General features: G+C 33.7%; 9 protein-coding genes and 4 pseudogenes across 12 annotated transcripts; 6 read left to right on the top strand and 7 right to left on the bottom strand.

Moving 5' to 3' along the window:
* Nucleotides 1-1,349: 1,349 nt before the first annotated feature.
* LOC147918796 (uncharacterized) lies at nucleotides 1,350-3,979 on the bottom strand (annotated as a pseudogene).
* A 9,325-nt stretch (nucleotides 3,980-13,304) lies between these two features.
* On the top strand, nucleotides 13,305-15,352 carry LOC147918797 (uncharacterized). The gene is made up of 3 exons (XM_087503710.1): nucleotides 13,305-14,123; nucleotides 14,226-14,664; nucleotides 14,829-15,352. The coding sequence occupies exons 1-3, from the start codon at nucleotides 13,305-13,307 to the stop codon at nucleotides 15,350-15,352; spliced, it is 1,782 nt and encodes a 593-aa protein (XP_087359836.1).
* A 3,772-nt stretch (nucleotides 15,353-19,124) lies between these two features.
* LOC147918798 (small ribosomal subunit protein uS17x) lies at nucleotides 19,125-20,488 on the bottom strand. Its single transcript, XM_087504543.1, has 6 exons — nucleotides 20,334-20,488; nucleotides 20,203-20,243; nucleotides 20,009-20,109; nucleotides 19,612-19,756; nucleotides 19,436-19,525; nucleotides 19,125-19,344 (listed from the first exon to the last, which is right to left on the bottom strand). Exons 1-6 carry the CDS (start codon nucleotides 20,343-20,345, stop codon nucleotides 19,254-19,256), a joined length of 480 nt encoding a protein of 159 aa, XP_087360669.1. The 5' UTR covers nucleotides 20,346-20,488; the 3' UTR covers nucleotides 19,125-19,253.
* An 860-nt stretch (nucleotides 20,489-21,348) lies between these two features.
* On the bottom strand, nucleotides 21,349-23,278 carry LOC147918799 (remorin 1.4-like). The gene is made up of 5 exons (XM_087505229.1): nucleotides 22,824-23,278; nucleotides 22,451-22,483; nucleotides 22,067-22,154; nucleotides 21,863-21,944; nucleotides 21,349-21,745 (listed from the first exon to the last, which is right to left on the bottom strand). Exons 1-5 carry the CDS (start codon nucleotides 23,044-23,046, stop codon nucleotides 21,551-21,553), a joined length of 621 nt encoding a protein of 206 aa, XP_087361355.1. The 5' UTR covers nucleotides 23,047-23,278; the 3' UTR covers nucleotides 21,349-21,550.
* Nucleotides 23,279-32,984: 9,706 nt separating this feature from the next.
* On the bottom strand, nucleotides 32,985-34,915 carry LOC147918800 (uncharacterized; annotated as a pseudogene).
* A 1,189-nt stretch (nucleotides 34,916-36,104) lies between these two features.
* Nucleotides 36,105-40,533, top strand: LOC147918801 (uncharacterized). Its single transcript, XM_087504937.1, has 2 exons — nucleotides 36,105-36,427; nucleotides 39,997-40,533. Exons 1-2 carry the CDS (start codon nucleotides 36,182-36,184, stop codon nucleotides 40,177-40,179), a joined length of 429 nt encoding a protein of 142 aa, XP_087361063.1. The 5' UTR covers nucleotides 36,105-36,181; the 3' UTR covers nucleotides 40,180-40,533.
* Nucleotides 40,534-42,287: 1,754 nt separating this feature from the next.
* On the top strand, nucleotides 42,288-42,827 carry LOC147918802 (uncharacterized). Its single transcript, XM_087503711.1, has one exon. It carries the CDS (start codon nucleotides 42,288-42,290, stop codon nucleotides 42,825-42,827), a length of 540 nt encoding a protein of 179 aa, XP_087359837.1.
* A 2,252-nt stretch (nucleotides 42,828-45,079) lies between these two features.
* On the top strand, nucleotides 45,080-45,418 carry LOC147918803 (uncharacterized). Its single transcript, XM_087503712.1, has one exon. It carries the CDS (start codon nucleotides 45,080-45,082, stop codon nucleotides 45,416-45,418), a length of 339 nt encoding a protein of 112 aa, XP_087359838.1.
* Nucleotides 45,419-45,906: 488 nt separating this feature from the next.
* On the bottom strand, nucleotides 45,907-47,293 carry LOC104770736 (heavy metal-associated isoprenylated plant protein 39). The gene is made up of 3 exons (XM_010495197.3): nucleotides 47,007-47,293; nucleotides 46,832-46,910; nucleotides 45,907-46,297 (listed from the first exon to the last, which is right to left on the bottom strand). Exons 1-3 carry the CDS (start codon nucleotides 47,013-47,015, stop codon nucleotides 46,074-46,076), a joined length of 312 nt encoding a protein of 103 aa, XP_010493499.1. The 5' UTR covers nucleotides 47,016-47,293; the 3' UTR covers nucleotides 45,907-46,073.
* A 3,677-nt stretch (nucleotides 47,294-50,970) lies between these two features.
* Nucleotides 50,971-54,066, bottom strand: LOC104770737 (DUF724 domain-containing protein 8-like). Its single transcript, XM_087504938.1, has 7 exons — nucleotides 53,791-54,066; nucleotides 53,365-53,702; nucleotides 52,760-53,236; nucleotides 52,475-52,541; nucleotides 52,230-52,381; nucleotides 51,989-52,087; nucleotides 50,971-51,844 (listed from the first exon to the last, which is right to left on the bottom strand). Exons 3-7 carry the CDS (start codon nucleotides 53,207-53,209, stop codon nucleotides 51,221-51,223), a joined length of 1,392 nt encoding a protein of 463 aa, XP_087361064.1. The 5' UTR covers nucleotides 53,210-53,236; nucleotides 53,365-53,702; nucleotides 53,791-54,066; the 3' UTR covers nucleotides 50,971-51,220.
* A 3,706-nt stretch (nucleotides 54,067-57,772) lies between these two features.
* On the bottom strand, nucleotides 57,773-60,234 carry LOC104770738 (DUF724 domain-containing protein 10-like; annotated as a pseudogene). Its single transcript, XR_015592341.1, has 5 exons — nucleotides 59,694-60,234; nucleotides 59,130-59,579; nucleotides 58,848-58,908; nucleotides 58,651-58,745; nucleotides 57,773-58,547 (listed from the first exon to the last, which is right to left on the bottom strand). The product of XR_015592341.1 is annotated as a DUF724 domain-containing protein 10-like (transcript).
* Nucleotides 60,235-61,837: 1,603 nt separating this feature from the next.
* On the top strand, nucleotides 61,838-64,626 carry LOC147918804 (putative amino acid permease 7). Of its 2 annotated transcripts, none has more exons than XM_019242461.2 (7): nucleotides 61,838-62,120; nucleotides 62,247-62,483; nucleotides 62,745-62,838; nucleotides 62,966-63,186; nucleotides 63,363-63,496; nucleotides 63,631-63,858; nucleotides 64,088-64,626. In XM_019242461.2, exons 1-7 carry the CDS (start codon nucleotides 62,039-62,041, stop codon nucleotides 64,493-64,495), a joined length of 1,404 nt encoding a protein of 467 aa, XP_019098006.2. In that variant the 5' UTR covers nucleotides 61,838-62,038; the 3' UTR covers nucleotides 64,496-64,626. The 2 variants fall into 2 exon arrangements, with proteins under 2 accessions (XP_019098006.2, XP_019098008.2); XM_019242463.2 differs by having other exon boundaries at nucleotides 61,868-62,120; nucleotides 64,075-64,626.
* A 216-nt stretch (nucleotides 64,627-64,842) lies between these two features.
* Nucleotides 64,843-67,486, top strand: LOC104770739 (putative amino acid permease 7; annotated as a pseudogene). The gene is made up of 7 exons (XR_015593465.1): nucleotides 64,843-65,154; nucleotides 65,256-65,492; nucleotides 65,725-65,818; nucleotides 65,913-66,133; nucleotides 66,280-66,413; nucleotides 66,491-66,718; nucleotides 66,932-67,486. The product of XR_015593465.1 is annotated as a putative amino acid permease 7 (transcript).
* Nucleotides 67,487-69,629: the final 2,143 nt, after the last annotated feature.

Below are 69,629 nucleotides of genomic sequence, written 5' to 3' on the forward strand. Positions count from 1 at the left end.
TTGCTTGGGTTGCTTTGTTTTGATATTTGAAATTTGAAATTATGATCAGTTTAATAGAAATCTTTAACTATATTATCACCACTAATGAAAAATTATAGTATTGTTTTCTTATTTTAACATTTAATTCTTTTTACATAATTATTTTTTATTTAAACTTTCGATTAATTATAATTAACAAAAAATATGCACTAAATGAATATTTTAAATTTATTTTAAAATAAAAAATTGAATTCATAGGATTTAAAAATAGTGATGGGTCTAGAGAATTTGAATGAAATAGTGTTGGGCCTACAGATTTTAAATAAAATTTAGTTGATCAGTTTGTCATTTGTATGATTGTTTAAAGGGCTTATTAAAATCTGTAAGGCCCATAAAATTAAAGAAGATGTGGCTAACGTGGCAGCTGAGGTGGCTGCACCAGAAGTGAGAAAAGCTAACTTTATATATATAGATTCACCGCAACAATATCCATACCAGCATTTTTTTCTTCCTGATTGATACCAAGCAAGCCGAGGATATTGAGAACAACTGAAGATATCGCCGCATATATCACTACCTGACATGCTGTTATAATTTTCCTCCAGTGCTCACTAGAAAAAAAAGATCACAAACTTTTAAAAGTTTGGGTTGCCGCATTATTTACCCTTGTACTAACTTCATTCTTAATTTTCCTACACAAACTTTTCAGGTCTGAATATAACTACCTGAACTTATAGTTTTATCCTTATTCATACACCTCTAATCGATTTTGATAATCATATCTCCTAAACCCGATTTAACCACAAATCTGCGTTTTGCCCAATCACGATTAGTTTTACCCATTAAACACCATGACCCGACAAGGTAACGACGTCGTTCTTATCGTCTTCTCTTCCTTATACAAAAATTGAAATCGATTAAATTGGGGATTAGGGCTCTTGATTCAAAATTGGGGATTTGGAGATTTCTGGGGTTTTTTTGTTTTTTGGGGCAAACTGTCTTCGATTTGCAACATTTGAAATCATGAACTACTCATCTGCTTCAAGTTCGGCTCATCAAGCTTCTTCTATTCGTGTTCCACCCAGATGATGGTGTGGAGAGGATATCATCACGTTGTTTTCTATTTTGCAATGGGGTGTGTAATGACAAATCAGTTATTATCTATGTTCATCTCTGTTTTGTAGTGTGTAACAAGAATGTTGTCTAAACATAAATCGATTAGCTGTCTTAACATCCAATATGATAAAACAGTGGGTTCTAGACATCCAAAAACGATCCAAATAACATCCTAAGCAAACAACATCCAAAATATACATCCAAAGGAAACAATAACAATGTCATACAAAAGCTAAAAGAGCTGCAACTACAAACTAATCCCAATGCTCCCATTGACTGCTTTGTTGTGTAAGTGTGACTATTTCGGGTCCTTGTGATGGTGCTTGAGAGGTAGATCCACCATGACTCTTCTTACTCTTCTTAGTCCTTCTCTCAGAAGTAGATCCATCAGCCTATACACGAACATCAAAACATTCTTACATCATAAACGATCTCAGCCAACACTTACAAAAATAATTGAAAACAAAGATACCTCATCAAGACATAGTAGTTGATTCTTCTTCTTCTTACTCTTACTCTTATTCTTCTTCTCCTTTGGGAATGTCTTGCATCCAGCTGCATTATGACCTGCTTGACCACATGATTTGCAATGCATTACTCTTCCTTGCCTTCCTAGTTTGAGTATCTTTGGTCCCGCTTTTCCCTTCTTTTTCTTTGGTGATTCGAGTGGACTCTTGATGCGATTGAATTTCTTCTTCTGCCCTTTCTTTCTCCCAGGTAAAACTGGTTCTGGAGGTGCAGTGATTAAGACATAATCATTGGTCATCCAGTAATTTTGCCCTCTAACTGGGTTAGGCCCTGTTTCATACTGTTCTTTCCATGTTTCAGTTCCAAACATTGGAACTACAAAATCTTCAACATTCTTATCGATGTCCATGACTGCTGCATAGGCATGTTCACATGGAATCCCTGTGACCTGCCACTTGCAGCATGAGCAATCCCACATTTCAGTAGTTAAATTAACAGAGTTAGAATTTCCATCTACCCAAACCTCAAACCGGCCATGCGTTCCTTTCGTAACTTCACATCTCTCTGCATCTTCTTCCTCCTTTGCCAAAATCTCTGAAACATACTTAGAGATGTTTTTTTCCCATCGGCCAATCTTTTTCTTTCTCTTACTTATCCGTGCCATCGCTTGTCTTCTTATTGTTTCCAACATAGGAACCAATGATTTTGCTCTAGCTTTGATAACTGTTGCGTTAAATGACTCAGTGGCATTGTTGTCCACATCCTCACAATAACTGCCCAGCCTAAAAAATGTTCTACACCAAGTCTTTGGTTCCTCCTTCTTGACATCTTCATACAAAGACATACTATAAGCTCTCATTTTGGCAAGATTAGTTTCATATTCTGCAAAGCTGTAACTCCAAGCTAATTTCCATACCATCTTCTTCAATAAGTCTTTATTTTCATGTTTCCCTTTTAAGTTTTCAACTATATGCTTTACACAAGGTCTGTGTTCAGCATTTGGCAACACACTTTTAACTGCACTCATCAGTCCCTACAAAAAAAATATTTATTCTAAGTTATAAACCAATCCGATTAAAAATAACTCTCACCATAAACCGAAAAAAAAAAATACCTTGCATCGATCTGATATAACAACATATTCACTGCCATCTTTTAGATTCAAGTCAACCTTTAGCAGATTCAGAAACCATTTCCAATTGTCTGCATTTTCTGATTGAACTGTTGCCCAAGCTATTGGATAAATCTGGTTGTTTGAATCATGAGCAATGGCCGTGAAAAGGCATCCTTTAACCGCATGCTTCAAAAATGTTCCATCTATCCCTATGATTGGCCTACAAAAGTAAAATGCATTCTTCATTGCTCCCATACACACATAAATCCGGTTGAACACGTGATTTCCACTTCCATCAGTAATGGTGTCAACAATGGCAGTTGAACCCGGATTTGATCTTATAATTTCAGCAACATATCCTCGGAGGTGAGCAAATTGCTGTGCATATTCATCTTTCAACCACTTGAGCGCTTGAAGTCTTCCGGTCTGACATTGTCCAATAGTACTAGATATTTTCCATTGCTCCTTGATATGCCTTTGGATGTCAAGAGGCATATAATTAGGATTCATCCTCAATTTGTCCATAAACAACCTTGCGATCACTGGCTTTTTAAGCAACTTGCATTTTCCATTAGGAGTACATGTATGATCTATACATTTAGTCTTCACAACCCACAGTTGCTTACAACTATCGTATGAGCAGTAGAGTTTCCAGCAACACTTCCCATTCTTCTTCTTTCCAGCACACCTAAACTCAATTTTATCCTTCTCTCACCTACTTTGTCTAAGATTTGCTCTATTCTTCAATGCATAATGTAATACTGCCTCTTTGAACTCAAAACTGCTAAAGAATGTTCTTCCAATATCAAACCTATCATATGTTCCCAATCTAATTTTCCTATCTCTAGTAATCACAGGATCCTCATCCTCATCAGAAGTATCTGGGACTGAATCGCGACGAATCATATCCTCATCAAACCAATTTGCTACAGCTTCTTCTACCTCTAAGGCATACCTTTCATCTCTGTCTTCTTCAGGTTCATCTTCATATTCATTACCGTTGGCAAAGTCGTGTCTATCTTCATCTCCTTCATTATCTAGTTCGTCGTCTCCCTCATTCGCACTCTCATTATCGTCGTCTCCCTCATTCGCACTCTCATTGTCGTCGTCTCCCTCATTCGCACCATTGTCGTTGTCTCCCTCATTCGCACTCTCATTGTCACTATCGTCACCACCTTCACTATCCCCATCACCTTCACCATCCCCATCACCTTCACCATCGACATTACTCTCTGGAACTTCGAAATCGGGATCATCATTATCACTCTGATAACAAACAAGCGCAAGCTCTGAGATTGGCATTGAAATGGGGATTGATTCTATGAATTTAGATCTCCAAAACCGAAAAAACCCAGAAATCTCCAAATCCCCAATTTTTAATCAAGAGCCCTAAACCTAAAATATGAGTCGATTTGAGTTTTGTCTAAGGAAGAAGAAGATGAGAAGAACGACTTCGTTTAGTTGTCGGGTCATGGTGTTTAACGGGTTAAACTAATCGTGATTGGGCAAAACTCGGATTTGTGGTTAAATCAGGTTTACAAGACGTGATTATCGAAATCAATTAGAGGTGTGTGAATTAGGATAAAACCGTGACTTTATGTAGTTTTATTCAGACCAAAAAGTTTGTGAATTAAAAGTGAGAATGAATTTAGTACAGGGGTAAATAATGCGGCAACCCTAAAAGTTTTAAAATATCAACTTTGCAAAAAGAACTAAATATTCTAAAAGCTTACACTGTGGGCGGAGAAGATCGGCCCATTATTGGGTTGTAACAGAAAAGTACGATTATGTAACATAAATATAAATTAGTTTTTTATAAATGACTTTTTATCAGTATTTTAAAATTTTCGTAATTTTTTCTTATGTTTCGCTTAAGTTTTGCTCATAACTTTTATTTTTTATTTTTTACAATATATTTTCTTTCAAATTAGAAAATCATATCATAATCTTCATAGTATACCATAGCACACTTAGCAAAACATCATATGGTCCTACATAAACAACCCACCACAAAATTATATTTTAATACTATGTTTAACATTTCCTTTTGGAAACGAAGTCCTATTTCTCTCTTAAAACTATCATATCATACCATATCCACACTAAACTTTGACCTTGTTCTATATCTCCCACAAACTTAAGTTCTCCACCTATTTCTCCCCGAATCGATAGTTCAGTTGTTATTTTTTCCGCGGATTAAAAAATCTCATCTAATTCTGTAACATCCGTGAACCGGATTATGCGGTCTTGGTAGGAGTGTCGATCGACACCCTTGTGGCATCGATCGACACCACTATTTCTGGGTTCGATGAGTTTATTTTAATTCGCGATTTTGGTTTGGTTGGTTTGGTTTAGTTAACCAAAACGAGTATATAAGTGGAGAAGCGAAAAATTAAGGGTTTTAGGGTGTCTGGTCGCCGTTTGCAGAGATAGAGAGAGAAGAGAGAGCCTATTGTGGTGTGAAGGAGATTAAAGGAGAAAGAGCAGAATCATTAGGGTTTGGGAGGAAATAGTTTTGGCGTATCAAATCGTTCTCAAAGGTAATGAAATTTGGTAGGTTTATTCCCAAGTATTTCATCGTTATTCTCCTTTTTAAAGAAGTAGTTTTGGATTTAAACTCGATGAGTTATTGGCAGTTTCGTGAGTCACGTTTTCTCAGACGCGAGTTGGAACCATCGGGGATTGTAATTAAGATCGTGGTCTCGTCTGGTTCCTGATCGTGCTGAAATTTTGTGGAAAGATTCGTGATGTCTAGGGATAGCTTTTCACCGGAGCGATTTGGTAGTTAACGGTTGGTTTTCATTTTAGGGTTTCGTCTTTGAGACTGTTCTTTTCTGATGTTTCTGTCCAGTTTTGCTATAAGTCGTTTTTGGTTGTGTGGCTTGTTGTAGGGCGTTTCTGGGCTGTTTCAGACGTTAGGAGGGTCTCAACTGGTTGTATTGGTTGTTATAATCATTTGATAAGGTGAGTGCATGACCATGGCTTATCTAAGCCTGAGAATCCTTTGTTTGCTTGATTTGTTGTGTTTTGTGGTGTTGTTCTTGCTTGTGGTGGTTGTGTTATGGTTATTATAAGTTCCTGAGGCTTTTGGGAGAGTTTGGGACAGATTGTAGGCGGATTGAAATGGAGGTTCGTCGTTCGGATTCGTGCAGTTTGCGTCTGCGAAGGAAGTGTCGATCGACACCAGTTAGGCGTCGGTCGACACCATGTTTGGCCAGTGTCGATCGACACCTCTCTGGTGTCGGTCGACACCAAGTTGCTTGTTTCGTGATTTTTTTTCCTGGTTTGTTTGTGTTTGGTTGTCATTTGTTAAGCATTGGTTTCTCAGTTGCTTGTGTGTATAGCCCAGTAGATGGGATGATTGCCTCACTAAATATTTGTGACAATACTTACGCATCTCAATTGTTGTTTGTGGTGTGCAGGTTTGTGTTGTGGAATCATGGCGATGAGGAGGAGGATGATCTAGGGTCTCGTTTGTGTGTTATTGGATTGTTGGATATGTTGTTAGAACCTTGGATAGAGATATGCTAGGTTGATGGATAGAATGCTTAGGATTGTTATTGTATTGATGTTGTAATGGTTTGTATGGTTGGTATGTTTCCGCTGTGTATACTGGTTGCTATTGGTTTAATGAGGAATTGTGGTTTGGGTTGGTTTAATTTAGTAGTATAGGCTGCATAATTGTTTACATTGTATTTAATTGTTAAAAAAAAAAAGGTCGGGTTGTTTCAAATTCTCCATAAATATGGTTTATACGGTTTACCGTTGGTTTAATAGTAAATTAATTATCTGACGAGTTGGTAGACTCTTTATGATAGGACATTAGTAGATCCAGTCTTCCACGTTTGCGTGATTATGCAGAAGCAACCTTTTTATTTTATTTTTTGCTCTGTATTAATTTTTGCTTCACACAAAAATAAACACATTCTATTTGATAACTTAGCTTGAAAGTATCTAATTTTACTTGCAACTACAAATTCAAAGTCTTCTGTAGCTTCCACGGCCTCGACGTCCGTAAAATATTTCTCAGTCACTTGCGCAAACTGAACATGAGTAAAATGAATAGAGAAATACCATATATTATTATACAGAAAATACACATAAAATACTATCTATACTATTAAAAGGGAAGCATTATTTACAAGGCAAAATGAAACTTGAGAATATATGTAACATCCGCGAACCAATTTTTGTAATTTTGGTGTGGGTGTCGGTCGACACCCTTGGGGGCATCGATCAACACCATGTGTTTCCGGTTTGGTCGGGTTCGTTTTAATTGCTGGTTAGTTCGGTTTGGTTCAATTAAATCCCTAAATCGTGTTATAAGTGTCTAAGGACGAATTAAGGGTTTCAGAGTCTCATTTTGGTCGCCGTTGAGTGAAAAGAAAGAGAGAAAAGAGAGAAAAACGTTTCTGAGATTTCTAGGCTTGTCCTTGGAGATTTTGGAGAGATCTGAGGCTGTAGAAGTGATAGCTGTTGCTGGGAACGAAGGAGAATCTCCTGGAGGTGTTATTCCATCGTTTTCTCAACCCCAATCTCCTGTTCTTGAGGTGAGTGCTTGACCATGGTTGATCTAAGCATGAGATCTCTCTTGTTTGGGTGTTTTCTTTGCTGTTTGTGTTGTTTTGTTGTTTGGGTTCATTGCTTTTGTGATTCCTAGTGATTTCCGAGGTAATTGGGTGAGTTTGAGATGGATTCGAGACGATTTGGAAGGAGAGTTCGATGTTCGGATTCACGCAGATCGTGTCTGCAGAAGAGGCATCGATCGACACTAGGAAGCATCGGTCGACACCATTTTGAGGGGCATCGGTCGACACTGTTTAGCATCGGTCGACACCATTGTTTGTAGCATCGATCGACACCGTGAGGCATCGGTCGACACTGGTCTCAGCCGAGACTTGTTCTTCTGGTTTGATGTATTGTTGTGTGTTGTTTGTTTTGCTTAAACATGAGGGTCTCATATGCTTGTGTGTATAACCTAGTAGATGGGAGGACGGCCTCACTAAGTATTTATGATAATACTTACGCATCTCAATTGTTGTTTGTGGTGTGCAGGTAAAGGAAAAGTGTGATCGTGGAATCAAAGGCAATGAGGAGGAGGATGTTCTAGAGGCTTGATTGATTGTGGTCTACCTATTGTTAGGTTGCTAGTATTGAGTTGATAGAGCATTGTAGGATGTTGGAACTTTGCTATTTCGTTATTGGTTATTGGATTATTGCTGTTGGTATTCTTATTGGATTAATGGAAACTGTTTTATTTGGTTATCCGCGGTTATTGATTGTTGTTAGGATGTTAGTGGGTATGGGACCACTAGTAAATTAAGGTATTAAAAAAAAAAAAAAACGGGAAGGGTTGTTTCATTTTGGTATCAGAGCCCTTACGGTTCTAGGTCTAGGGTTCATTGTGTTTTTGCTGTTGATGTTTAGGATTCCATGCTATGATTGATTGTGTGAGTCGGTCAATTGTGTGTGGCATGAAGTCCTAGAACATCCTCTTCGAGCCTGTTTTGTGATTCCAAGGTAAGTTGTGTTTTTGTGTATTAGAATTATTGTTTGCTTAGCCTTCTGTTCTTGGATGATACAGATGGTTAGAGGTGAGATGCTGTTGGTCGCGGTCGTGGTCGTGGTCGTGGTCGTGGTCGGGGACGAGGTCAGGTTCCTGAGGCCAGTGTGAGTGTGACCCAGAGCATGGCCAGTGAGGAGGTGGCGGAGTCACAGGTTCATCCTAGTGTGTCTGGAGACCAGGCTGGTTTGGGTGACGGCAGGGCGGATGGGCCCGGTGTCGGTCACGGTGTTGCCCCGGGTGTGGGGGTTGCAGCTGAGGGTGCTCCGGGCAGGGAGGATGTCTTGATGGACTTGCTAGCTCAGGTTTTGCAGCGACTTCCAGCAGTTGTGCCGCCAGTGGTTGGTGGGCAGGATCCAGTAGTGCCGCCAGTGGTTGGGGAAGTGAAAACAAATCAGTATCGGTGATAATTAGTAACTTCCATAACTAATATTATGGAACATTAATCACACAGTTTAAATAACATATAATTCAATATAGAAAACTATCCATATTTAAATTCTAATTAAAAATGAATCATTAAGTTGAAATCTCGAATATTACCTTAAATAATGATATCAAATCAAATATCTAATTAACCTCAAATGGTTGTTAATTAGAAAGTTAAATACGACCATATATAATTTCAGTAATTTAGGAAAATTGTTTTTATTTAGGAAATTAATGTGATACAAAAGTCTACACATTTCATATCTTTTCTTGATTTAGTTTGAAAAATTTAGATTATCATATATACGAAATTTAAGCTACTTACCAATTTCTGTAGTTATCTTAGCTAATTATAAAAACGGGTATAAAATTATAAATTCAAAATTTTATATATGTAAACATATTTCATTTGGTTATTTATTTTGAGATATTTCCGGAATCATTGATTATCGATTTTATGTTACAAAATTGAACAGTTTAAAATTGATTTTACATTATGATTTTCCTTTTTATTAGTATATTAAAATAGATTGTATTGAGCTAATCTAATCTCTATATAAGACATATCGAAATATTTTGTTTCAATCATTCACAAAAAAAAAATTTGAGCATCAATATTTTGAATTTTGAGTTTCTTAACTTTTATATTTCAATATCTTTTAGTCTTTCATATTTGAAACTCTTCAAGAACATGTGAAATATAAAAGTCAAGACTATAAAACTTCTAAAATATGGGTGCTGTGAAACAATCAAGTTCTTATAATCTATTTTATCTTATGATTTTTTTTGTATAATTACCATTTTTAATGTTAGTACATATATACATTAGTTATAATAGTATAGTTTTACTTCATGATTATATTGTTACAAAATCGAATAGTTTAAAATGGATTTTACATTATGATTTTCCTTTTTGTTAGTATATTAAAATAGATTGTATTGAGCTAATCTAATCTCTATATAAGACACATCGAAGTATTTTGTTTCATTCATTCACAAATAAAATTTTGAGCATCAATATTTTGAGATTTGAGTTTCTTAACTTTTATATTTCAATATCTTTTAGTCTTTCAGTTTGAAATTCTTCAAGAACATATGAAATATAAAAGTCAAGGCTGTAAAACTGTTAAAATACGGGTGATGTGAAACAATAAGGTTTTTATAATCGATTTTATCTTATGATTTTTTTTTGTATAATTACCGTTTTTAATGTTAGTACATATATACATTAGTTATAACAGTATAGTTTTACTTCATGATTATATTGTTACACGTCGCCTATTGATAATAATCATATTAGTGTCAGTGATTTCTTCGATCTATTTCCAAATCATAATAATTTTTGCAGTGTTATAAGGTTCTGAAATGGCTAGCTTAACCATCTGATGAAGGTTTAAAACTAAAATATAAATAATGCAATGGTTCCTTCTCTTAGGTTTAACATCTCAAGACTAGAGTAACTTTGAAAAATTGTAATGAAAAATTTGTAACATATTTCATTTAAGATCTAATATTTTAAATTGATATTTTTCATTTTAAAATAATTTTAATTGTTTTTAGCCATACATGATTTAATAATATTTATATGTATTTATATGTTTGGAGGCGGTAAAAATAACAAATGTTGTTACTACATATGGTGTGAAAGAGAAAATATGAAAGAGTAATTGTTAAGGGACTTTAATCATGAATAATATGTAATTATATATCAAATTTGTTTATCCATCCACACATATAACGTAGGTATATATGTGTATATATATATGTTTGGTATAAAAAATCAAAATGTTATTAATATATTTTAAAAAATCGAATTTTAAATTCACATTTTTGTTTTTTTTTATTCAATTTGGGTGCTATTTAAATTGAGGTTATCAAACAAAACAAAACATATGGCTACAATTTTCTATCCAAACTGATAGGAATCAATATAATCTTCAATAAAATTTTGGAAAGATAATTATAAATTTAAGTAATATAAGTAATTCATATTTAATTCTACCGTATATATAGAAATTATCATACCAACTAAAAATAAAGAATCCCCCTAATCTTCGCCTTCATGAACCATATAATGCGATTTCAAAAAAATATGTTTGGGTTTCAATTTGAATCATTACGTTAATATCATAAGTCTTTAAATAAAAATATATCAAAATGATAAAATTTTGATTCACACGAATATTCTTAATTTTCCTTATAATTCGAATATATTTTTTTGAAGCAAACATTAATTAGATTAAAAACCATAATTACTGTAACAGTGATAATGCATAAGGATAAATTTCATGAATAAAAATACCAATGAATAAAGGATATCATATATTCATATGATATATAAATATACTATGAAATATGATATTTTCAATAAGAATAAAAAGTCAATAAATTTTGTACTCTTTTGCAAATGATTAATTTTGGGACAGGTAAAGTTCTACTTGGAGACAAAATTTACAGGAAATTCAAGTATTTTTAAAAACATAATAGATAAATTTTGAAAAACACAAAGAAAATTTGGATAATTTTCATTAATTTTGTAAAACTTAAATACCTAAAAAAAGGTACATAAAATACGGGTATATATTCCATATGAACCTCTTACCTATTTTTTTATATGTTGGACTAAAAAATACAATCTCAAATTTATAAAAACCATAATTATGAGATAGAAAAAAACATGACATATATGAGACGGGACGAGTTTTTTTTTTCTAGAAATAAACATACTATTTTTATCTTATATTTTTATTGTAGTTATTTCTACTAATAACAAAACAGATCTAATCCTTCTTTTTAACTAAAACACATAAAATATTGTACTGATATGAGTTTAGATTATAAATATTAATAATGTTCGTTAAAAATATGTTTACAAACATAAATCCACACATACGTAATATATTGTAAACCTAATAAATCACCTTAGTTTTTGAAATCAATCCTGCACGTATGTGTGGGTCCAAATCTAGTGATATCATTAACTTTCATACACCCAACTAAACAAACGCAACAAAAGCTTTTCTATAACTGTCCAGTTCAAATTAAATGACTTTCATTTCATTTCAGATGACTCTAATTTCAAACTCTTTTGTATATTGTGAAGATGAGGACATGATTAAGTTCAAGTTGGGTATTTGCAAGCGTCATGCTTCAACCTGAGGGAGGGTATTACAGATTCACCTCTGCAACTTGTGCAACAAGTTAAGGAAGATCTGGTTAAGGTTAATTGATACGATTGTGATTGAGATACTATTATGAATTTGTGATCGTATATTATATTAATTGTAATTAGATATTATAAGATCCCATTATATTCTATAAAAGCCATGTAAAATACCATTGAATGGTATACAAAAATATTCTTTCCATTGTCTACGATTCAATATATATAGTAACGAGATAAGGTTAGTTACCCTTCTATCGCAACACCCACTAGACTTAAATTGTTGAGTAGTGATTTACGTGGATCTGTACATTGAAATTTGAAACCATGTTGTTTTGCCACGGAAGTGTCCTAAACATTGATTTTTAGGACAATTTTTTAAATATTATTGGTTAATACGGCCCACCAAATCAAAAAGTATAAATACAAAAATAATAGCAGCTCAAAACTCTTTATTGATAATAAATGACATTTAGTGTGCTTTACATACCACTCTCGTTCACACTCACATCATATATGGAAAGTTGTTTACTGATAAAATTCAAAATTTACTATAAAAGAGACCTTTTTGAATAGTGGTTGTTTGATTGTTTTAAACTATTTTTTACCTACAGTTATATTAACAGAATTTTACATATCATATCACAATCACTTCCAAAACAAATACTATTAGAGCACCTAACTAATCTTTTTATTTTAAGCTTTTCATACATATTAAATTTGATTATAAATTTATAATTGCATATTTTTTGTGATTTACAATTTTTAACAACTCTAAACCAATGATGATAAATTATTTGTCTTCAAGTTTACAATTCATCAATAATACTAATAAATATTGCATAATAACAATAATTTGTCTCTCGCTTGGGAATCAAACTAATTGATATAAATTATTTATTCAAGAACTATCATAATGAGAAATCAATAATTTTCTCTCAAGCGCAAAAACTAGCTTTCTTTTTTTGAGAATAATCACAATAGACTAAAAAAATAAAATCAAGCACAAAAATCAGCTTGGGAATCATATAATTTTTTTTTTGTTGAGAATTATCACAATAATTATCTTTCAACTGCAAAAAATAGTTTTATTTTTTTGAGAATAATCACAGTAGAGTAAAAAAAATAATATCAATTCAGAATAATTTGTTGTGATTATTCTCGAAAAATAATTTTTGTCAGATAATTTTGACACTTCAGTGTTATATTTTTCATAAAATGTTTTTTTTTTTTGTTTTGAAAATGTGTGTTTGGTGGTGACTCACTAACACAATGCAACACATGACATTGCATCGATCACACAAATTTTGTAAAACAAAACAAATAAATAATGGTTATATACTTATTTTGATGGTAGATGGTTACGAAAATAAGCTACTTATTAGAGATTGGCTTTTTCGTTCTCCTGACGTAGCAAGGGTGAAAAAAAAGGCGACTAGGGTTTCTAGGGTTTCTTTGCTTTTTCGTCACGGATGGTGCCGTCAGAGGCTCCTCCTGGCCTTCCTTCGACATCTCCGGTGAAGGTGAGAGATCCGGTGGATGGAGAGAAGGGAGGTGGTGGTAGCGCAGATGTTTCGGAGGAGTTCGGTGAGAGTTTATTGGAGGGGGTTCAGGGTCAGAATGGTTCGAAAGAAGGTCCTTCGTTGGCTCAGCCTGCGGCGGGGACTCAGCGTGGAAAACACTCCTTTCTACAGGTTACTCAAAAAAGTGTTCTAGCTAAGCAAAAGTTTGAAGTGTCCACGGTTGATGGTAAGGAAAAGGTGGTTGTTCCACAGGAGGTGTTTGAGGATTTATGGGAGGATTTTGTTGTTGGGAAATTTCTTAACTCGAAGGCTCCTCATGTCGGTAAGATTCACATGATTGTGAATAAGATTTGGAGGCTGAGTGATCGGACATCGCTGATTGATGTCTTTGCTGTCAATGAGTCGACAGTAAAGTTTCGTATTCGGAGTGAGGGACAGAGGTACAGGGTGTTGAATCGAAGTTTGTGGAATATTGCGGATTTGTCTATGATTGTTTTAAAGTGGAGTCCTTTCGCTGAGGAATCTCAACCGGCCATGAAGTCGATCCCACTATGGATTACTCTAAAGAATGTGCCGCCAACACTGTTTTCGGAGAAAGGATTGGAGTTTTTAGCTAGTGCAGTGGGTGTGCCAGTTAGATTACATCCTAAGACAGAGGCGTGCATCAGTTTTGATGAAGCTCAAGTATTGGTTGAGGCTGATTTAACGAAAGAGTTGCCCATGGAATATGCTCTCGCAGAAGAGGCGGAGGGAGAGTTAGAATATGTGGTCCACTATAGTTATCCTTGGTTACCTCCTCGATGTACTTGCTGTCACAAGTGGGGTCATCTCAGAGCTACCTGCTTATCCCCTGAAGCGTTGGTGGTTTAGGATAAGCAGGCTCTACCTCACTCTTCCCCTCTGGCTACGAGTGAGACTATACTCTCTGCCCCGTCTTTGGAGAATGGCTCTGCTTCGGCTTTAGCTGTGATTCAGAGTGATCAGTCAAATGATACCGCTTTACCAAGTTCAGTGGGGGAGAAGGAGGCTGAAGTTTGGATCACTCTTAAACCAGGTCGTACTAGTCCATGTAAAGTACATGATAAGCAGGTATCGAGGGAGGTTTCGCTGTTGAAAAATTCCTATGGGGTTTTGGGGACGAAGGAAGCTCTTGGTGAGGATTTGGAGGAGTCTCAAGAGGAAGGTTCAAACTTGGTTGCAGAGGAAGGGCGTCAACCTCCTTTGGAGGATCCAACTACTCTTCAAACAGGGACTGCTATTAAGCGAGGCTCTCAGATGGAAGTCTCTGTGCGGACATATTTGCTTTGGGGTAATTAAACAAAAAAGAAGGATCGTTCAAACCTTCCTACTCAGTCTGCTAGGGATCTCCCTAGGGATCAGAGTAAGAAGCCTCCCTTAAAACATTAAATGTCTGGTTTTTGCTGGAATGTCCGGGCTCTAAATAAATTTTCTAAGCATTCCGTCATAAAACAGTGGGTGGAGGGGAATCAGTTTCAGTTGGTTGTTTGCTTGAGACCAGGGTTAGGGAGAGAAAGGCTCATCGGTTGGGGAGTCTCTTATTTCCTGGTTGGTCTGTTTTAACAAATTATGAACATAATCGTCGGGGACTTATTTGGGTTGTCTGGAAGGATGATGTGCGGGTGGATCCTTTCTTTAAGAGTGAGCAGTTAATTACACTCTCGGTGAAGCTTGGAGCTCAGGACGAGGAGTTTTTCTGCTCTTTTGTTTATGCATTAAATATTATAGAGGCTCGAAAAGCATTATGGCAGGAGATTCATGATCACCATGATTCCCCTCTCTTTCGTAACAAACCGTGGATCTTATGTGGGGACTTCAACGAGACTTTGGATATGGCGGAGCATTCATGGGTTGATGTTAACCCGATCATCTCTGGGGGTATGCGAGATTTTCAAACTGTGGTGAACTATTGTTCTCTCTCTGATTTAGCGTACATGGTCCTCTTTTTACGTGGTGCAATAAGAGAGATGGTGATCTGATCCTTAAAAAGCTGGATCGTGTTTTGGTCAATGATGCTTGGACACGGCTGAACCCGCAAGCGTATAGTGTTTTTGCGAGTGGAGGAGTGTCTGATCATTTGAATTGTCGGATAATGGTCAAGGGTGGAAGTGTTAATGCTGATCGCAGGCGTAAGCCATTTAAGTTTGTTAACTTAATGACAAGTATGGAGGAATTCCTACCACTGGTCAATACCTATTGGCAGGACATACAACCGTTATTTCTGTCAACCTCTTCTCTGTTTTGATTCTCTAAGAAGCTTAAAGGCTTAAAGCCAAGGCACTGGAGCTTGGCAAAACGTCATCTTGGGGATTTGATTATAAAAACAAAAAGCGGCTTATGAGACTATGTGTCAAAAACAGCAGGCAAATTTGGTTGATCCTTCACCGTTGGCAATGGAGGAGGAGAATGCCGCATATAAGCTATGGGATTTCTTAGCTGGTTTAGAAGATAAATATCTTAAACAGAAGTCTAAGTTACACTGGCTGCGAGTTGGGGATAGGAACAATAAAGTGTTTCATAAAGCTGTTACAGCAAGAGCAGCTTTGAATTCTATTAAAGAGATACATTGTCCAGATGGTCGAGTAGTTGACACGGAGGGGGATATCAAAGTTGAGGCTGAACGGCATTTTTGCGAGTTTCTGCAGACCATTCCTATTGATTTTGAGGGGACTTCGGTTGCAGAGATGGAACTCTTGCTGTCTTATCGATGTTCTGCGGTTGAGCAACAGGCTTTGGTACAACCTATTTCGGGAGAAGAGATCAAGAATGTGCTTTTTTCCATGCCAAACGACAAGTCTCCAGGTCCTGATGGGTTTACTTCTGAGTTTTATAAGGAAACTTGGCCGGTTCTTGGTCCGGAGTTTGTGTTAGCAGAGCAATCTTTTTTTGCTAAAGGATTTTTGCCTAAAGGTATTAATTCTACGATACTTGCATTAATTCCCAAAAAGGTGGCTGCACAGGAGATGAAAGATTATAGACCTATTTCATGTTACAATGTGCTTTATAAAGTTATATCCAAGATTATTGCAAACAGATTGAAACGGGTGTTGCCAAAGTTCGTGTCTAGTAATCAGTCTGCCTTTGTACAAGATCAGTTGTTAATAGAAAATGTTCTGTTGGCCACGAAAATTGTCAAGGATTTCCTGTCTGGACGTTGTGCTATCAAGATAGATATTTCCAAGGCCTTCGACTCGATTCAATGGTCTTTCCTCTCTAAAGTGCTCTCTGCAATGAATTTTCCTCCTATGTTCGTTCATTGGATCATGTTATGCGTTACCACTGCCTCGTTCTCTGTACAAGTTAATGGGGAGCTCGCAGGCTTCTTTAGGAGCTTTAGGGGTCTTCGCTAAGGTTGTTCTTTGTCCCCCTATTTGTTTGTGGTATGCATGGATGTTCTTTCAAAACTGCTTGACAAGGCAGTGGGGGAGAGGTTATTTGGGTATCACCCAAAGTGTCGGAACTTAGGTCTTACCCATTTAAGTTTTGCGGATGATTTGATGGTTCTTTCTTATGGTCAGGCGCGTTCCATTGATTATATTATTGCTGTTTTTACTCAGTTTGCGAAGATCTCAGGTCTTACCATTAGCATGGAGAAATCAACATTGTACTTAGCGGGTGATGTTGCTCATGGTCCTCCGACTTATCCATTTACGCTTGGTTCTCTCCCTGTGCGATACTTGGGGCTTCCTTTGGTTACCAAATGTCTTAGTCTTGGAGATTGTTCGCCACTACTGGAGCAAATAAAAAAGAGAATTAGCTCTTGGTCGGTATGTTCCCTCTCTTTTGCGGGTAGATTTGATTTGATCTCCTCTGTTCTGTGGAGTGTTTGCAACTTCTGGATGGCTGCTTATAGGTTGCCAAGTGCATGTCTTAAAGCTATTAACTCCCTTTGTTCTGCTTTCCTCTGGTCTGGGACGGAGTTGAGTAGTCGTAAAGCCAAGGTTGCCTGGGAAGATGTGTGTAAACCAAAAACTGAGGGAGGTCTTGGTTTGTGGTCTCTGCAGGAGGCAAATAAGGTGTGTTGCATGAAGTTGATCTGGCGGATAGTCTCTCATGGGAATTCCCTATGGGTGAGATGGGTACATGCCAACCTATTAAGACAGGCCTCTTTTTGGTCGGTGAAAACTTCAACAACTGTTGTTTCGTGGATCGGGACTAAGCTCCTCAAGTATCGTGCGGTGGTCCAAACTTTTTGTAAGGTTGAAGTTGGAAATGGTGAACTTACCTCTTTTTGGTTTGATCGCTGGTTGAGCATGGGTACGCTGTCGGAAGTAGTGGGTGATCGAGGGGTTCTGGATATGGGGATCAGTTATAGCAGCTCTGTTGCCGAGGCGTGGGCACGATGTCGCAGACGTCACAGGGCAGATCACTTAAATGCTATTGAGAATGCTTTGGTTTTGTAGTGGCAACAGCAACAACAGTGTGAGGATCGAGTTCTATGGAGAGGAAAAAATGATGTGTACCGGCCAAAGTTCTCCACTCGAGATACTTGGAATCATATACGTGTTACGGCTTCCACGGTGGCATGGCATAGGGGAATCTGGTTTCGCCATGCCACACCAAAGTTCTCTTTCTGCGTGTGGTTGGCTGCTCTGGATAGACTTTCGACTAGTGCTCGCATGGTTGCATGGAACGGGAATGCGGCAGGGACATGTGTGCTATGTCAACTCGCTCTAGAGACCCGGGACCATCTCTTCTTTGCTTGTGATTTTGTCTATACTGTGTGGGAAACTCTTGCCAAAGGGTTGTTGCAAGCAAGCTACTCAACTGATTGGTCTACTATCCTGAACCACTTATCAAACTCTCACCTCCCTCTGGTGATCGGTTTTCTCAGCAGGTACGTTTTCCAGGCTGTGATTTACACAATATGGAGGGAACGTAATGGTCGGCGTCATGGAGACAAACCAAACACTACTGCACGCGTCATTGAGTGGATAGATCGCCAAGTTAAGGATCAGATCCTTGCTGTTGGTCTGTTGGGGGATCGGTGTTATGATAAAGCATTTCAAATATGGTTACAGGCTAGACTATAGTTGTAGGAGTGGTTGACTAAGTGTATGGTCTTCAGCTTAGTTAATTTTTCAAAAAATGTTGCACAAGTTGTGAAACAGTATATTTTTTCTTTGAATATAATTTAACATTAGATTCAAAAAAAAAAAAAATCAAAACACAGGTGGTTAGGAAGACAGTTTTCCGAAGACTGATCAAAATCACTCTTTCATAACTCAACGATCGCGGAGTTCAGTCTTTCTTCGTCTTCCCCTGAATTTCTTCTCGGTATCCTGAAAGTTGGTGGGGTTTGACATTACAAGATTGAATATGCAATCGAGAGTCCAACCGATTGTTTCAAATAACACCATTTTGTTGTATGTTCCCGCCGAACTGAAGTAAACTTTGTTCTGTCGCTTGCCAGGCCAGCCTAGACATGGAGACTAAACCTCTACATTTCTATATTAAGGTCTTCGAATGCATTGTATTCTTAATGGTGAAATAGTTTTCCAACGAGAATAATGACTTCAGACTCTATTTTATAGTAGGCTACAAATGAATACTACTAACATGTATTCTTCTTATACACAATTGAAGAAGTTCACATCTATTTCTCCCTTTATCATGAAACTTCTGTATAAGAGTAAGTATATATGAACCATACTTACTCTCTTATGATAAGAGTCTTATCCAAGATAGTTAAACAATTAAGTCGATTTGGAGAGTTAACAACTTTTTAAGAGTTGAATGTAGAAGATTTAGTTGGATGAAAGTGCGTAGACTTGCATTCTCGTCTGTGATAATCAAAGTCTCCAACAAAAAAGGTGATCATCAAACAAAACATTAAAACATTCCAAAATCAAAGTCAAATCTCCAGACTTGCAAAATCTCTTAGACTCCAGTGAATGCCTTCTTTCCAAAGGCAGATGCACCCGCTGGGATCACCTTCAGCACATTGAACCTGACAGTCTTGGACAACGGCCTGCAAATAAATCACAAACAATCAGATATAGTTTCCCCAGCATTGGCCTATATCTTTGAAAAGCATATAAGACAAAACCCAATATTCATACCTGCATTGGCCAATGATGACATGATCGCCTTCCTTGACACGGAAGCACGGTGAGACATGAGCAGGGATATTGGAGTGTCTCTTCTCATATCTGATGAAGGAGACAATGCACGTTAAAACTTGAAAACCCAAATGAACAGAGATCACAATCTGAGTTTCGATGAACCACAAACTTACCGTTGATACTTCTTCACAAAGTGGAGATAATTCCTACGGACAATGATGGTCCTCTGCATCTTGGCGCTGTGGCAAGTACCAGCTAAGATACGTCCTCTCACAGAAACAGTTCCAGTGAATGGACATTTCTTGTCAATGTAAGCTCCTGTTCCACAACAGGAAACAGAACATGTCTCAATGTTTCAATCTTAAACTTCAGTTTACTATTTCAAATCTCATCAAAGCAAGCACTCTAAACAATAATCTAACTAAAAGACATATCTGATTATCACAAGATCAATTGTGAAGAGAGAAATGCAGATTTTTATATAGCAAAAGCTTAGCTTACACTAGAACATCTATGCAGATCGAATCATTTGACAATTTACGAGTTTATGGTTTAAAAAAAAAAACAAACCTTCAATGGCTTCACGAGGGGTCTTGAAACCCAAACCAATGTTCTTCCAGAAACGGTTTCCACCCTTTCCAGGTCTCTTTCCTTTCCCAGATTTCTTCGAGCTGAAAGAAACACACAAACACCATTAAAACCCTCAAAAATCATATGAACCAATTCAAGAAAAAAAAATGGATATAAGAATCTTGAATTTTAACCTTAGGAAAACCTTGGGCTGCTTAAGAAAAGCTTTCTCAGTCTGCAAGAGAAACAAGAAGATGATTAGAATCGTAAAAGAGTGTTAAAATGAAAACGAGGGAAGAGTACATAGAGAAGGATGAAAACGAACTTGCTCAGCCATGGCTCCTACTGATCGCTGCTCTCCCCGGAGCTCTTGAAGCAAAAAGGCTGTAGAAAATGCGAGAGAGGCAAAAAGAAGAAGAGATTGAAGTAATGAAGCTCCCCGGAAGAAACCCTAGTTTCCTTCCCACAGTTCTCTCTCTCTCTTTAATTGGGTTTGGGCCTTGTCTTTTTCATGGGCCGTGATTTTCATTTTTTGATATCTTATTCATGATTGTAGACTTTTAGTTAGTAGTGGCAATTTAACGACAAAAAGAATAGGTTAGTAGTGGCAATTAGAGTACTCGGTTTGGTTCTGGTTCGGATTGGTTTTCAGCTTTAAGATCAAAACCGAAAGAAAATCAGTTCGGTTACGATTTGGTACTATTCGGTTGCGGTTGTTGAATCAAGAACCAATTAGGAACCAAAATATTTGGGTACCTATTCGGTTTTTATTCTTAATACCTAAATAACCTTAAAATTTTTGGTTATCTTACAGATTTTGGTATTTTTTGGAATTTTTGGATATTTTGAGTATTGTTTGGTTATTTTGGGTTAGGTCTATTCGGTTATGGTTTACTTATTTCGGGTTTCTTTATTTTTTCAGATAATTTTTGGTTATTCGAACATATAATTAACTGATAATTAGATATATAGTTGCACTTCAGTTTTATTAAAAGTACTCAAAATATTCCGATTCGGTTACGGTTCTTTCAGTTTTATAAGGGTATTTCAATAGTTTCAATTCGGTTTGATTTTGCTTTTCAGTTTGGTACCGTATTTTCGATTTTAGTTTTTTGGCCAGAACTAGTTTTGTGGTTATGTGGTGGCTCGTTCGTGGCTTAATTTTGATTTTTTTTTGTTTTTTATGTTGTGATGTTTGGTGGTTATGTGGTGGCTAAATTGTTCATGTTTCACATATCAAACCTCTTACTTCACATGTCAAACCACTTACTAACCGCATTTATGATAGGGGCCGGAGGATGAGACCAGCGATTACGCCATAAAGAAAGAAAATCATATCATTGCACGTAACGTACCACCAATTCATAAAGCTAGGGAAAAGCCTTTCACTGAAAAGCTGTACAAATTAATAAGATGTTTCCATTTGACCTTAATTATATCTTTCTATGTTCCCAAATTAAATCCATATTACGCAAACTAGAAACATCATTACATCAAACACCACATATTTCATGTGTTTTGACCATCGGAGATGATTTAGATTCATATGCACCCAAAAAGCTTTTTTGGAGCGGTTCCGGTGGCTCGGTACTTGGCAGCTAATTCCTCGGCTTTGAGTATCTCTTCTCCACGCTTAGCTTCGATCATCGCTCTTTTCTCTTCTGCCTCTTTGTGAATCTGAGCTATTTTGTTCTTCATCAGCTCCACATACTCTGCCTTCTTTTTCTCCAATTGCTCCTGTTCGTCGATTCCAATTTCACAAATTAAAGAAACCAGAGTTTAATCTCTAACCAAAGTATGTTAAATTATTAGTTTGAAACAAAGTTAGTAATTCCCATTGTAAAAAAAACTTACCTCCATTTTCTTGAGCTCAGCTTCCACAGCTGCTTTCTTGTTGTTCTCCCATGACCCAATTGAAGAAAGCTTCTTCTCAGCTCTGTTTCAAACATTTTCTTCAAAGTCTTAATGATAATTTCTTGGTTTAATATCAAAACCTTTTTACTAGTGATTTGATTGTTAGGAATCCGCTTATATAAATAAATAAGATAAAAACGTTACTTGTTCTCCACTTTGCATTTCTCAGCCTCTTCCCAAGCTTTGATAAGTGACATCCTCTTCTCTATCTCAACTCTAGCCAGAACAGCATCTTCACTCCCAAAATATTTTTTGAGCAAATACAATCATTAATCAGAGTTTGTATGTAAGAGACACTGACAAACACATACATCCATACACAACCTTTATATCACTCAATATTAATGAATATAAAATCAGCTTTCAGTTTTTTTTTTTAATACACATCCATGATAAAACGGGAACCAAACCACCCAATTATTTACTCCCCAAATATGACAAAAACACTAATTAATTAATTACACCTATATATATCCTTTAATTTTCAGATTATATTAGTATTAATCATGAATTTATTTCGTTAATTACCTCGATTAACTGATCCTTCTTTCTTCTCTTCCTCTGCAATTAAAAAGTAATAATATTATAAGTACTAATAAAGAACTATAACAAAACATTAGTGGAACAAAAATCTTTTGAGTTCTTCTTCTCCAACCTTAAAATTGAAATAAATACAGATTTTTAAAAAAGATATTAAAAGGTCTAAAAATACTGTTTTTAATCTTGAAAAAAAAGAAAGATTGAAACGTTAAATATCAGTAAAAATCTTCAAGAACTATCAAGTATATTTGACTCTGATCAGTTCATTAATAGAAGAAAATATATTTTCAGAAGTTTTTCATGATCGTTCAGCCAACTTGAGTAGTAATCTTGTAAAAAAAAGATAAATTAGAAAAATTACTAGCGACGACGGGGACAAGAGCCTTGGAGTCCTCTAGCTTCTCCTCCACCGGCGCAGGAGATGGAAGAACAGGTGCTGGAGCGACAGGCTTCTCTTGTGGTTGGGGAGCAACAACAGGTTTCTCCTGTGGAGCAACATCCGTCGTAGCAACAGGTTTCTCAGCCGGTGATGGAGCTGGTTCCGTAACGGTCTCCGTCACCTTCTTAGGTTCCTCTTCAGCCATGACGTCTTCACGTAGGTACAACAACTAAAGATTACAAAGAGAATCGGAATGATTCAGAAGTCTTTTGGTTATTTGAGAGAGAGAAAATAAAAATATATTTAGAGAGATTAACTGTCGTCGTATTTTCAAGAAACCGAGCTGGATAAGTGTTTGGTAAGTGATATGTTCTGTTCCTCGTTGTCATAAAATGACTCGCCTCCTTTCTTTATATATATTTTGATTTTGATTTTCTTCTTTTTTTAGCATCATTGATGCACGATCGATCATTACTTTAAAGATCATTTATAAAATCCATCCATTTGTTATTTATATTTACAAATTTCACCCCATATGTTTTTCATTGATCAAATTTACGTACTCTTATCAATAATATTTCACGATGTTTAGAACATTCGAATTACTTCAACGAGCGATAGTGTTGCAGTGGCCATTGATCGTTTGATTCGCATCTTATAGATATCGTTACGATATAACATTATGGGCACTGGGGATCTCTCTACATAGTTTTGGTACTCAAATAAAAATGTTTTCGAAGTGTGAGGATTCAACGACAAATCGATAAGTCTTAGAATTATAGGAGTGGGGACCTTTCGAATGTTGTTTAAAGATGACATTAGAAACACGGAACCGTGATTAGGGAGTATAGCCGGTTTGCTACTCCGCTCAAATGTTGTCAAACCGGGTTGGGTGTATGTAGAAAATTCAAAAATAGTATCTAATCAACCGGATAAATATGGGAATTCTCAAATTATGATATTTTATTTATTATTTATGTTATTTTTAAATTTGTTTTTGGTTTGTTGTATAAACCAACCAATGTTCACCAATTCCCATGACGTCATATAAGGTTAACAAAAAAGTTAGAGAAATACTGAGAAAATAAAAGAGATATAGGATACTTACGTTACGTTACTTTATTATATAGATTGCCCTAACCTAAAAGGAACTCTTTTAATATATAACTTGTAACAACATTTCTTTTGCGCGAATCTTGTTTCTTATCGAAACCGTAAAGTTTTTAATTATGTAAAATTGGCAAAGTTAAGTGAATGAAATTTATAGTATATGCTAAATCCGGCATATAATTAATATCGGGAATTCTATAACAGAAAAGGTAGCTAATAGTAGCTATTTACAGTAAAACAAAGGTAATTTACAAGTACAATCGTTAATGAGTCCTTGTTGTTACCAATTCCTTAAAATAATTTTCTGAAAAGAGTTATGCAATTTCGTTCCTAATTAAAAATTAACTAGATTAAGACCTGTGCTAGAGCTATGAATTGAAATTTCATTTAATTTATATTGTAATTCTTATATAAAATATAATTGATGTGATTGTTTAAAAATTTTTTTTTTGGAAAAAATATTATGCAATAAAATCATATGCTAAATATGATGGCTTGAAAAAGCCACATATTTCGTAAGTTTTATATTGTTAATGATTGTAGATAAGTCCCGTTCTATAACACTGGTTTAATTTTATTTTATACAAATTTTATATATTTTATATTTTAAAATAAAATTTTAATATGTTGTATTAGTTTATGTATGTGAAGTTATTTCAACAATGTATATATTCTACATCATGACTTGAATACCATTATCAGACATAATTTTGTAAATATAGTTTTTTAAAAAGCGAGTTATGATATTATAAGTAATTTAATATATTGTTATACTTTTGTTTTAATATACTTGGTTTCTTGAAATTTTTTCACATTATAGTGACATATTATTAACATTGCTATAACAAATCAATTTAGAGTGTTTATAGTTTCTAACTTTTATATCAAGTTTCAATATTTTAAAATATTTCAAGATAAATTATTTAAATTTTATTATATTATATAAAATTATAAAATTCAACAAAAAATATGAAATTGAATTTAAATATTCAAATTTTGACCTGTTACTCAGTAAAATTTTTAATTCAATAGATATTATTTTTTAAGAATAATATTACTAAAGATTGAATATTTTATAGATTGAACAGTTTATATTTGTTTTTTAAAATTCAATTTATGGTATATCCGGAAATAAAACTATTGTTTAATTTTAATAAATAATATGATAATTTATTTGTTTCACAAAATAGACTCATATATAAAAATGAGAGGTGAATAATAATGATAATTAACAAATTAATATGTTAAGTTAGATATCAAAGGATTTTATTTGATGAATAATTTAATAAAATAAATTAATATGGTAAGTTAAATGATATCAAATGATTCTTTAGAATATTGTCTTTAAGATTTTTGAAAATAACGTGCTCTACTAATAAAATCTTCCAAAAATAAATTAAGCTTGCACCTACAATTTAAATTGTAACCAATTAATCTATTAATTAATGTATAACCTATTTGTAACTAACTTATTAAAATTATATTATCTACAAAATAATGTTGTATACTTCTGTTTTATTATAAAGGAGATATATGATAACTTTGAGTTTTCGATCCATTTTAAGTACACATCTTCATATGATTAAATGTTGAACTAATCTTTGAGTTTTGTGATTACGCAGCTACATATATGCACTAGTTTTGCGCTTGCAATTAATTTTTAAAAAATTTCACATTAATATGGTATGGAACATCTCTTTACTTATGTCAGATGGCAATAATAGTCTTACGTTTCTTTTGCAATTGTGATACTTGTTTTTTGTACGTTTTGCAGTTAAAAATATATTGTAAAAGTTAAAACGGATCAAAAATAAAACGAATGCGATTCATATTTGAAGATATCTTATTCCTTGACTTTTCTCTTTTATGTGTGGCTAACTAAATAAATAACTGATAATGAAAGAGGGAATTGAATATTTGTTAGGGTCCATATGCCCAAAAATGTTCGTTGCCCAAGTATGGTTTTTGATGACATATATAAGTAGCGCTACAAACTTTTTGTTTTCAAATAATTTTCTTTAGAGCGCTGTAAGATTTCTCTCTCTCTTTGCAACCATTTCTCGATCACCAGATCTAATGGTCCGGCACATTCTGTGATCGGAATGCATCGGATTCCATCATTTTTTATGTCTCACGCACTCTTTTCTTTTCATTTTGTCCGTTTCATGTGAGATGGTGATGCCACCGGATCGACAAGTCGAAGGAAAGTTACTTTCTATGACTGAGATTGGTCGTAACTGGAATGAAGAGGGAACCATGATGAGCTGCACTATTGTAAACCCAAACAGGAAGCCCAGCTCCTGACGCGGCTTACCGTTATGATTGTACACCTAACCACAGGTAACCAAACCCCTTTATTTCATTTTCACTCTTCTGCCGTCTAAATTTTGATTCATATCCATATTGCTCACTCTCTCACTAGTTTTTTATTTTTATTTTTTCAAATCCATCTCCTCTCTCTCAATACAAGAAAATAGAGGATTTATGACTGCACTAATAGTCACTAAATACAGTAAAACTTCTGTAAATTAATACTTTATAAATTAATAAACAGTATAAATTAATAAATTTTGCTAGTTTCAAGTCGGGCCAGTGTAAAAAATAACAAAATTCGATAAGATAATAAGATAATAATTTTTCTTAAATCCCTATGTAAAATATAGTCCCAATAATATCATAAATTAATAATCATGTAAATTTACACATATATATATATATGCTGATATAATAATGTATGTTTTTCCTAAAGCTCATATCCGTAAAACAATTGTTATGTTGTATTTTCAAACTATAATGATATAAAATATTTGGGTGAATTACTCAAATGTTACTCATTTTAGGTAATATTACCAGAATCTACAAAAAACTTTTTTATTACTAGAATGTTTCGGGTATTTTCAAAATACCCAGCGTGCCCCTGTTTTATGTTACCGGAAAAAATGTAATTACAAAAATACCATTGCCACGTCAGACGCCACGTCAGAAATTGCTGACGTGTAACCATAACTCAGCCGTAACGCGTTACATAGTATGTTGCGGCTGAGTTATAGGTATGTTGCGGCTGAGTTATCGGAAAAACATTTGAGTAAGAACGGACGGCTGACTTATTAAAATCTGGCTGAGTTATGCGCGTAAGTCAGCCAAGGGTTACGGCTGACTTATTAAATCTGGCTGAGTTATGCGCATAACTCAGCTGTAGTTACGGCTGAGTTTTCACCCGATGGTTGAGTTGTCAAAATTTTGGCTGAGTTATCACAACGACACGGCTGAGTTGTCAAAATTTTGGCTGAGTTATCACAACGACACGGCTGAGTTAACATTTTCCGCCTGGCTGAGTTATGAAAAACGGCTGACTTATGAGATGTTGTTACGGCTGAGTTATGGTAAAAAAATTATAACTCAGCCGTCATAGGCTGACTTATCGACAACTCAGCCGTTTGACGGCTGACTTATTAGCAAAAGATTAATTACTAGAATGTTATTCAGTTACGGCTGACTTATCAAACGATACGGCTGAGTTACATATTTTCAGTTGATGAAGCGGCTGAGTTTGGCAGCAATTTTTTTTGCTTTTTAATTACTGTAATGTTTTTCATGTTGTGGTTGAGTTACATTGTTAACTAAACTTCTTTGTTACATTGCAAATTAAAAAATTAACTACATGCATGCCATAATATTTAAAATCTTATCATATTTAGGTCTATGTCTATTTTCATTTCAAATGATAATAAAAAAAAATAATTTAGGAGAAATAAAATAACTAATTAAAAAAGTTATTAAATAAAAGAAAAACAGTAAAAAAATATTTTTCTTGATATATGAATTAAATAAAAACGAAAAAATAATTTTTTGGTATTATATAACTGAATTTTTGTTTTTTTAATTAAAAAAAATAGAAAACTCAACTTACCACATCTTTAACTCATGAAAATTTCCATGATGTTGAATAATCTTTTGAGTTAACAATTTTACAAAGGATATACCTCAAACTTGTACATCAACCATAACACATGATTATTCAAACTCAACTTCAAAAAAATTAGTTTTGTTAGTGATTGGTAACATTTTTGAATAAAATTTAGGTCTTTGTCTATTTTCATTTCAAATGATAATAAAAAATAATAATTTAGGAGAAATAAAATAACTAATTAAAAAAGTTATTAAATAAAAGAAAAACAGTAAAAATTATTTTTCTTGATATATGAATTAAATAAAAACGAAAAAATAATTTTTTTGTATTACATAACTGAATTTTCGTTTTTTTTAATTAAAAAAAAATAGATAACTCAACTTACCACATCTTTAACTCATGAAAATTTCCGTGATGTTGAATAATCTTTTGAGTTAACAATTTTACAAAGGATATACCTCAAACTTGTACATCAACCATAACACATGATTATTCAAACTCAACTTCAAAAAAATTAGTTTTGTTAGTGATTGGTAACATTTTTGAATAAAATTTAGGTCTATGTCTATTTTCATTTCAAATGATAATAAAAATAATAATTTAGGAGAAATAAAATAACTAATTAAAAAAGTTATTAAATAAAAGAAAAACAGTAAAAATTATTTTTCTTGATATATGAATTAAATAAAAACGAAAAAATAATTTTTTTGTATTACATAACTGAATTTTCATTTTTTTTAATTAAAAAAAATAGAAAACTCAACTTACCACATCTTTAACTCATGAAAATTTCCATGATGTTGAATAATCTTTTGAGTTAACAATTTTACAAAGGATATACCTCAAACTTGTACATAAACCATAACACATGATTATTCAAACTCAACTTAAAAAAAATTAGTTTTGTTAGTGATTGGTAACATTTTTGAATAAAATTTAGGTCTATGTCTATTTTCATTTCAAATGATAATAAAAAATAATAAATTAGGAGAAATAAAATAACTAATTAAAAAGTTAGATTTGTTAGTGATTGGTAACATTTTTGAATAAAATTTGAGTTAAGTCCATAACTCAACTTAAGTCAATAGTAACACATGTTATCATCTATTTATTTTCAGATTTTTCTTGTGATAACTCAGCCATAACTCACTATAACTCAGCCGTCACATGACCTTTCGTTTTTCCGTAAATATTATAACTCAGCCGTAAAGTCATATATATCATTCATTTACTTTCAGATTATTTTTTGTGATAACTCAGCCATAACTCACTATAACTCAGCCGTCACATGACCTTTCTTTTTCCCGTTTTTCATAACTCAGCCATAAAGCGATATTTTGGCGGGAAACCATCAGTTAACCTAATAATAGACATATTTCCATTCTAAATTTAAATTTTGAGCTATAATAATTTTAATATTCAATTGTTGGAGAAATACTTTTAGAAAAATAAAATTCTAAATTAGAATAATAATTATTTAATTATTTGCAATAATATCTTGTGATAAAAAACTCACTTTATGAATTTATTATGCGTGTGGATTTGTGCAGGCACATAATTAGTGATTTTTCGCGCTTCCCTAACAACACTTTTTGTAATATCGAGAGACGTTTTAATACTTTTAGAAAAATAAAATTCTAAATTCGAATAATAATTTATTTAATTATTTGCAATAATATCTTGTGATAAAAAGCTCACTTTATGAATTTATTATGCGTGTGGATTTGAGCAGGCATAGAATTAGTGATTTTTCGCGCTTCCCTAAAAACACTTTTTGTAATATCGAGAGACGTTTTAATACTTATTAGGAATCTGACAGAATAAAAGACCCAGGAAAGAAGAATACGTTTTCATATTATTGAGAAGGCCCTAAACGATAACTCAGCCATAACTTTACCATAACTCAGCCAACCCTCAAATTAGAATGACTAAATAACCGACCAAACCGAACCGAACCGGAAACTATTTTTTCCATTATTTTCGGTTAATTACGGTTATATTCGGCTTGCTATCGGTTATATTAAGCTAATCGACCTAATTTGGGTAACATTTGGATTATTTATGGTTATATATTCATTTAACCGACACATAACCGGAAATAACCGAAAAATAATTTCAAAAATTTTTAAATTTTCAAATTCTTATCATATTAGTATATCCAAATTACCACCTTAAACAAAACACAATATAACCAAAACCAAAATGTTATATTAAAACCCATAATGTTGGAAATATGAACCCTAAACCTCAAACCTAACCCTAACCCTAACCCTAACCCCTAAATGTCGTGTTTTGAATGTTTTACACATTTTGATCAGACTGTGTAAAAATCAATCTTTGTCTATAATTATTACTTTTTATTGCTTATAATGATTGTAATATTCATTTTTTCATTCTATAAATTAATTTTGAGTTATAATAATTCTAATTTACAAATATTTTATAAGTCAGCCGTTTATGTAGATAACTCAGCTATATCGGTCAATTGTTTGAGAAATACTTTTATTAAAAAAAACAATTTTAAATTCAAATTCAAATTTTGAATTCCTTTTAAATAAAAAATAGCTAAAATCTCATTTATTACGCGTGTAGTTCTTAACAATAAATATAATTATTGTTTGCGTCTCCCCAACAACATTTTTGTATTCTCGAGAAGGTATATAATAAATTAATATGTAATTCAGCCATAACTTTACCATAACTCAGCCAACCATCAAATTAGAATGACTAAATAACCGACCAAACCAAACCGAACCGAAAAAAATATTTTTTCCAATTTGGTATTTTTGAACTGGTATGTTTGGTTAATTTCGGTTATATACGACTTACTTTTGGTTATATTAGGCTAATCTACTTAATTACAATATAATTTGAGTTATTTATGGTTATATATTAATCTAACCGACCTATATTCAAATGGTAATAATATTAGTATATCCATTTACCACCTTAAACCAAACACATTAAAACACATTAGAACCAAAATAAATAAAAAAACAAATAATGTTACTCATCTGAACCCTACATCTCAAACCATAAATCCCAACCCTAACCCTAACCCCTAAACGTCATGTGTTGTATGTTTAACACATTCGGGTGAGAATGTGTAAAAATCAATTTTTCTTTATAATTATGACTTTTTATTGGTTATAATAATTGTAATATTCATATTTCAATTGTAAATTTAAATATTGAGTTATAATAATATAAATTTATAAATATTTCATAAGTCAGCCGTTTAAGTCAATAACTCAGTCATCACTTCGTCGGAATTTTTTTATTTTTTTATTCGAATTTTGAGTTTAATTTTTTTAATTATTTTGTATAATATATTATGAAAAAATTAACTTTATAAATTTATTACACCAGTGAATCTGAGCAGGCACAGAATTATAATTACTATTAATATTATAACATTTGGTGGTTATATACTTTGTTTGCGTGATAGTTACTAGAAAAACGCACAGCTCAGTTGGTTAATGACCCGTTTCTTAGGTTGTGTGTCACGGGTTCGACGCCTCAAAACCCTATTTTGTGCATTTTTGTCATTTTTTAATAAAGGGTAAAACAGTCATTTCGAATTCATCTTCTCCACCCGAACCTTTAACCCTATTTCATGGCCGCCGGTCGTTTATTCACTCGTTTTTCATCGATTTCTTTGTTAATTCAACTGTTTTTGATAATCCAGTATTAGATCTAACATATATCATCCTATTTTCAGTAAAAAAGATCAATTTTTTTTCGTTTTCCCGATTTTACAACCGATTAAGTTTTTTTGGGTTGTGACGTGGAAAATCGAAAATGATGTGTATTTTAATTTGCTGATGTGTATTTATTTTTATTTTTTTTACTCAAAATCGAAAAACAAAACTCAAGGAGTAAATTGTAATTACCCCAGGTCACTAAACATTTGAGTAATTTTCAAAAGATTTATAGATATAAGTAATAAACCAACTTTTGGATAACATTTCAGTAATTCTTTCAAAATATTTTGTAACATGTCGTAAACTTAGCTACTTTTTTTTTGAAGTTTTCAATTTCTAGATATCCATCGTTTACATTTTGATAGTTTGATTGACTATTATTATTCATAAATTTGAATTTATGTATGTCATGTGTATAAGTAAATTTGTCTATTGTATTTGTAATTTATTGTTAATAATGTTTTCTAAATATTACAAATTCAATTAAAATTGTCTCAATTCATAATTTTTTAAAGTTAATCTATTAAAAATATTTCTGTAAATTAATAATTATTAATTTATACTATAAAATAATAATTATTAATTTATATATAAATTAATATCACTATGAATTAATAAAATGTCTTGGTCCCAACATTACTAATTTATAGAGGTTTTACTGTAGTCGCTAATTCATACATAACGACTAAGTTACTACTAATAACTGTTGTCGTAAATCATAGTCAGTAAGGAAATTCAGTCGTAACATAGTCAGTAAATAGCGACAATATTATGACTATGACACGTAGTCGTAAACGTAGTCGTAATTTAGTCATTAATATTTACGACTATTTAATGACAATCTTACGATTAATAAAATGTGAACATAAGTAGTTTACGACTAGTTTGAGAATAGTTGTGATTTCGTCGTTAAATTTTGCCACTCCTTGGCTACTATCGGACGACTATTTGACGACTTTAAGCCATATTTAATGACTGGTTTAACGACTATAGTAATTAAAACCATAATTGTTTTGTTTTGCTTTATAATTCAAATTTCTAATCAAAGAGAAACCTAAAATTCACATTTTTAATAACCAAAAGTTCACCACAATAGTAATATGTTCACCACATAAGCAATTACCAAAAGAGAACCAAAATGATCAATCAAAAACTATGATTGACACATCATCCCAAAGTGACAAGTACATAATAACAAAAAGAGAACCAAAATGATCAATCAGAAACTATGATTGACACATCATCCCAAAGTGACAAGTTCATGAGAATTAAGGAATAGAGATAAGTAGCCTAAGAAGTAACCTAAGAAGGAGATGTTTTTTTTTTGTGTTGGAGGGGTGGTGGATGCATCACTTGATTAAGACACAAGGAATTCCACAAAGGCCGGATCAGTTTTGCGCAAGTACTTTTCCAAGTGCTCTATCTTCTTTTGTTGCTCAGCCACAACTTTGGAATGTTCTCACGAGCAGCAATCTCAGCATCACGTTTTGCATTATAGGCAACTTGTTCTTCAATTATACGATGAGCTTCTTTCATTTTCTCTTGCAATGCTACAAACGACGACTGTCCTTGTTGATAGCTCTTGCCATTGAGAAGATCCTGAAGATGATCCTTGAGGCTTCCAAGTCCAAAAAGATTACCTCGTGAATCCTTCTCAGTGGACTTAGAAAAGAAAAACTGAAACTGTTAGTTCTGAAAATGAAAGTTTTGAAGACTCTTTAAATATAGATTGTGAAAATGGTACTTTACCTGAAGAAAGATGGCTATATAATCTTCTGCTGTGAGCTCCTGAGCTCGTGAAGGATCTGACTCGATCTCAGATATCTTATCTTGTAAGTTTTTCTCATAAGTTGAGAAGATCTTCTCGGCCTTTCGATCGACATACGTACCAACTGGCCTTGTATGTGTCTCTTTGAAAAACTTACCAAGACTCACATGTCTCCCAAGTTTCTCTTCCTGGAATGTTACAAAAACAAAAAAAAAAGGTTAAGACATAAGTTAAAGCTACAAAAAAAAAGGTTAAGACATAAGTTAAAGTTACTCACCAAACCTTGTTTGACTTGTTGATACGATGTTGGCCCAGATAAGTGCAAGTGTGGACCGAGACCATTACGGTATGACATACGAGCATTGGAATAGATTCGACTCCTTTCCTGTGCTTCTTCAGTATCCCACTGCACAACCATTGTTTTCCAGAGAGTACCCTCGATCCATTTAGGTTGCACTCAACTAGTCCTAGCGTCGCTTACCATGTTTTTCATCCGGCGTTGACATATCTCATAGAAAAAATGTTGCACTGTCCCTGTTATCAATGGATCCCAAGTGTGTATTTTCTAGAAAAAAGAAAATGGAATTAAGTTAGTGAAAAACAACAATTAAAACATGTCTATGAATGATATATGACAGAAAACTATACCGCAAACTTAAGGAAGTATCTTTCTCGTCTATCCGGAGGCACACATGACCAATTATAGTATGGACCATCAAATTTGTTTGTAAAAACCTTAGTAAACTTTCGCACCTGTTGTGATTTGACATCACGAGTAAACCTCATAACATAAGAATCAAGTCAGAATCAAGCGTAAGCGTAAACCATACCAAAGTCATTTAAAATCAAATAAAAAAACACATGTACTCTTCTAGTTACTACTAACTGATGAGAGACTTGGGAATGACAAAACAATTTTCAATAGTGATGTTTGTCTGCAACCGCGTTGTGTGTCATCTAGAAGAACCAAATTCATCGACTAATGAAACACTAGAGAATAACAAAACATTTTTTTAATATGAAATTTAAACGTTTTTACATACCAAGTCGTGTTAGGCTTCGGTTCCGGAGAGAGGATGGTGGTAAAAGTATGACGGTCCGGCACCATAAGTATGGCGTTAAGAGCCCTCAACGTGTCCTCCTGGAGTTTCGGCAACAGTGGATCTAACTCGTCGAAGTTGTTACCTTGAGAAGAAGGATGACTTTGAGCGTGAGAGTTCTAAACTGGAGATCTCGCAGAATCATGCAAAGGATTCGATTGAACCAGAGGATTGTTCTGAACTTCTGGTAATGACCGAGTTGGTTGGTCTTCAAGGCTTCGATTCAAGGAGTTCTGAAATAAGATCTGTGGTGGTGGATAGTTTCTGACCTGCAGTGCGGCTGACGTCGATAGTTGGGGGGAAACGCGGACTTGTTCTTGAGGTGTCTGAGGCTTAGGATTTTGAGCTGCCGATGTGAAGTTGTATTGAGGCGGTAGAGAGTTGAATTTTCTTACCTTGGACGGAGGGTTAGAGCCACCGGGTCTGAGAGAAGCGTTGGGAACAACATTCCTCTTTCGTCCAGGTTTCTTAAGAGGAGGCATCGTAAGTATCTCGTTGAGATGGATTAGGTGAAGAGGGAGACGAAGAAAAGACAGAACGGAGAGTGAGAGAATCAGAGATTGAGAGAATCGGCGACGAAGAAGGATGGTGAGAAATGAGAGATTAGGGTTGTAAAATTAGGGTTAGGTTGTTTGTTATGGGATGGACCGCATAAATGGATTCCCGGGTTTAATTAACCCAAAATGTTTTAAACTTAGTCGCTTATTAGTCGCGGATGAGTTGGTGTGTAATTTTATTTTAAAAAGTTGGGCTTATTTTGGAGTCCAAAATCTGGTCCAACACGTAATAACCATGTTTAAACCCAATATTTTGAATTTAGTCAATTGTTTGTCGCCGATCAGTAGCCAAAATTAATTTTATAAAAAACATATAATTTAATTTAGTTTACATATTATTTAAAGCATACTACTTATATATACACTACATAATATATTGATCACTTTAAATTTACAAAACATTACTTAAATATATACTTAATATAATAAAAATTACATTTTCTATTTTTAAATTAAAATTACATTTATGACTTAGCATAAATGGAGATACTAATTTTAAAAATTCAGACCTGCTGATTCATATACATTTTCTTGAGCTTCACCTTGATAGGTAAATTTTCACTTTGCAACCAATTCACATCTGCAGTAATAGAAAACAAAAGCTCAAGTCTAAACAATAAATAAGAAATGGTGCACCTAAAATTATATAACAATAAGTATAGATATGGAAAAGAAAGCAAAAAAAAAATAACATTACTTACATATATTTTGTTTGTACCTTTGAAAATGAGAATAATATGAGAATGTCACAACATGATGCTTGTATTTGTAGTTTATATGTGAAGAATGCCACAACATTAGTCACTATATAGTCGCCAATTTACCGACTCATAGACTGAGTCGCTACATAGTCGCCAAATTAGCTACTTTGATGCAACAAAATTAAGTTCTTCCCATTTATTCGTATAATGGTCGTTAATCAACGACTACAGTACTGACTATTGTATTTGGTCGGAAAATAACGCCTAAATTATGACTAAAGTTACGCAGTTGTAACTTGGTCGTAACATAGTCGGCAAGTAGTCGGGAAATTAAGCGACTACGTATTTAGTCGCCAATCGTAGTCGTAAATACCCTGTTTTCTTGTAGTGTCTATCTCTCTCTTGTTTGTTACAATTTCAAATCACTCTCGTCTTCTTCATCTCACTCTTCTTCTTCATCTCTCTCGCTCTCTTTGATTAGAAAACCACCATGAAGAAGTCAATCGTCTGCGATTCATCATCGAATATACCTCGCCATACTCTCGCCAAGAAGGTCCACAAGTTTTTAACCGGCTATTCACGACCTGAAGTTGACAGAGGAGAGATTGCTGACTACGCTCTCGGATTCTCCAAAGACTTCCCGGAGAAATTCATATCCGCTTTCCTCGAAAGGTTTTGCTCAGCTCTATCTCACGAGGAAAGGTTTCGCTCAGCTCTCTCTCGCATGAAGAAAGCGGTAACGTCCTTAGATCTTCTTCTTAAAATCCAAATTAGCTTTGATTATATCCCTCTGCTATAATAATTCTGCTTCCGAGCTTGTAGAAACGTATTCCAATTTAGTTAGTTTCTAGATTCATAACTCGGATCCTCTAAGAATTTGTATATCTTGTTCTTCAAATCCGACTTTGGTATAATAATTCTGCTCCGTGCTTATTTATTTTAGTTTCTATTGCTAGATTCATTTGCTGTTTAGCCTAACTCTTTGATGATCCTCTTAAGGATTTGTATATATATATATATATATATATATTTATATATTTGCTAGATCGTAGAGTTTGTATGATGATCCTCTAAGGATTTGTATATCTTATTCTTTAAATCCGACTTTGCTTGCTTCCGTGCTTGTTTATTTATCTCCAATCGCTAGGTCGTAAATGATTTGTATATCTTGTTCTTCAAATCCGACTTTGCTTTAATAATTCTGCTTTCGTGCTTGTTTGTTTTAGTTTCTATTGCTAGATTCATTTGCTGTTTTGCGTAACTCTTTGATGATCCTCTAAGGATTTGTATATATATAGTTGCAAGATCATATAGATTATATGATGATCCTCTTAAGGATTTATATATCTTAATCTTCAAATCCGACTTTGCGTGCTTCTGTGATTGTTTATTTATCTCCAATTGCTAGATCATAGAGAATTTGTATATCTTCTTCTTCCAATCCGACTTTGCTTTAATAATTCTGCTTTCGTGCTTGTTTATTTTAGTTTCTATTGCTAGATTCATTTGCTATTTTGTGTAACTCTTTGATGATCGTCTTAAGGATTTGTATATATATAGTTGCTAGATCATAGAGATGGTATGATGACCCTTTAAGAATTTGTATATCTTAATCTTCAAATCTGATTTTGCTTTAATAATTCTGCTTCCGTGCTTGTTTATTTTAGTTTCTATTGTTAGATTCATTTGCTGTTTTGCATAACTCTATGATGATCCTCTTAAGGATTTGTATATATATAGTTGCGAGTTTCTATGATGATCCTCTTAAGGATTTGTATATCTTAATCTTCAAATCCGACTTTGCTTGCTTCCAAGCTTGTTTATTTATCTCCAATTGCTAGATTGTAAAGGATTTGTATATCTTCTTCTTCAAATCCGACCTTGCTTTAATAATTCAACTTCCGTGCTTGTTTATTTTAGTATCTATTGCTAGATTCATTTGCTGTTTTGCGTAACTCTTTGATGACCGTCTTAAAGATTTGTATATATATAGTTGCTAGATCATAGAGATGGTATGATGATCATTTAAGAATTTGTATATCTTAATCTTCAAATCCGACTTTGCTTGCTTCTGTGCTTGTTTATTTATCTCCAATTGCTAGATTGTAAAGGATTTGTATATCTTCTTCTTCAAATCTGATTTTGCTTTAATAATTCTGCTTCCGTGCTTGTTTATTTTAGTTTCTATTGCTAGATTCATGTCATGTTTTGCATAACTCTTTGATGATCCTCTCAAGGAATTTTATATATATATTTGCTAGATCATAGAGTTTTTATGATTATCCTCTTAAGGATTTGTATATCTTATTCTTCAAATCCGACTTTGATTGTTTCCGTGCTTGCTTATTTATCTCCAATTGATAGTTCGTAGAGGATTTGTATAGCTTCTTCTTCAAAACCGACTTTGCTTTAATAATTCTGCTTCTGTGCGTTTTTATTTTAGTTTCTATTGCTAGATTCATTTGTTGTTTTGCGTAACTCTTTGACGATCCTCTAAGGATTTGTATATATATAGTTGCTAGATCATATGGTTTGTATGATGATCCTCTTAAGGATTTGTATAGCTTATTCTTCAAATCCGACTTTGATTGTATCTGTGCTTGCTTATTTATCTCCAATTGATAATTCGAAGAGGATTTGTATATCTTCTTCTTCAAATATGACTTTGCTTTAATAATTCTGCTTCCGTGCTTGTTAATTTTAGTTTCTATAGCTAGATTCATTTGCTGTTTTGCGTAACTCTTTGATGATCCTCTGAATGATTTGTTTATATATAGTTGCTAGATCATAAAGTTTGTATGATGATCCTCTAAGGATTTGTATATCTTATTCTTCAAATCCGAGTTTGCTTGCTTTTGTGCTTGTTCATTTATCTCTAATTGCTAGATCACAGAGAATTTGTATATCTTCTTCTTCAAATCCGACTTTGCTTTAATAATTCTGCTTCCGTGCGTTTTTATTTTAGTTTCTATTGCTAGATTCATTTGTTGTTTTGCGTAACTCTTTGACGATACTCTAAGGATTTGAATATATATAGTTGCTAGATCATATGATTTGTATGATGATCCTCTTAAGGATTTGATATCTTATACTTTAAATCCGACTTGTTTACTTTCGTGCTTGTTTATTTATCTCCAAATTGCTAGATCATAAAGGATTTGCATATTTTGTTCTTCAAATCCGACTTTGCTTTAATAATTATGCTTCCGTGCTTTTTTATTTTAGTTTCTATTGCTAGATTTATTTTATGTTTTGCGTAACTATTTGACGATCCTCTAAAGATTTGTATATATATAGTTGCTAGATCATATGGTTTGTATAATGATCCTCTTAAGGATTTGTATATCTTATACTTTAAATCCGACTTGCTTACTTCCGTGCTGGTTTATGTATCTCCAAATTGCTAGATCATAAAGGATTCGCATATTTTGTTCTTCAAATCTGACATTGCTTTAATAATTCTGCTTCTTTGCCTTTTTATTTTAGTTTCTATTGCTAGATTTATTTGCTGTTTTGCGTAACTCTTTGATGATCCTCTAAGGATTTGTATATATATAGTTGCTAGATCATAGAGTGTGTATGATGATCCTCTTAAGGATTTGTATATCTTAATCTTCAAATCCGACTTTGCTTGCTTCTGTGCTTGTTTATTTATCTCCAATTGCTAGATTGTAAAGGATTTGTATATCTTCTTCTTCAAATCCGACTTTGCTTTAATAATTCTGCTTCATTGCCTTTTTATTTTAGTTTCTATTGCTTGATTCATTTGCTGTTTTGCATAACTCTTTGACAATCCTCTAAGGATATGTATATATATAGTTGCTAGATCATAGAGTATGTATGATGATACTCTTAAGGATTTGTATATCTTATTATTAAAATCTGAATTTGCTTGCTTCCATGCTTGTTTATTTATCTCCAATTGCTAGATAGTAGATGATTTGTATATCTTTTTTCAAATCCGACATTGCTTTAATAATTCTGCTTCCGTGCTTGTTTATTTTAGCTTCTTTCTCTAGGTAGATTCATTTGCTATTTTACATAACTCGTAGAGTTTTCTATGATGATCCTCTAAGGATTTGTATATCTTCTTCTTCAAATCTGACTTTGTTTGCAATTTTAGTTTTTATTTTCAGTTTGGTTGCAATTTGTTTGAGATAGTTGTTTTGTTGCCTCTTTGAATAAACCGATGTTTGAAAAACTTTTTGCTGCTATGTATTGATTGGACTTTCACTACGTTTCCTCTATGTTTTGTTTGTTTTGTTTCAGTGTGGTTAAATCATTTCTCTTTCTCTGAATTTCTAGGCTTTAGAAGAAGCTAATCCTGCACTTGCCCTTGCTGTCAAGAAAGCGAGAGAGCTGATTTTGGCTGCGAAGATTATGTCTTGTATGCTCAATAAGAAGGCCTACATCACAGTGAACACTTACGAAGGCTTTCGTCTCGTTTGTTTTTTCAGAGAACCTGCAGTTGTTGCTCCTGTTCCTTAGTTTATGACAGCTCGAAAGGAGAGGAAAGAGTAAAAGAAAAAAGCAAGGAATGACCGTAAGCTCAATGCTACACTTCAAATCGCCATGAACAGTATGAAGAATGCTGGAGTTAAACCTGCCATCTAGAGCTTGTTCGTGGGAGAATTTTTTTTTTTTTTTTTTTTAGAGCTTTAGAAAAATATGTTTGTTTTTCTATGGACAGCTTCTGCAATATTCTGTTTTTGCATTTTTCTCGTATGCCCATATCCGTTCAAAAGGGCCAACCAATTACATTTACATACTAGAGAATAACTGAATTGAAGAGAAGTTGTAAACGCATATTTGTGGCTAATTTGATATGTTCGAGTGCATGTATGATCAAGTGTACGTGTATGATCGAACATAAAGTAAATAAGACACAAACTTTGTTAACGGAGTTCAGATAACCTACATCCCTGGGACCTAGTCCAAATTTCATTCACTAAAAAAGACCGCAATCTACAATTGCTATATGACACTCACCATTCTTTCATAGAATTACAATGAAAGAAGACTAACAATAATTGTAACACCCCAATCCATTATAGTTTATTGGGTCATTTTATATTATTCTTCAGCCATTAAAAGCGCAAATGGGGTGAGTAATAAAACAACAAGGTATGATGTGTTTTGCTGTGGACATATACATATAAGCATATGTATCTCCTTTTCACGGGGGGATGCCGCTATAGGGATCGGGAGCACACACCAAAAGCTAGTGGACGTTGAAGCTATCAAAGGAAGCAGGACGTTGCCAGATTTTGTTGGTGTGAAAAGAGAGATGGAGATGTTGTCGTCGTGTTGTGGTTACTTGTAGAGTTGCAGTATAGTTGTTTGTTGTGTGAGTTGGTGACTTCGGATCTGTGATGAGGAGAGAGAGCAAACCGGAGCAGGGGAACCTTCTTGGCTTTTAGCCGACGCATACTCATGAGGGAAGTGACGAGGTTGAGCCTCGGTGGTGGGACTGGTTGCGTGGAAGGAAAAGCGAAGCGGAGATTCGATGGTGGTGTGAGAGGAAGAGAGAGAACGAGTCGGGCAGAAGGGGTGTATACCATTGGTGGGTCAGGTGACTCATGCCGTGGCTGTGGTCAATCTCTGTGGTGGTGGAAGAGCAACGTCGGAGTGACCATGAGTGGAGAAAAGAAGAACAAGGAAGAATGAGGAAGACGAACAAGAAAAAGGGACAGAGCCGAGCTCCAGTTTTTCGAGGCTGACTCCTAGCGGACCCGATGTAATTAGCTCACAAATAAGATGTATTTGGAAATTTCTTGCTGTCAAGAATCTATAGCCGCTGAAAGAGTTTGAATCGAGGATATATTCAAGAAGTTATGGACGTTTCTTTCGGATCAAGTAACTGTTGATCTTGTCATATCTAGAACCCTAGGAACAGTTTCGTGTTGGCTTCTTCGAAGCATCGATTGGAGTTCAGAAACTTGTCGGATCGTGATAAAATTTGGTACAGAGCTGCATGATACTACTAGCTAGTAATTGAGCGGTGGGATTGCGTTTCCAACGGTTAGTTCTTGATTTAATTGCTTGTTTTAGAGACTGATTTGCATAGAGTTAATTGTAACAAGTTGCATTGTTTGGTTTCGAAAACGAGGTTGGATTGAGCTGAAGCTCTACTAGAGTATTCTTGAGGCATGTTTATATATTTTGGTTGATGGAGAACCAAAGTGGAAGTCTCCAACAAGTTAAGGGTAAGGTGAGAGTGGTATTTACGGATAACAATAACCTCTTTCCTTATGTACTCTTCAATAGTTGCTGAGTATACACTCGAGAATTGTTTGTTGACTGAAAGTGTTTGTGTGGATTGGTGTGCATGGTAAAGTAGGTTGCTAGTAACATGATATATGTGAATCACATTAGTAATACCATTTTGATGTTATGAATTAATTTTTATATTATATTACAAAAATAATTATGAACGTATAATGAAAATGAGAAAGAAAAGAATACTTAAGGATGTTGGACTGTAATGAACCGACGGGTTCATTGCAGGTCATAAACCTCTGACGAACAGTACGAGAAGCTGTATGGATGGATAGGATCACTTTTGGTTTGCTCACACGCCTCTCTTACCCCCAGGTATGAGAGAGTTTCAAGCTGTTGTTCGATATTGTGCTATGTCGGATATGGGGTCTCATGGTCCTTTATTTACATGGTGTAATAAGCAAGAAGAGGGGTTGATCTGCAAGAAACTAGATCGTGTTCTAATAAATAATATCTGGCTTCGGAAATTCCAGTGTGCTTACTGTGTATATGAGGTAGGGGGTTGTTCTGATCATCTACGGAGTCGAATCCAACTAGATATGGGGACACATGCTGTGAAGAAACCTTTCAAGTTTGTAAACTCAGTTGCTTCTCTGCCTGAGTTTCTTCCTCTCGTTCAGTCCTTCTGGGATGACAAAGCGAGTTTGTATCACTCAACCTCTGCTATGTTCAGGTTTTTGAAAAAGCTAAAGGCTTTAAAACAGCCTATAAGGGACCTTAGTCGGGCACACGCTGCTTTGTGTGTTCAGCAAGCAGCAACACTTGCAAGCCCAACGGTTGTTGCAGTCAAGGAGGAAGCTGACACATATGATGCATGGCATTACCTATCTGAGCTTGAGGAGAGTTTTCTAAAGTAACGGTCAAAGTTACACTGGCTTCAGGTTGGTGACCAAAATAATACCATGTTCTATAATGCTGTAAAGAATCGAGAAGTACGTGTTAAATTTGGGCTTCTAACTAAAAACCAATTGGCAGTTAGTAGATTGACCCTAATCTTTTATATATTAATGATAGTCCCTTCAAACTTCAGATGTGGGACTTGGATTGTATCCAAACAATCTCCCCTTCAAACCAAGGACCACATGTGGGATATTAACACGCCTCCTCGAGATGATAACTCCATCTCGAACCGATCCCACTTGGACCGATAATAAACCCCTTCTTTGGCCCCCATTATTCGGGTTAACAAGAGGCATGTCCGTATCCACTTTTCTAGGTCCACCAGAATTTTAACCTTGGGCTCTGATACCATGTTAAATGACCTTGGGCTCTGATACCATGTTAAATTTGGGCTTATCTTGGGTTTCTAACTAAAAACCAATTGGCAATTAGTAGATTGACCCTAAATTTTTATATATTAATGATAGTCCCTTCAAACTTGAGTACGCAATGCCATAAGAGAAATCTATTGTGAAGATGGCTCCACGACCACTACTCAAGATGAAATAAAGAGAGAAGCTCGGATTTTCTTGGACATGTGCCAAGTGACTACGAGGGTATCACCGTTGGTACTCTTGAATCTTTACTGCAATTTCGTTGCAGTGAGGAGCAGAGGGGAATGATAGAAATGGAGGTTTCTGTTGAAGAGGTTAAGAAAGTTCTGTTCTCGATGCCGGTGAATAAAAGCCCGGAGCCTGATGGATATACTAGTGAGTTCTTCAAACACGCATGGTTAGTAATAGGGAATGACTTTACAGTAGCGATCCAATCTTTTTCGAGAAAGGTTTTTTGCCTAAAGGTGTTAACACCACAATACTCGCCTTGATACCAAAGAAAGAGGATGCCAGGTTTATGAAAGACTATCCACCTATATCTTGTTGCAATGTTCTCTACAAAGTGATCTCGAAGATCCTAGCTAACCGTTTAAAAGGTCTGCTCCCTGAGCTTATTGTTTCAAATCAAACTGCTTTTGTTAAGGACGCTTACTAATGGAGAATGTCCTGCTAGCCTCTGAACTAGTCAACGATTCTCACAAAGATGATATTTCACCTAGATGTGCGATGAAGATTGACATCTCCAAAGTTTTCGATTACGGTACAATGGATTTCTTGCTCAACACTTTACAGGCCCTTAACTTTCCCGAAAAATTCATACACTGAATCCGGTTATGCATATCAACTGCAACTTTTTCGCTGCAAGTCAATGGTGAGCTAGCAGGTTTCTTTGGCAGTTCGAGGGGACTAAGACAAGGCTGTGCTCTCTCGCCATATTTGTTCGTAATCTGCATGAATGTTCTCTCTCATTTGATCAACAAAGCAGCGGTGGAGAATAGGTTTGGCTATCATCCTCGGTGCCACAATCTCCTCTTAAAACATTTGTGTTTTGCAGATGACCTCATGGTCTTTGCAGAAAGAACCCAAACGGTCAGTTGAAGGCATCATCACTATCTTTGATGAGTTTGCGAAGGTGTCAGGCCTGAAAATAAGTCTAGAGAAATCTACCTTATACATGGTTGTAATGTCACAGTGAGTACAGGAAGAGATTTGAGAGAACTTTCCGTTTGCGGTGGGTATGTTACCGGTGCGTTATCTTGGTTTACCCTTCATGACCAGAGCAATGACTAGTAATGATTACCTACCTCTAGTTGAAAAGATTTGAAACAGAATTAGTACCTGGACAAGTAGATCTTTATCATATGGGGGCGTCTGCAACTCATCCAATCAGTTATTATGAGCATTGTTAATTTTTGGTCCTCTGCTTTTCGGTTACCGGGAAAGTGTATGAAGGAGATTGAAGGGCTCTGTTCCGCTTTCCTCTGGAACTGGCCAACTCTGAATACACATAAGGCTAAGGTCTCGTGGCGGGTCGTTTGTCTTCCTAAAAGCGAGGGTGGTCTTGGTCTCAGGCCGCTCAAGGAAACGAACATCGTTTGTGGTCTTAAGCTCATTTGGCGACTCCTACCATCAAAGAAATCACTATGGGGACAGTGGGTTCATACCTATCTTATCCGTCAGGAGTCTTTTTGGGATTTGAAAACAACATCTTATCAAGGTCCTGGATGTGGCGAAAAATCCTCAAGCTGAGGGAAGTAGCTAAAAAATTTCATCGAATGGAAATTAAAAATGGACAAACCACTTCTTTCTGGAATGATAGATGGTCGCCCCTAGGGATGCTGGCTGATGTTCTTGGTAGCAGGGGGTGTATCGAGATGGGGATTATGAAGACGACAACAGTGGAGACAGTATTTAACAATCATAGTAGCAGAAGGCATCGACTCCCAATACTAAACATAGTCGAAGCAGAGATTGCAATTGCACAGTCCAAACAGAGACCTGATCTAGAGGATGTCAACTTATGGAAATCCCCAACTGGCTTTAAAAAACGATTCTCGACGTCTGACACTTGGAAGCTCATTAGAGAGGAGCAACCAGTTTGCGATTGGGCCAAAGGAGTGTGGTTTACAGAAGCCACAACAAAGTTTGCACTCATTTCATGGCTACTAGCATGAACAAATTCCCTACTCTCACCAAGTTTGGTGACAGAACAAATTTCATGGCCATTGGCTAGGAATGCACAACAAATTCTCCACCGGTGACAGAATGTTGAAATGGAACAGACATGTTGATTCAGCTTGTGTCTTCTGTCAAGACCCGCTGGAAACAAGGAATCACTTATTTTTTCAATGTCCCTACTCTCACCAAGTTTGGACGCAACTCACCGCTCGTTTCCTTGGGAGGCATGCTACTTCAACTTGGGATCAGCTTCAGACGCTCATTTCAGAAACAACGCTTGACCAACACTAGTTTTGCGATTGCAATTATTTTGTTAATAATAATTATTCAATGATTCAGAATTATTAAAATTATTTTGTTAATAATTTTATCTTGTTTTTGTTTTAGTATTTCAATTCGCTTTTATAGTGTTTTTTTTTGGTTGCGATTGTGATACTTATTTTTTGTACGTTTTGCAGTTGATTGTACTAGTTTGGTCGTTCCCTTGAAAAAATAAAATGTCCAATATACTTTTAGTTTTATTACAAACTATTAAACAATTAATTTCACACCATAAAATTATTTAATGATTCAGAATTATGGAATCAAGATGACAAAAATTTAGGGGTTTTACAATAATATAGATAGGATCGGGTCATTACTTTACACTCTTTACTTCTTAGGTTCTTCTTCCTTCTTCTCTTCCTTCTTCTCCTCTTTCTTTTCCTCTTTCTTCTCTTCCTTCTTCTCTTCTTTCTTCTCCTCTTTGGCCGGTCCAACCGATATCAAATCGACTTTACCAACCTTCTTCAACTTCTTTACCACAGCAACCGCATCCATCGAACCGATCACCGTCAGTTTTTGATCCTTCATATCCGCTGCTATCGAATCAACTCCTGCTTAAACACAATCCATCCTACCTCTTAGCATAAGACTAGTACACTGTATCATATTAGATCATACACTCATCGTTTATATACTAATGGAAAAAATAAGACTTAAAATCAGGTTTGTTACCGTACCTTACTACAAATCCCATTATCTACAACAAATAACCCAAGGCAGACAACTTAGTTTCCATATCAGCCAGCCTTAACTAGGCCCAAAATAATCCTAATTTGTTCGGCCCATAAAATATCACTTCGTTGACTATGTGTCAAAAAAAAAGGTCAAATAATCCAAGCTCTTCAGAATAATCCTGACGCAATTATAGCATCAAACCAGATTTCATAACGATTGTTTCATACTATATAACTTAGCTAAACAATAATGGTAATTTAGTTGAGTGACAAAACCAGCAGCAAACGTTTACTCTCCAAATCCTTAAAAAAAAGTTTCTAAAATAGATTGAACATAACTACGGCTCTAAAACCCAGAATCAAGAACTGAGTTTCAAATCAAAAGTGAAAATATAATTAATAAGTAATCACCGAAGATATCAGCTGCAGCTTCTATGGCTTTCTGCTTGGTCCTATCATCTGTCATGGTTAAAACCTTCAACACCACTTTCTATACAAGTACAACAAAAAAAGTAAAATTACAATATAGGAGAAAGAGATATATCATCATATTCAATTTTTAAAACTGATATGAGAAAAGAAGAACCTGAGCCATTTGGTCTTGGGATCTTGGAGAAGTATGGAAGAGAAGAGAAGAGATCGAGAAACGAAAGAAAGAGTTTGATGTTTTTTTTATTTCTTTTCCCCTTTCTTTAGTTATAGAAAAGAGAGAAAAATGGGGGGTATTGATTGACAATTGACAAAAGTTTGTGGTGGCTTTTGGTAAAAAGAGGATGAGAGAACCAACATGTGACGTATGTTTTTCTATGTAATATGTAAAATGGACAGCTCTACAATATTCTTACTTTGCCTACTTTTTTCTAAAGTTGTTTTGTATTTTTCTCGTAAGCCCATCACTCAGTATAAATCATTCCATTAGTGTACCACTACGACTATGATTCCTACCGGTAATCATAAGAAGAAAAAGATAACAGTTTTTAAGAAAATGAAAAAAAAAATTGACAAAGAAGGAAGAAAATAATAAATAGTAACCAAATAATAACAATATCTTTTAAAATATACTCCCTCTGTTTTTTATTACTTGTCATTCTAGAGAGAAATTTTTGTTTCACAATACTGTCGTTTTAGATTTCCAATGCAAATGTTTGGTAAAAATTCCAATTCTATTCAACTTTATTAATGTTTTGACCAATAAAAAAAATTAGAAAATATATTAAAAAGAGATAAAACAGAAAATTTAATGATTTTCTTAATCTGTGTGAAACAACCTTAAACGACAAGTAATAAAAACGGAGAGAGTATTAAATATTAAATAAATCAAATTTTAATGATAATACTAATACTATTTTTAATGTACATATAATTAATTTTACATTTGATTTTAAAATAAAAGTTGTGAATTAAATTTTAGATATGTCGTATTAAATATTAGTAATTAATACTAACCTAAAGTAAAATTTTAAGAGTAATTTAAAATACTTTTACTTTTTATTTATCCTGCTAAATTTATTTTACTATTCATGCAGTTTTCAAATAAAATCTTAAAATTAGTTTAACATGAAATTTATATCAAAAATATTTTTTCTGTCAATAAATTGTGAAAATATAAAAATTCTTATATTACAAAATTGAAATATTATTAAAAACAGAATTTTACATTTATTTTAAAATAAAAACGAATTTTGATATTTGTTCATTTTTTTTTCCATTTGTTTCTCGTCAATTTTGGGAATAACATTTTTGTTCTATTGTTCCTTGTTTTTTGAAAAATAAAGGAATGTAGAAAAAATATATTCTTTTTTTTTTCTTGTCAACCATTGGACCACAACAGGCCGGCCCATTAGCCTAATCCCTACATTCGTAGGGAGCGGGATCACAAGGCACCTTAGTGCAGTGGCCAAAGGTATGTCCTTAATGCACAAGGCACCATCACACTCCGGGATAGAAAAAATATATTCAAATAGTAAAAGATTAGAAGAATGAAGAAGAATATCATATTCCTACTCATTATTTTCTTAAATTGTGGTTACCAATTGTAGTCTAAGAGAAGTCATAACCAACAATTCAAATACAATATACTAGGACTGGACCCGTGCTACAGCGCGGAGGAATAATTACGATATATGTAATACAAAACTATCCCCTATATATTAATAGAGGAACATTTTGGCAAAAAAACTGAGGTGTCAGCATTACAGAGCTCAGGACACTCTTTCCTTTATTTGTCATCAGCTTTTAAAAATATTTACATTTATTTATCATTATATTTTTCCAAAACTACAATTAACACCCAAAATTTAATTTTTATATTATCTTTCTAACTTAATTATATCCTTTAATTATATTTTCATAAAATCTTTAAAATGAATTTTAAAAACCCTTTGTTCATATGATATAATAATATAAGATTGATATTATAATAACTCTCACGGGTTAAATTTTAATTATTATACAAATTTTTTTATAGATATATACTACATAATCGAATTTTAAATATTTTAATTATCCATAAATATAATAGATTTTGTAAATAAAAATTACAGTAAAAACATTAAATAATTATTTTATACCGCACTATGTGCGGGTTGTTACCTAGTTTTTATTTTATTATAGTGTGGATGATTACAGTAAATTATATAAATGGGTAGTAAAATTGTATTAAATTGTAGAAGAAAATAAGCGAGTAAATGGTAATATAATAAGTCTTATACAATGAAAAAAAGAAAAAGAAAATGAGTTTGATACAATAAAAATAGAGGGAATATCTATGAATATGTAATTCAGTTTGTTCATTTTTTTTTAATAGAAAATAGGTATATAAAATATTGTAAAATATTACATTTGTACAATTACATATTTATAATGTATGTTCTAACGAACCAATCTGCAAAAAATTACTACTTTCGTAAAAATATCAATCCTAATATGTTCTACCGTATGATTGTATGTTTTGCAAGCCAACCCATGTTGATGACATGTATTATTTGTTTATATATGTAATGCCAATTAGTTTGGATACACTTCCCTGATTTTATATAATTTATATAATTAAAACTGATTTAACCCGAAAATTTGTAAACTAAGCTATTCCAATTAGTTTATTACACATTTAAATAATTTAATCCGAAAATTCCTATGATTACGGTAATATTTTTTCTTTTGTTTTAAAAATTTCCAAATTCATTAGATTGGATAAACTTCCATGATTTTCTTTCCTTCTTGAAATTTGAAATACAACAATATTTATGAGCATATATATTCTTTGTGTACATTTGTTATTAAATTTCTTAATAAAGATATGATTTTGATTAAGATATGATTTTGATTGAGATTTTTTAGTTTATTTTTTATGGCAACTAATAAATAAAAGGATTTTCCTCATATTTTTCCGATAATCAGATTTTATTATTAAGCCTTTTATAGAATTGGAAACTTTAAACAATAATTAGTTAAGTTTACGGGCAGGCCATGCAGCCCATAAACTACCTTTTAAAATTTACAAACCCATTAATTAACCTGTTCGGTGGGAGCCTATTAAAGATCTAGCTGATGTGGAAACCGAATATATAAAAGATCCGATTGCATAATTCCGGGTTATTTCGAAAATTAAACCCGACTCAATCTCGTACAATGTCTCATTTAGCCTTAATTCATAAATTTCTGGTCTAACACGCAGGGGCATTTTTGCCATGATCGAAATTGTATTTCTCTTTTACTAATATAGGGATTATTAATTATTATTTAATTTTATTCATATCCCGTCTTATTATATATACTTCACTCTCTGTTTTCCACAAATGAAATATATTGATTTACTATATACTTCACTCTCTGTTTTCCATAAATGAAATATATTGATTTAAGAAAAATCATTACAAAGAGTGTCAAGGAGCCTTATAGGCCTCAATACAGAATCAGCAAAATATGATTTGTCAATACAACCAAATTTAGCTAAAGCATATGCCACACTATTACATTCTCTCTTTTTGTGAAAATAAAAAAATCTTGATGTAGTTTTGAAGCCCAAAACCTTATATCTTATAGTAGGTTTGTTAAGGAGGTATTCAAGTTTTGACCATTAACCAGTTTGATTAAAACTTCACAGTCACCTTCGAAGACAATAGATTGATATCATCTGATCCAAACTTGTTGAATCGAAACTAAGAGTCCTTTTGTTTCAGCTTATAAAGGAGTTTCTGAATAGTTTAGTCTAGACGCACTCCACACCAGAGAGTCACCTCGATGGTTTTTAAAAATCCAACCACATGTTGCTTGTTGAGTATGATTGTCATAACTTACATCGAAATTACACTTTAGAGTCGATGTATTGTGGGCGACCAAGTGACAATGTTCATGCTGTTGGGGACATTCAGTATTGGCTCCGAAGGTTTTAAAGTACTAATCAATTCCTTTGTGGCGCCATTAAAGCTGTTTTGATTGCACTTTCGCGGAAATTATTAAAAACCAGATTATTTCTAGCCTTCCAAACACGCCATGAAAGACAAAAAGATAGAAGGGAATCAAAAGTGTTAACTCCATAAATCACTCTCTTTTGTTCAACAAAAACTGTATAAAGTATTAAATATATTGTTCTACTTGAAACAAACAGAAAAACTAAAAGAAAAATCTATCCCTAAATATTCCCCCGCGACAGGGGTCCTAGTTAACTAGTTAAAACTTAAAACTAAACATCATTCACCATCCGTACAAAAGGGCCAACCTAGTCTTTTCAATTACAGAAATCTAAGTTTTCATTTACACACTAGAGAATAATTAGCTTAGAGGTCATATCACTTTTTTTTACCATGGAGCCGATGCAGTTGTCTGAAACTCAAGCTTCCCATCATCAAGCTCTTGGACAAGCTTTGCTGCTAATGACTTACTCTGAGCTATCACTTTCTCCGTTTCTTCATTCAGCCTCTGCAGCTCCAGAATCTTGCGCTCGTTCTCAGCCTTTAGGCACTCTTTCTCTGCAGCTACTTTCTCGGCATTTTTGAGTTCATCTGTGTTCTCTGATTGCCTATCTCTGAGAGACAACAGCCTACTGATCCGTAACTGAGGTGCTTTTACATTGAACCCGTGTTTCTCTAACTTGGAAAAGGAATCACTGAGGCTTAGTAATGAGCACATGGGATCGTCGTGTTGCAGAGCTTTGACTTCCTCAAGTAAACCAGAAAAGGTAAGCATCATACCAACCGCAGACATTTCACGGGAATCTTCTCTAGTCTCCACCAACGGGATGAAATGAGGATTTTGTGGGACTGTTTTAAATATCTCCATTGATTCAAGTGTCTTCCAAATCGGTAACTTCTTCTCAAAGGGTAAAACCATTGTTGTATCCTTTGCTTTGTCTTCCTCAGCACTAGCAACAAAACAAAGGTTATCTTCTCTTTTCCTCTTTCGACTAATATCTTCGCTATTTCCCTGCACGGAAGTTGATCATCCCAAATGTGAAATATCAGTCAGTAGATAAATAACAGTAAAGAGGATTAGGATAATAAGTGACACCAGCTAACAAACTACAGAGAAAGTGAGAATTGTAAAGTTAAAGCTAAGAATTAACTTTACATTTTCTTGTGTTGAATCGTCTCCCGAGCCATTCTGATTCCTAGGAAGTGTCTTCTTGGGGAGTTCCTTTCTTTGAGTTTTAGCTTCTACTTGTATCAACTGTGGAAGTTGATCATCCCAAATGTGAAATATCAGTCAATAGATAAATAACAGTAAAGAGGATTAGGATAATAAGTGCCACAAGCTAACAAACTACAGATAAAGTGAGAATTAGAATCTTTAAGTGAAGGGTTAACATTACATTCTCTTGTGATGACTCGTCTCCCGAGCCATTCTGATTCCTTGGAAGTGTCTTCTCGGGGAGTAACTTTCTTTGAGTTTCAGCTTCTACTTGTATCAACTGTGGTGTAGTTATGCCCGGAGGTGGAGTTAAAGGTGGATCAGATTCATTTGCTGGAAAACGGTGACAGATCAAATTTTCATGATACAGTAACTGAAAATGTATTTGGAGAACCCATTAGATTTTGGAGAGTGTTACCAACTTACCATTCGTCACAGAACCCTCAGTCTCATCTCCTGATCCCTGACTCTGAGTTGACGACGATTCCCTTGCCTGCAACATTTAACACAGATTCAGAAGCAACAACAGGATGATAATAACAATACAAAGACTTTTAAATGTAAACCATCATTACACATCAAAAGAAATGGCAGTTTCAAAAGAGCTAAGTTTGTGCTAAAGCTGAAAATGGCAGTTTCATATTTTCAAGATTCTTGCATACAATTCACACAGATTAGTCATTATTGACAAAGAAAATGCTACAATAATACCTTCCAAAGGCCATCTTCCCAAAACTTTAAAGGCCTAAGATCCGAGTGTTTGAATGGAAACTCCTTATTTGTCGCCTCTAAAAGCACTGTATACCATTTATAACGGAGAGTTTCAATCACTCGTCCTTGACGCCATCCCAAACCATAAAGAAACACCTCTACGTACTCCTCTGGCTGATACTCATCAACCGAAATAGAAGGCGGTGTAGGCCTAAGACTATGGAAATCAACAGTTTTGTTGAGTTTTGCCTTGTTACTATTGTAGCTCGAGGACTTATCACAGACCCTGACTATATACCTATACTCATCATCATCATCATCATCCTTATCAGCATCATCATCATTATCAGCATGGTCTTTAAACTCTTGAATAACCATTGCAGGAACCCAAACGACTTCCGCATCATCTACAACAGAGCTAACTTCCACCACTGTTCCAGGACTAAACATAGGCTTCTCAGCCAACCGCCTCAAGAACTGACAGTAAAGTTGAGTTATATTCACACGAACCAAAACATTAGAAGAAAAGACAAAACATAGAGTGGTAGGGGAATCAACAAAAAATAAAGAAGCAAATTACTACAGAACAAAATTCGAATTATTACCACTTCATTAAGTTTTGGTTGTATGTTCCAACCTTGGTCTCTCCAGTCAAGATGGAGCCTCAAATGCTTAACCTTAAACTGAATGACACCAGGTGGTCAAACAAAGCAGACCAAGAAATTGGCATCATCAATGTTTTTGACTAAAAAACCAGTCACCCACGAATCTTTAAAATCAGCCTCGACGATGGTGCCTATGCGAAAGTAGCAATCTGGCTCTACTCTGGGAGGAACCGGTCGGTATATGACTGAGGGAATTGTCAAAAATCTCGAAACAGGAGTTGAGAAGTCGTCCTTAAGCAACTGAACACACTTCTCTGGCGCTTCTTCCACTACAATGGCTTTATACCAAACGTCTTGTAAGATATTTCGATTTCTATACTTAGATTCGGGTACCTTTCTATAACAGACTTCGAATTCACAACCTACCTCCATTGAAGGACTCTCGTCCATAGCGAACCTCCCCATCCTTGAAAAACCCTAAAAGTGAAGAACCCGAAAACCCTAAAGAGATAGAAGAAGAAGAAGAAGAAGAAGAAGAAGAAGAAGAAGCGACTCTTAATTTCATCCAAATCGATCGGTAGTCACCGCTATAGTATTACCGACGGAAGAAGGCGGCGCGATTCTTTTTAACTGTGGGAAAGCACAAATGTACGGTTAATTTTGTTTTTTTTTTTTGTTTCTTCTGAGAAATATAACCAAATTACAGTACATTTTTTTAGAAAAAAATTAATAAGAGCATATCCACACAGTAAAAATCTTTTAATTTATTAAAGTTTTTTTTATGGTGAATAATTTATAAAAGTATTTAATTTATCAGTTAATTAATAATTATTGAATATAGAGAGATTTTCTTGATTTGGTAATTTTTAAAAAAAAAATAAGATTTAATCTTTAAAACAAATATTTCATTAGAATCAATTTCAATAAAACTATTGGAAATCAACACTAACAAATATTAATGAAAATTTAAGATTAAATAACGACACAAGAGTCATATTTTACTAAAATTTTACATATATATATATATATATATTGATAATTTTATATGGTTATTAATTTATAGTATTGAAGGGACTATATATTTACATAAGATTTTGAAAAAAAATTGTTATCTTTTTTAACAATAACTAAATACGGACCCGCACAGTACGTGCGGGGATATTTTCATAAGTTTTTTTTATTTCTAAAAGAATTTGTTATATTGTTGTTAATTACAAATTTGTTTTGTGGGTTTGTTGAGAGTTTTTTTTGTAAAAATATTGTATTACAAATATTATGCATAGTTGTAAAATAAAAAAAAAAATAGTATGCATAGTTGTAAATTAGTTTCCGGGGATAAATTTTTGGATCAATTTTAACATAAAGTTTTTCTTAGTCCTTCATACATATTACAATTACGTTTGGCAAAGCTAATGGTTGTTGTAAGTTTTTTAGATTCGGACCCGCACGTACGTGCGGAATTGATTTCAAAAACTAAGTTTACTATCCTGTATGCATTATATTATATACATGTGAGGTAATACTTGTAAACATATTTTTTAGGAATCAACATTCATAATCCAAACTTGTACCTGTTTAGTAATAGATTTGTTTTTAGTTCAGTTTATACAAACAGAATAATTAAATTCGTTTTTGTTATAAGTAAACGACAAAAAAAAAGAGAAAGGTGGTATATCTATTTCGAGATCTCAGATTCGTCTCATCCCATATATATCATGTTTTCTCATTCATAACTATAGTTTAAATAATAATTTACTGATTTAAAATATTATATTTTATTCCAACAGATTTAAAAATAACTAAAAGATTTGGTATAACATTTATAACCCGAACGTATATCAGTTGGGCATTTGGTACAAATTATTTCATATCTATTACAAATTATTATAAGATTTTAATACTATAGATTAGATAATATATACCTGAAAATTTATAGATTATATTTACTTATTTGGTTTATCATTGTAAGCTCGCAAGTAACCTGAAAAGCTGCGGGTTCACTGGAAAATTAAATAAATCTCGTCCTGTTTTCTTTCTCCCAAAATTTTATTTCGAATTTTAGTTGTCCAACCTTAATTAGTGATGTAAGTATGCATGCTTTGAATTAATTTTGTGCCAAATAGGTAATATAAAAATGAGTTTGGAAAAAGAAAAAAAGCATAATTTAGAGTTTTTTTTTTAAGAACAATTCTTCTAAACATTTCAGTAATTTATATTACTGAAATTACTGTTGGGTTTTAAACGGCCCAAGGAAAAAAAATTATGTCAAGAACTTTACTTTTTTTTTTCCGTCAAAGACGCATGCGGTTCTTCATCCTTCCTCTATCAGTCAAAGCAAGGCTCATCAGTCATCAACGTTAATCAGGTTCTTACAATTTTATTATTCTCTTGTTTTGTGTATGTTATTAAAGTTTTGAATCGAAGTGTGTTTTTAATTGTTTAGTTTTCTGTAAATTGTTTGTCCAACAAAAAAAAAGAAAAAAAAAAGTTTTCTGTAAATTGTTCTCAAACTATAACTATGAGAAACTGAATGACTCAGTGACTTCAACATCTTAATTTTTATTGTTTTCGCAGAATATCATTGTCACCATCACAACTCTTATTTTCTACGATTATTGATCTAGAATACCAAGTCTAGTAAATGATTAAAATTAAATATAAACTTTTTCTTGCAAATCCGATTATGGGTTCTAGGCATAATATTAAAGTGATGCTCGATTTTGTTAAAACTATTCTGATAATAGATGATTTGAATGACCTTTCTAATACACTTTTTTTTTGCCGTCAAATATACTCTCTTACATTGGAAAGAAAGACAAAATCAGTTTCTTTTTTGTCATGTTAATAAGTTAGACAAAAAGCTAAGCAATATGGATCTAGGCAAGAGAAGCATATGCAAGCACCTGCCATTCCATAGAAATAAGAGGTTAGTAATTTAATCCTCGTAACTTCTCATTTGAAAACTAATCAGAATAGATTTGAATTAATATTAAATAAACTTAGACAAAGTAATTTTTGAAAATATAACTCCTACATGTAAACCTTGTGAACCTTATAGTTATATGTACACTGTAGATGGTATCCTTTTCAACATAGAGAATTGATTGAAAATAGCTTCCAAGTTCCAACTATGATCATGATAGCATGCATCTGCCATTGCCTCTTAAATCTGTAATCAAAGAGAAACTTGCAAATCAGAAACATAATTCTTCTCAATTATTTTCCAATCGAGTTTAATCACAAATCTCTCTAATTCTTTGACATTTTTTTCTTCACTCCATCCTAAAATTGAGAAGTTGTGAACAGACATATAGAAGATTAAAACAAAAAACATTTAAAATAAATTTTGTTTCATCTATTATGCTGTTTTTTTTAACTTAGTTTTCTTACACATAAATGATGTATTCTCACATCATCATCATCGAGTATCATCTTCAAGGTTTCTTCTAAGAAAGTTGTATATTGCCTCAAACTGGGTACAATCTTCACTTGTATATTCCAAATCATTGTTTGCAGCCATTTTTTTGTTTTTTTTTGGAAAAATTTGTAATTTTAGATGGTTTGCAGTATTCGAGATGAGTTACACCTTCATTACGTCTACTGTATTTATAGTTGTAGGGCATGTTTAAAAAATTATTTTCTAGTATTTAAGATTTAATCATATCGTCTATAATTATAATTGGTAAGTTGCTAAAATTTTAATAATAAGAATATTTCGAAATCGTTTAGAATATGGTAATTATCCGAAATTTATGTGTAAATTGTCAAAGATGATATTTTATTAAAGGAATAATTTTTTTAAGAAAAGATATTATAATATTGTAATCTCCTAATCGTAACAATATAATTTGAATTGTTATATGTTACATTAAAGGTTGACATGCTAAATACGTGGGTAGATTTGTGGGAAGATTTGTTTAACTTTAAGAAATATACACTTTAATATCGTGCAATCATATTGTTTGGCTACAATTTTTATTTGTTCTCTTTAAGTTCATCTACACTAAAATATCAATTAATACCTGTTTGGCTCTGATTTTTTGGCTAACCGTAATCCATTTAATATATGTTTGGCATTTCATGTAATAATTTTTTAGTATATGTTACTTATTAAAAATGCTTCCCTTTTAATAGTATAGATTACTATCTCAAAAACTACTAACCCAATTTGGAACTGGAAAAAATTATTAATTTATAGTGACTATTAACTTACTGAGTATTAATTTATAAAAGTTTTCTTGCAAATGAAAAATAGATTCATCTCAAATTTTACCACATTTGAGTGGAAAGTGTAAAATTCATTATTCATCTCTAAAGAAGAGAAAACAAATAGAAGAAAATTTTGCATCCACTCTACAGTAGAGTCTCTACTAGAGAAATGAGTATATCAGAGATAAATCCCTAAGCATAACCGCTGAACCACACGAAAAGTGGTTGATTTAATTTTTAACTTGTTAAAACTTAAAACTAAACATCATTAATCATCCAAAAAGGGCCAACGAAGTCTTTTCAATTACATATAAGTCTAAGTGCAGAATAGAGCGACTAGCTTAAAAAGCTCATATAATTTTTTATCATATCACCACGGAGCAGATGCAGTTGCCTGAAACTCAAGCTTCATATCATCAAGCTCTTGGACAATCTTTGCTTCACATGACATACTCTCAGCTATCTCTTTGTCCATCTCCTCATTCAGCCTTTGCAGCTCGAGAATCTTGTGCTTGTTCTCAACCTTTGCACTCTCTTTCTCTGCAGTCACTTTCTTGGCACCTTTGAGTTCGTCCTCTTTCTTTGATTGAATACCTCTAAGAGTCAACAACTTGTAGATTCTCGACTGAGCTACTTTTACATTGAACCCGTGTTTCTCTAACTCGGCCAAGGAATTACTGATCCTTATGAATGAGCTTATGGTCTCCTTGTGTGGCAGAAGTTTGACTTCATCAAGTAAACCACAAAAGGTAAACATCATACCAACCGCAAACATTTCGCGGGATTCTTCTCTAGTCTCCACCAACGGTTTGAAATGAGGACTTTGTGGGACTTTCTTAAACACCTCCATTTGATTCAAGTATCTTCCAAAATGGTGACTTCTTCTCAAAGGGCAAAACCATTGTTGTATCCTTTGCTACAGAACAAAGGTTATCTTCTCTTTTCCTCTTTCGATTAATATCTTCGTTATTTCCCTGCACGGAAGTTGTCAAGAGGATTAAGATGATAAAGCCACCCGCTAACAAACTAGCGAGAAACTGAGAAATGATAATGTAAAAGCGAAAAGTTCCACTTTACATTCTCTCGTGTTGAATCGTTTTCAGCCTTTACTTGTTTCAACGGTGTTATCGTCATGCCTGGAGGTGGAGTTACATGTGGATCAGATTCATTTGCTGGAAAACAGTGGAAATTATAAGATCAATTTTTCATGATATAGAAACTGAAAATGTGTTTGTAGAATTCGCTTTGATTTTGGAGAGTGTTACCAAACTTACCATTCATCACAGAATCACCCATCTTATCTCCTGATCCCTGAGTTAAAGACAATTCCCTTGTCTGCAACATATAACACAGATCATAAACCATAACAAGAAGATAACAAAACAAACACTTCCAATGCAAACCATTGTTACACATCTAAGAAATGTAGTCAAAGGAGCTGAGAAGTTCTAAAGCTACAATGACAGTTTTCTTATTTCCATTCTTGCAACGAATTAGTCACTATTGACAATAATCTAGTGTTGGACCGAACCCAGTGAATAAAAAACGTTAAATACCTTCCAAACACCATCTTCCCACACCTTCAAAGGCCTAAGATCCGATTTTTTGAACACCAGTTTCTTCTTTGTAGCCTCCATAAGCAATCCACACCAGAGCCTTCCCACCATTGGTATTTGACTTTCCGTAACCCGTCCTTGACGCCATCCATAACCATCATGATACACCTCTATGAGATCATCCACTTGATACTCTTCAACCCGAACAAAAGGTGGTATAGGCCTAAGACTACGCAAATCGACCGTTTTGTTTGGTCTTCCCTCATAACTCTTGCGGATCAAAGGCATATCCTTGACAATATACTTAAACTCACCATCATCATCCTCTCTAAACTCTTTAATAACCATTGCAGGAACCCATACGACCTCATCAGCTTCATTTATCTTAGACCTTAGTTCCACCATTGTTCCAGGACTAAACATAGGCTCCTCAGCTAACCGCCTCAAGAACTACCAATAAAGTTAAAGTCTTTCATTAACATTAGAGAAAAACAAAACTTTCGGTAACAATAGCAAGAAAGATACAAAATTGAGAAGCAAGCAACCCTCAAAAACTCAAATTACCTCTGAATTTTGTGTTGATCCAATGATCCACCATGAGTATATCTTCTCATCGACCCACTCAAGATGAGGTCTCAACTGCTTTCTATCGAACTTAATGATCTCAGATAGCGAATCAAAGAACACCAAACACTTGTCTGTACCAACCTCTTTGACCACAAAACCAGTCCACCAAGCATCTTTGTAATCAGCGTCGACGATGGTGCCAATCTCGATATCGATGCAAGCTTGCACATTTTTTGGCGGGATGGGTCGAATCAAGACTTTGTCTCTGAGTTCGTTAAGGGGAGTGGAGAAGTCATCCTTAAGGAACCGAACACAGAGTTCACTGAGCGGTTTTGCTTCGATAATGGCTTTGTACCAAACGCCTTCAGTGCCATTGTTTTTGTAAGAGATTTCGACTTCACAACCTTCTCTCAGTGATAGCTTTTCACTCGGAAAATGTTTCTCCATGATTGATTTACTCACAGTAAAAAGGGAAAAAATCGAACCTTTGTTAGACAGAAACCCTTAAAACTGAAGAAGACGGCAGTCGTGCGTTAACTGCAAGGATAAATGTATTTTCAATTTGTTTATTTTTTTAAATAAAGTTTTGTGGGTTTTCGAAACATAACCAAAGATTGTTTTTAAATATATACATTTTTAAAAAAATATCTATGACAAACCATTTTTTGCTGAAAATTGAAAGAATAGATGTTTGTATATTCTTTAAACTTCACTTTTTTAAATGTTGATTAAATAATTGATGCATTTAGAATTATATATTTTACCTATACAATGAGGTTAAAATTTTGATATTGGTAAAAAGTATGTAAAGAATCAAGATAATGACCACACAAAAAAAAAAAAACAAAAGGTAGAAAAAAAAAGTATGTAAAGAATCAAGATAATGACCACACACAAAAAAAAAAAAAAAAAGGTAGAACTTTTCATATTTTTGCAAATAATAATCCTAACTAAACTGACCAAGATAAAATATTGAACTTTAAAGAATTAAAAATATATATTGAACTTTATGTTGACAACGCAAAATTAGGATGAAAAACAATCTACGTCAGTTGCACCGTTAAGTGATTGTCAAAATCTATAGAAATTGAATTTGAGAAGAACAAAATTCTTTGATGTAGCGAAAATCTCAACTCACAACTATAAAAGAATAACAATTCAGTTTCTCTCCCTCACACAAAACGATTTCAAATCATTTTTGTCAACTGTTAACTTATACAATTTTGATTCCTCATCTTGAGATGTATATTATTATTTTTTAACAATTTTATATGGTTCATTTCCAAACAATCTCTAAATTTTATTTTAATTTCAAAAAAATTTTAGTTTTTTTTTAACCTCGGTATGTTTTTTTTTTTTTTTGACGAGGCATATTCTAAATTTAATCTATAGAATAAATTTATAGAATGTAAATGATTATATAATATATAGAATAAATCAAATAAAACTTTTACTATTATTTTACAGCTAACAAACTACAGTAAAATTTATACAAATATTTCTTTGAACTATACAGCACAGATAACTATGTAGTTCCATACTGGAACTCGTAGCCTCTAAAATTTTGCATGAGATATATAGTTTACTGACTGAAATGTCGAATATCATGAAAAACAAAAAATCTCAAATTTCCTACTAGAGATCTAGCGCCTCTGAAATCAATCAATTTTTTTCTAAAAGACAATTTCTCCTGATAAAAACTCACTCTTTTGCACAATAAGTTTATACGTCTCATCAAATAAATTATTCATCCGCAATTGTTATACAATACAAACAAGACAGTAGTGAACATTATCTCTTTTCTAAAAAAATATGTCATTTTAAATTACTAGTTACTGTTTGAAAGAGAAATATAAAGCGAAGCTAAATTGTTGTTTACACATCAAAATCGAGAAAGTAATGGCGTGACCAATAGACTAACAAAGAGTTATGTTTGATCTTTCACACATGAATTTTTGTATTATATAATACAAAATCAGAGATTAAACCTACCGAATATAGACAATGTGTAATTGTTATTTGGTTAATGAAACGTTGGGATGTTGATTGAAGAAACAAAAAGTCAAACCATTCCAATCAATAATGACTTGTGACCATCCATTTTATTAGCCAATAATAATGGTAAATGACAAATTATTTATGTCGTCTAGTTCACAATAAATTCTACTCTCGAGAAGATAACACATTTCATGTCCTATTCTCGCATAAATACACACATAACCAGCTGCACATAACATAAAGTACTATGTATCTTCACACATAACATAAGTACTATACTTTACTTATCTTCATTTTCATTTTCATCTTCATATTCCTTAACAAACAAAAGTCTGAGAAACAATATGGACACTAAAGAAGATGAGGAGTCTCGAGTTATGAGACGAACCGAACTTCAACTTCATGATTCAGTTTCTACAAGAACAGGTATTTAGTCGCTAATAGTTTCGCCGTCCGTAAAGTATCATAATCATGAGCATTAATTAGCAATTAAATGTGTATTTTAGTCGCTAATAGTTAGTTACCTTGTGTTTTCTTAATTTTAATAAAAAGGAACTTTATGGACGGCGGTGGCACATATAATAACAGGAGTGATAGGAGCAGGAGTGTTGTCGTTGGCTTGGGCCATGTCGGAGCTCGGCTGGATCGCTGGTCCGGCCGCGCTTATAGCTTTCGCCGGAGTCACACTCCTCTCTGCTGTTCTTCTTTCGGATTGCTACCGTTACCCTGATCCTGAAACCGGTCCCCTCCGGCTAAACTCTTACTCTCAAGCCGTTAATTTGTATTTAGGTTAACTTCAGATCTCATATTCTGATATCATTCACAGTCAAACACAAAGTAAACTAGTTTAAAACATATATAGATTGTTTGATTGGTCTGATGGTGCTGGTCGAGTGGTATAGTAGTAGTCTAGAATGAGTCCTGACCATTTTTTTTTTTTTTGACAAAAAATGAGTCCTGACCATTTATGATTACATGTTTGGTTACTATATATATATATATATTTTAAAAATTGATTTATTTTATTAAGTTTGTAAATCTGATTTGCAGGAAAGAAGAATCAGATGGTATGTGGGTTCTTTGTATACATTACCCTGTTTGGCTGTGGCATTGCTTATACCATTGTGACAGCTACTTGCATTAGGTAACATAATGTTAAACCTACACCTTTTAATAATCTCTTAGGAATGTTGTGATTTACAATATTGATATATCTTTTTCTTTTGGGTGAAATAATATTGATATGTTGAGGGTCTTCCATTTCGTTACAGAGCGATTATGAGATCGAATTGTTATCATAGAGAAGGACACAGTGCAACATGTTCATATGGAGACAACAACAACTACTTCATGCTTTTGTTTGGTTTGCTTCAGATCTTTATGTCACAAATACCTAATTTCCACAACATGTTATGGCTCTCTATTGTCGCTGCGATTATGTCTTTTGCTTACTCCTCCATTGGCCTCGGCCTCGCCTTTGACAAAATCATAGGTAAAGATAAGCCATATGATCTTTTATATAGATTAATATTGCTTTTTTACTTGTGATACTAACCAATTATTAAGAGTTTAAGTGTTTATGAGGTAATTAACTCCATTTATATATTGTCATTAACTGATTTTGAGATAGAAAATGATTGAATATTTTGTTTTGTTTCTGAAATGAAGAAAAACGACAAATTGAGGGAAGCATAAAGGGAAGTCCAGCAGAAAACAGAGGTGCAAAAGTATGGTTAGTGTTCCAAGCTCTTGGGAACATTGCCTTTTCATATCCTTTCTCAACAATACTTCTTGAGATCCAGGTAAATAAATTAACCTTCATACAAATTGATGCTAAGTAAGAAAAAAAAACATTTACTACTCCAGGAGATTCTTAAACATTGTACGTCAAATCACAAGAGCATAAGTTGATATAGAGTCTGCTGATCAAGGACAGGACACACTGAAATCCCCACCGGCGGAGAAGCAAACGATGAAGAAAGCCTCTATGGCTGCGGTAATCATCACAACATTCTTCTACCTTTGTTGTGGATGTTTTGGGTATGCGGCCTTTGGAGATTCCACCCCGGGAAATCTCTTGACCGGTTTCGGGTTCTATGAGCCATTCTGGCTTGTCGATTTTGCAAACGCTTGCATTGTTCTTCATTTAGTAGGTGGATATCAGGTATCGTACAAACCCCTGGTCCCATGCATCTAACCAACACATGTTACACATCTAGTGTGTTCAAACGTCAATTTCTATATTTTTGTTTACATGCCTAATCACAGCTTAGAAAGCAAACCATGCACAAATTATAATATTTAGAAAGAAATTAAAAAAAATTGTCAATTAATTTTTTTTTTCTTTCTTTAAAAACACTTTGATATTTTGAACATATAGAATATCATTGTAGGTCTACAGTCAACCAATTTTCGCGGCTATGGAGAGATGGCTAACCGAAAAATACCCACAAAACAAGTTCGTCGCCAGATTCTACGGCTTAAAATGGCCAATGTTACGAGGAGGAATGGTGAGAGTGAATCCAATGAGGATGTGTCTGAGAACGACGTATGTGGTGATCATAACGGGAATAGCAATGTTGTTTCCATACTTCAATGAAGTACTTGGAGTGTTGGGGGCACTTGGCTTTTGGCCTTTGGCTGTATATTTCCCTGTGGAGATGTGTATACTACAGAGGAAGATCCGTGTTTGGACGCGACCTTGGCTTCTTCTTCGACTCTTCAGCTTTATTTGCTTGCTCGTCTCTTTCTTGTCTCTTGCTGGATCGATCCATGGACTTGTCAGAGCCAAATCTAGATGACTAACCAACTTATTTTGATATACTCATTATAAAAAATAATATACCTATTCAATAAGTAAGTGATGGTTAACAAATTTGTATTATTTCTCTGGTTGACGTAATAATAACATGTGCTGAGATGAGAATGCCAATTACGAACAGACCGATAGAATTATATACCTAACAAACAGAATATAGAGAAATCCATCCTTAAAATAAAAAAGTTGATAATAAAGTTATTGTGGATGGACAGAATTTAAAGTAGTATGGCAAACACATTATTCCTTTTTGCATTCTAAGCACAAAAAAAAAAGAAATAGACCACCCAACTGTTAAATTAGTTTCATCCATTCCAATCAATTACTAATGGGTAGATGCGACCGTCGAAAAAAATATCTTATGTTATTCGCATGAAACACGAGTACTATAAATAAGTACACGTAAATTACAATAGTAGTAGTAGACAACCATCTGTCTTTCAATTCATTCAAGCAAAGTTTCTTTCCCCAAGAAGATTAAACGTATTCATTTCGTCTTCCCGATAAATATATATACATAAACCTACTAAACATCTTCATCTTCGTCATCCAAAATAATAATGGACATCAAAGAAGATGCCAAGTCTCAAGTTATAACACCAACCGAAACTCAACTTCGTGATTCAGTTTCTACAAGAACAGGTAAACCCTTTAGTAATCATATAATTAAACAGAGTATTATATATATTTAGTTGCTAATTAAAAATAGTCACGTTTTGTTTTCTTGAATTAAAAAAAAATAGGAACGTTATGGACGGCTGTGACACATATAATAACAGGAGTGATAGGAGCAGGAGTGTTGTCGTTGGCTTGGGCCACGGCAGAGCTCGGCTGGATAGCTGGTCCGGTCGCGCTTATAGCCTTCGCGGGAGTCACACTTCTCTCTGCTTTTCTTCTTTCCGATTGCTACCGTTACCCCGATCCTGACAACGGCCCCCTCCGACTTAATTCTTACGCTCAAGCCGTTAATGTTTATTTAGGTTAACTTCAAAACTCATAATCTGAATTCATTCTGATATGTTCAACTAGCGTACTAGCTGTCCATCTAATGAAATAAAAAAAAAGTTTTGGAAATCAAAAATTTGAATACATGCAATGGGAAAAGACTAAGTACTGTGCTCTTTTACCCCCCAACCAAGGAAATTATATGGATTTAATTAAAAAAACCTGGAATATTATAGTAATAATTTAATTTGTTAAATTATATTGCAGGGAAGAAGAATGAGATACTATGTGGGGCTGTTGTATACATTAACCTTATGGGGTTTTGCATTGCGTATACCATTGTTACAGCTACATCCATTAGGTAAATAATACATGTAAACATATTTGAACTGTTGTTTTCTTTTGTTCTTTGGAACTTTTAATTGATATGTAGAGTTTCTTTTATTTCTTTACAGAGCAATTATGAAATCGAATTGTTATCATAGAGAAGGACACAATGCAACATGTTCATATGGCGACAACAACAACTACTTTATGCTTTTGTTTGGTTTCGTTCAGATCCTTATGTCACAAATCCCTAATTTACATGACATGCTATGGCTCTCTATTGTCGCTGCAATTATGTCTTTTGCGTACTCCTTGATTGGCATCGGCCTTGCCCTCAACAAAATCATAGGTATATATAGACAATATATTCATCTCTCATATATATGTAGATTAATTTTGTCTTTGTTGCTTTTGATACTCAGTCGACTTCACTTATTATCAATAGATTTTGAGATGTAAGACAATTGAATATTTTAATGTTTCATTCAAATGGAGAAAAACGACAAATTGAGGGAAGCGTAAAGGGAAGTCCAGCAGAAAACAGAGGTGCAAAAGTATGGTTAGTGTTCCAAGCTCTTGGGAACATTGCCTTTTCATATCCTTTCTCAATGATACTTCTTGAGATTCAGGTATTATCATTATGTGTATAAAGGTAAATTATTTACCTGAATCTCACAAGAGCAAAAGTTGATATAGTTAAGAACAGAACACATTGAGATCACCACCGGCAGAGAAGCAAACGATGAAGAAAGCCTCGGCGGTAGCGGTATTCATCCAAACATTCTTCTTCTTCTGTTGCGGATGTCTTGGTTATGCGGCCTTTGGAGATTCTACCCCGGGAAATCTCTTGACCGGTTTCGGATTCTATGAGCCATTTTGGCTCGTTGATTTCGCAAACGCTTGCATTGTTCTTCATTTAGTTGGTGGATACCAGGTATCGTACGAGTACCCTTGTGCCAATCTAACCAGAACGTCCGTATTTTCCTTTACATGTGTAACAAACCACATTTTAGAATGTGGAGATGTATATATCTATGTTTTGACATTTTGAGTTTACAATTAACAAAATTAAAAAATTTAATGCAAACAAACAATATCGAGAATCAAAATCATTTTCACGTTTATAACATATAGAATGTAATTGTAGGTCTTCAGTCAACCGATCTTCGCGGCTATGGAGATATCCTTAACCGAGAAATATCCACAAAAAAAGTTCATTGCCCGATTCTACGACTTCAAACTTCCAATGTTACGAGGAGGAACAGTGAGACTGAATCCAATGAGGATGTGTGTAAGAACGATATATGTGGTAATCACAACGGGTGTGGCAGTGATGTTTCCCTACTTCAATGAAGTATTAGGAGTGTTGGGGGCAATTGGATTTTGGCCTTTGGCAGTTTATTTTCCTGTGGAGATGTGTATAATGCAGAAGAAGATACAAAGTTGGACGCGGCCATGGCTTCTTCTTAGAGGTGTGTTAGCTTCGTTTGCTTGACTGTCTGTCTCTTGTGTCTTGTTGGATCCATTTATGGACTTGTGGGAGCAAAATTTGGATGATTATCCAGTAACTTGCCTTTGTGATACAGGGATGAGAGATCTTCTTGCTCTCTAATTGGTAAATAAATGTGAACAGTTATAACTGAAGAAACAAACTCTTCATGTAACTACTTAGCATTTAATATACAAAGTTGAATTTTTAATACACCAACTCTTAAGGACTCTCTGATTTTGCTCTTGCTTGGCTAAGAATGAAGAAAAATAATGATGTCGTGAAAAGAAACAGAGCAAGTGGCTTAACTCGTAAGAAAAACAAAACAAAACAAAACAGAGCAAGTGGCTTGAAGTAAACGGCACAAGAGATCAATGAGTTCAAATGACAATATGATGTCGTGAAATGGACATGTGTTTTACGATACAAAAATCTCTCGCTTAATCTAGGAAAGACTCTATTGATAATAGAAAAAAAAAAAACTAAGGTTGATCAAAAAAATATTTCACATAAAACGAAGGAACAAACTTTGATTATTCTGAATACCAAAACTGTTTAAGGTGACATTTACGAAAGTCATGGATTCGTGGATGGTGGTACATCTTAAGAATATAATATTTCCATATTTCTTATTTGTAACAAAAACTCTTCGACCAAAAGATTTTCAATCAACTTTCCACAAAAAAAAAAAGATTTTCAATCAACATTTTTTTCTCAACGCTTTAAGAATTCATCCAAGAATCACGCGAATTCAGTAATCGTCCTATAATTTTTTTATTCTTCATATGAATGTCAAAAACAATGAATAAAAAAGAAACGAATTCGCAGCTTTTAGTATTCAATCTGAAATATTCAAATTGAATAAAATCTTAAACTTATATATGTTATATTTTTGTTTATAAAATTATCTGAAAATCTTAGAACATCTCAAAACCTAATGAATGTAGTTTGTTTTTGTACTGAAAAATCTCAAACGCCTAGGAAAGCTTACACCAAAGATCATACCTTATACTAAAATCAACCAACATATGGATTAATTCAAGGGAAATTGTCATAAATACCACTAAAATAGATTTTTATTCTAAAAATACCACAATTTAGTTTTTTTCTAAAAGTACCACTAAAATGTATTTTTTTTCCAAAAATACCACATAATTGAACTAAGTTCTAATACTAAAAACTAATTCCTAAATTATCAATACTAAACCCTACCCATAAAAACTAAACCATAAAACTAAATTTGTCAACCCAAACATAAAAATAAAAAACAATTCTACATCCTTAAAATTCAATTTTTTTGAGTTAGTGGTAATTTTGGAAAAAAAAACTTTTGTGGTATTTTTTGAAAAAAAACTAAAATGTGGTATTTTTGAAAAAAAACTTTTTTAGTGGTATTTAAAGGAATTTCTCTTAATTAATCCAAAGGCTTCGATTTCCTTTGGAAAATCATCCCATGTGATGTTAGGTATGAGAAATTGACTCATAATTTCTTTAAACGATCTTGTCAAAGCTTCCTTCCCTTTCAGCGAGTGCTCGATCTGGCCAATTAACCCTAAACTAGGTATTATTATAGGTCGAATATACAGTAAAATCTCTATAAATTAATAAAATTGGGACCATAATATTTTATTAATTTAAAGAGGTTTTAATTTATCTATAAATTAATAATTATTAATTTATCGATAAATTAATAAAATATTAATTTATGATTTTTTTTTATAATTTTCATAGTTCTGAATAGTTTATATTAAAAATAAGATATTTTGTTATAATTCACACATTTATAGAATTTTCTTAATTTATAATTTTGGCTATCGTTATATGATGGATGTTAATAGAGGGGGGTATTGGTTTAGGATTTAGAAAGAATTTTAATGACTTTAAAAGTTAGGTAAAATATGTTGTATTGTTGTTATTCAATCAAGACTTTTTAAAACTCTTTAAAAAATTTGTGTTATTGGTTGTGGATTTGTAAAAAGTTATCTAAAGTATTGATAAATCTAGTGTTATTGGATTAAGAGTTTTAAAAAGTCATTAAAAGTTTTATGTTATTCAAGTAAAACAAAAGAATCTTGGATTGTTAATGAATTCAAATTTTATGTTATTGGTTTAGGATTTTATATCATTTCCTTCATAACAAAAGTCATGAAAACTCTTTCATCAAATAGAAAGATTGTGAAAGATTTTATGAAAGATTTGACAAGATTAGGAAAAACAAATCATCAAGATTTAAAAAAACTTCCTAAACAATCTCTTAGAATCCTTCATTTTTATTTTCTAATTTCCTATGATTTTAAAAATCAGCAAGATTTTAAAAAACATAAAATCATTAAAACTCTTTTTAAATCCTAAACCA

This window comes from Camelina sativa, chromosome 20 (genome assembly GCF_030686135.1).
Source record: "Camelina sativa cultivar CO46 ecotype springtype chromosome 20, ASM3068613v1".
NCBI classification, from domain to species: Eukaryota; Viridiplantae; Streptophyta; class Magnoliopsida; order Brassicales; family Brassicaceae; genus Camelina; species Camelina sativa.

What these genes read in the sequence shown, in the direction of transcription:
- LOC147918802 (XM_087503711.1), top strand. Translation starts at nt 42,288, where the DNA reads ATGAGAGAGTTTCAAGCTGTTGTTCGATATTGTGCTATGTCGGATATG.
- LOC104770737 (XM_087504938.1), bottom strand. Translation starts at nt 53,209, where the DNA reads ATGTTTAGTCCTGGAACAGTGGTGGAAGTTAGCTCTGTTGTAGATGAT. An exon ending in GGGAAGATGGCCTTTGGAAG is followed by an intron (nt 52,542 to 52,759) that starts GTATTATTGTAG and finishes TAAATGTTGCAG; the next exon opens with GCAAGGGAATCGTCGTCAAC. An exon ending in ACGAGTCATCACAAGAGAAT is followed by an intron (nt 52,088 to 52,229) that starts GTAATGTTAACC and finishes CAACTTCCACAG; the next exon opens with TTGATACAAGTAGAAGCTAA.
- LOC147918797 (XM_087503710.1), top strand. Translation starts at nt 13,305, where the DNA reads ATGGTGCCGTCAGAGGCTCCTCCTGGCCTTCCTTCGACATCTCCGGTG. An exon ending in AGGGAGAGTTAGAATATGTG is followed by an intron (nt 14,124 to 14,225) that starts GTCCACTATAGT and finishes TTGGTGGTTTAG; the next exon opens with GATAAGCAGGCTCTACCTCA. An exon ending in GCGGACATATTTGCTTTGGG is followed by an intron (nt 14,665 to 14,828) that starts GTAATTAAACAA and finishes GTCATAAAACAG; the next exon opens with TGGGTGGAGGGGAATCAGTT.
- LOC147918799 (XM_087505229.1), bottom strand. Translation starts at nt 23,046, where the DNA reads ATGGCTGAAGAGGAACCTAAGAAGGTGACGGAGACCGTTACGGAACCA. An exon ending in AGAAGGATCAGTTAATCGAG is followed by an intron (nt 22,155 to 22,450) that starts GTAATTAACGAA and finishes TTGGGAGTGAAG; the next exon opens with ATGCTGTTCTGGCTAGAGTT. An exon ending in AAATGCAAAGTGGAGAACAA is followed by an intron (nt 21,945 to 22,066) that starts GTAACGTTTTTA and finishes TGTTTGAAACAG; the next exon opens with AGCTGAGAAGAAGCTTTCTT.
- LOC104770736 (XM_010495197.3), bottom strand. An exon ending in AGCTGCAGCTGATATCTTCG is followed by an intron (nt 46,298 to 46,831) that starts GTGATTACTTAT and finishes GTGTTTAAGCAG; the next exon opens with GAGTTGATTCGATAGCAGCG.
- LOC147918803 (XM_087503712.1), top strand. Translation starts at nt 45,080, where the DNA reads ATGCTGGCTGATGTTCTTGGTAGCAGGGGGTGTATCGAGATGGGGATT.
- LOC147918804 (XM_019242461.2), top strand. Translation starts at nt 62,039, where the DNA reads ATGGACACTAAAGAAGATGAGGAGTCTCGAGTTATGAGACGAACCGAA. An exon ending in GTGACAGCTACTTGCATTAG is followed by an intron (nt 62,839 to 62,965) that starts GTAACATAATGT and finishes ATTTCGTTACAG; the next exon opens with AGCGATTATGAGATCGAATT. An exon ending in CGCCTTTGACAAAATCATAG is followed by an intron (nt 63,187 to 63,362) that starts GTAAAGATAAGC and finishes TCTGAAATGAAG; the next exon opens with AAAAACGACAAATTGAGGGA.
- LOC147918801 (XM_087504937.1), top strand. Translation starts at nt 36,182, where the DNA reads ATGAAGAAGTCAATCGTCTGCGATTCATCATCGAATATACCTCGCCAT. An exon ending in TCTCTCGCATGAAGAAAGCG is followed by an intron (nt 36,428 to 39,996) that starts GTAACGTCCTTA and finishes CTGAATTTCTAG; the next exon opens with GCTTTAGAAGAAGCTAATCC.
- LOC147918798 (XM_087504543.1), bottom strand. An exon ending in CAGCCCAAGGTTTTCCTAAG is followed by an intron (nt 20,110 to 20,202) that starts GTTAAAATTCAA and finishes TGTTTCTTTCAG; the next exon opens with CTCGAAGAAATCTGGGAAAG. An exon ending in TTTGTGAAGAAGTATCAACG is followed by an intron (nt 19,526 to 19,611) that starts GTAAGTTTGTGG and finishes CTCCTTCATCAG; the next exon opens with ATATGAGAAGAGACACTCCA.